Consider the following 72,089-nt stretch of genomic DNA (forward strand, 5'->3'; position numbering starts at 1 on the left):
ATATTATAATGATAAAAATATAAATGTCAATTCAATAAATACTGCGCATATTCAATCTGAAAATTATACAGAAAATGATAGCATTATGTGTCACGCTTTTCATGCGTATGCACATTGTGAAAGTTTAATAACTCACACACGATATACGAAACAATCTAATATTGACCAACGAGGCTGTCGGAATTCGCTAAGGAAACTGTCACAATAACAATACCGCGTTTGAAAGCCGCATTCCTTTCAAATGCTTGTATATATCTTCACGTTCGCCAACTTTTGCGATACATGAATTTGAATGGATATGAGAAACGTCATATATTCACACAATAAACATTTTTTAAAAAATGTAAAAAATATAAGTAAGATAAACATTATTATTTTCTATCATATTTGACACGTTCTCTTATTTTTATAATGCAATAAAAGACTTCTGTATTGGCTACAATTATCACATATTAAATGTAATATGTATGTGAAAATATATGAAGAACAGATGTATAAAATTTAGTCTAATTTAAGTCTCGATTGAGGATAGGTAACCATTAGTAATATCGCGTATGTAGCCTTCTTCGCAAAATCATCCTTTATTCTTTATCATTGTCAAGTACATCGTTCGACGTTTAGCACGTCGGACTTGCTATGACTCCGCTGCTCGCTCTTAAGGTACACTTTTCATTCACTTATTAGACGGCATTAAGCTACCGCGCGCTACAATGTGATTTTTTCTGGATGATAAAATATGCATTTTATTTATACACCTTTACGTCTCTCGAGCGATCGATAACGAAAATAGACAACCGATGAGTGTCTTTATTAATTCGATTGATCTCTCTATATTGTCCTTGGTCCATCTGAATTGTAATTTCCGAAAGCGAATGTCCGCGACTTGAGAAACAGCGTGACACTGAAAGAAAGATCTAAAATTTTCAATCGAAAAAGTATATGAAACGCGAAAGAAACGTTTTAGTTTTACACATATTAAGAAATAAATTAAAATTATGAACGACTATGAAACGCAAAAATTAAACTCTCATTAAATATACATTCTTGATTATAAACACATCATTTGATCATTGATCGGCAAGTTATACAGCTAACATCCAATTGGCAAGAGTAAAGCACATTTTTGTTACATATCGCGTATCCAACAAAGAACAATTGCCGATTGATCAGCAATTTTAACTTCACCGTATATACGCAACGAATACATAAAATTTCAAGTAAAAATATATCTATCACTACTACAAATCAAATTCAATAAATAGCACATGATTTGCTCGCGTTTGCGGATACTTTTTCAACAAACAATTCAGCTATGAAACTAGTATTATCTTTTCTTTATTCTCTCTTATTCGATCTCTTTCTATTTTCTCTCTTATATTGTAGATAATTTTTTGAGTATACTTAAACACTCACTATTATTCATTACTACGTGTAACACAAGCGACATCGCTTAATATGCAAAAATACACAGAATTTGCCGCGAATATTTTTCACATCTTATGTGATTAATATTTTTACCCGACAGTTGTTCGTATTTCAATACGATCGTTCAAGCTGCTTTATTAATTACAATCACTTATGCACATCCTATGCTGAACACGAGGAATTTTTATGCGCCTAAACTGTTTGTTTCAAATCACATCGCTTGATTCTATTGAGAATTAGCATAAATATCATCATTTTAATCGCATTTTATTATTTATATCTATTCTTCAATTAAATATATACGTATATATAGCTTATATTCACCGACAGCTTATTACGAAGAGAATTAATGGTGATTCATAATGGCAGTAATCTCATCGAAATCAAGATTTGCATTCATATTTGATGTTATATCCCTCTTATATCAAAGTCTTTCTTTCTCTCTTTCTCTCTTTTTTTTATTATACATTTTCTACGATAAATCAGTTCATGCAATATAAATATAGAATGCAATGTCCGTCGAGGAGACAAAATTAATAACTATTAAATAGCTATTATTTAAACTAGTTTCATTAGCAACACACAGTCTGTTTCGAGAGAAGAAGAATCGATTCGATATGCAGTAATACGTATTGCATTTCCAGATCAATCAATTTCACGCTCCATTGATTATAACTTCAGCGCAAACTTAACTTATTGTTAGCTATGTTTTATTTTTTTTTTCTAAAGCGAACGTACTGTCATCCGACTAGGGTCTCATCCGCCAAGCTCAAACTCTGTCATCTCCCTAACTTGTCTATCAACACAAGACTTACACACGATCGATCTAAGTTACGCATTCACAGATCAGAATCTATTGTCGCATTTTTTTCTTCGTTACAATCTAATTATTTTCACTTTCACGCGGAAAATCGATGGTCCTTTGCTGTGTCACTAGAATCTTACAAATATCTATCTAAGATCACACGTTCACCGGCCGCACGTTGTCATCTGATTGCTGTTGCTCGCCGCTTTGCCAACCGGAATCGAGAGTCGTCGAGTCGCTCAAGCAACACTGTGGTGTTTCCTCTTCCTGACTGTTCCTGTAATCCCTGTAATCCCTCTCTCGCGCTCTCTCGTTCTCGTCCTCCCGGAAATAACCGGAATTCGTCGGACCTTCCTGCAACTCCTCGTCGTCCTTCGACGCGTAATAGGAGTAACGACCCTGCTGAATTACCTCGTATTGCGCGTCGGGGGCGAGAAATGGGCCTCTGGCGGTCCTCGGCTCGTCGCTGTTCGCGTAATTGTCGACAGGAATGTCGCCGTTGTCCGTAGGCAACGGAAGAGGCAGCCGGGATCTCTTTGACAGTTGACGTTTGCCCAACCTGGTCGCCAGATAGTCCGCACCTTCCGAACGTTCCGCACCTATAAATGTACCAAGACAAAAAACACCTTAAAGGAATATCCTCTCTAAATTTGAAAATAAATCATTTTAATTTAGAAATAATATTTAAGATGTTCTCTTGTAAATAAGAAATATTCTTATGGAATTTGTGCATTATGTGTATAGGTGTTTCATTAAACTTCATTTTATTTTCTTTTTAAGAAACTAGAACAACACAAGCGCGCACTACGTGCGCGCCATTCTTCGATTTTATATTAAAAAGAATAATTATTAAAATAATAATATTTTTTTGACAGAATTAACCGATAACTGTCAAAAAATATAAAATCGAGTTTAAAGTACCATACATATTATTTAAAACAAATCATTATTTTAATTTTTAAAACATATTATTTATAAATTTAATTAACAAATTGACGCTTTAATCAGCTGATTTATGTCAAAAAATATTACTAGAGCATTAATTTGCTAATCAAATTTCAAAGTAATAATATGTTATAAAAATTAAAGTAGTAATGTTGATAATACTCTATCCTCGATTAATACTTTTTGACAGAAATCAGCTGATACCTGTCAAAAATAATAACCGAGTTTAAAGTAGCTTATTTCTATAAAAAAATATTAATAAATCTTCTCGTCAATAAAATCGTAATTAGTCTCGACGTTGTGATTATCTCGATTATCAAGAGTGTTACAGAAAATTCTATTTCTTTGTTCGCACTTTCTGTTTTATTTTTTAGATTTAAATACTAAATTTTTATGCATTGCATAATTAATTAATATATACTTTTTTATGTATTGATTGTAATGCATGCATAAAAATATGTGAATGAATTATGCAATGCATAAATATTCGTTACTTAAATCTTCAACAAAAAACAAAAAAAATAGAATTATCTACAAGAATCTTTTGATCAAAATGTCTGCACTTCTATCAAATTCGTGCGTCTATACACACACATCCATCACGCTGCACGTCTTGTGCGAGACTGATCGCAAGACTGAGCAGCCGTGTCGCCAAGCACACCCCACACGTCCACCACGCTGCGCGTCTCGCGCGAGACTGACTCTTCGATTGCGAGACTGACGATCTGACGATCAGTTCCGCGCGAGACGCGCAGCGTGGCGGATGTGTGGGGTGTGCTTGGCGACACGGCTGCTCAGAGTCTTGCGGTCAGTCTCGCGCGAGACGTGCAGCGTGGTGGATGTGTGTGTACAGACGCACGAATCTGATAGAAGCGCAGTTAATTTGATCGAAAGAGTCTTGTAAAAAATTCTATTTTTTTGTTCTCTGTTAAAGATTTAAATAATAAATTTTTATGCATTGCATAATTAATTCACATATTTTCATGAATGTATTGCAATCAACGCATAAGAAATATATATTTATTAATTATGCAATGCATAAAAATTCAGTATTTAAATCTAAAACAAAAAGTACGAACAAAAAAATTGAATTTTTTATAAGAATCTTTTGATAATCGAGATAATCACAATGTCGAGATTAATTATGATTTGATTGACGAAAAGATTTATTAATATTTTTTTATAGAAATTGGCTACTTTAAACTTTGTTAATAATTTTGACAGTTATCAGCTGTTTTCTGTCAAAAAATATTAATCGAGGATAAAGTATTATAACGTATTATATACAACATATTACTATATCAATCTTTTTAACATATTATTATTTTAAAATATAATTAGCAAATTAACACTTTATTAATATTTTTGACATACATCAGCTGATTAAAGCGTTAATTTGCTAATTGAATTTTAAAATAATATTATGTTATAAAAATTAAAATAATAGTATGTTTTAAATAAAATGTTTTTAAACTCGATTAATATTTTTTGACAGTGATCAGCTGTATCATTTTCTTTAACATAAAATTGAGGAATCGCGCTTGTATCATTCCAGTCCCTTTTAAAAAAGGCATATTAAGTCGATTCTCGCAAATATTGTTGCCTTTTTTTCGCGATGTTGATTAGCTGCTTCGATTTGCGTTGTACGTTATATTCATAGCATCGAGTTTGTCGTCGCGAGAGTTAGCAGTTGGTCCAAAATTAAATTAAATTAAATAATGATGTTTTAAATAATGTTACAATATTTAAAATTCTGTTAATATTTTTGACAGTTATTAGCTGATAATCTCGATGCTATACGAATATAATGCACAACACGAATTGAGACAGCCAATTAGCATTGCGGAAAAGAAGCAACAATACTTCGAAACTTTCGAGAATCGACTTAACATGTCTTTTTTTTATAAAGGGAAAGGGATTATTGAAGAAATAGATATAAGTATAATTTTTAATTTGATCGAATAAAGAACTTTCTTATGTAGGAAACAAAATTTTAAATACATTGTAAGATGGAAATTTTAAATGATACAGTGATTAAATTTATATACATTCTTAAATATCTGGATATCTTTTATAATAACGCATACATCGACAGATTTGAAATAAAATTCGATAAAATTAAAAAAATGTTTATATTAATATCTTCAATAGATTTTTAGAAATAACGTGAACGAAGTTAATAAAATACCTTATGTATACTTTTACGAATGTGTTTCAAAATTGATTTTAAATATAATAATAATTAATGCAAGATTTATATATCTAAATAAAAAGATAGAATCTTGCATGATCTTATTGTAAGTAGAACATTTGTACAATACCTTCTTTCTCTACAGCCAGATCGTAAAAACTACTCTCGGGTCCGCAGCATGAAGATACATCTCCGAAATACAGCTCGCTCTCGGACTGTTTCGGGCCGGGATTCGTTTCTTGCTGAAATGCCCCGTTCTCCACTCCCTTCAGTGGCTTCCTAACTCTTCTACCTTTAACGGTTCCCTCATTTCCGCCTTCGGGATCTGTGCTGTTGGAGATCTCCTCGGCATTCTCGTAATTGTCAGTGGGACGTTTCACGGATCTTGATCTATGCTCTGAACATTTCGAAGAAACGCAGAAACTAAATTTTTAATACTCGATATTTATAAAATAAATTAATTTTTTCTATCATTTATACATAAATAGATTTTATTATAATATTTATTATGAAAAATAATTTAGCTTCTTGTAATCGACATTTTACCTTCGTTATTCTCAAAGTTATCCATCCTCTTGGCAATTCTGACTCTCGATTCAGTTATTTGCGGTCTTCTAGCAGGACTGTTAGGATCGCTGTAAGGAGGCGGCGGTCCCCACAATGGAACTGGCGTTTCCAAAACGCTGTAAGATGCAGTGCTCGGAGTGTAAGGAACACTCTGAGTGTTTAAAACGGAATAAGGACCACTCGACTGCGAATTAAGGACACTATACGGGCCGGTCCCGCCTTCAACGTTAGTTTCCGTTGATCGTGCTTGCGTGTGAAAGCCATAATTCGAATCTGGACTCGGTGCTGGACCTCTCGATCTAGACCAGGGTAATCGCCATCTTCTACGAAAAAAAAAATTATTTATCTTGGTACCAAACTGCAGATTCTGTTGCAATTTAAAAGCAATTGTTGTCTTAATTAATTATATATAATACTACACTTTTTTTACATTTTTATTAATATATCTATAATTACATATAGACACATGTATAATAATTTCATAATTTTTTATTATCGTCAATTGGATAAACTTACAGTAAATTATTATTTTATAAAATAACATATCTAATATCTTTTTTTTTTATTTCTTCCCGACTTAATCGCCAAAATAAAAAATTAAGAATATGTTTGCAATATATTTTCCGATACATTTTTTCAAAGATTTCTTTGAGAAGCTTCTCTGTGTGTTTTTTCTATATTATCAAATACATTGTATACTGAGGCAATCGTTTTATCGATCGTATCTACTATGATAGAACAGCATTCTTTAACATAAGCTTTAACCGTTTGTGAACTGAATCGTGTATGTGCAATACAAACATAATTCCTTTTATCTCTTCTTTTGCGTTCTCGGAATTGATACAGACAGTATCTCTCATTGAATGCAGTATTTCAGAGAGAAATATTACAAAGTCTACCATGTATTTCACAATCGACATTCACGACCGTGTATTTTATTGCCAGTTCGTGCCGTGGTGAACAAAATAAATTTCAAAGGGTCCATCGCAATTTATTCCAGAGACTCGGAAAATTTTCCTGCAAATGTCCGAAGCCGATTGGAATACCGTTTTAATGAATGGTATGTATTAACAAATTATCGGAATACAATGCACGTATGTAGAAGCGCAGATACATTGCTTTACTGGTTTATTGCATTCCGGATTCTTTCGTACTGACAACATTCGTATATGAACTCTATTAGTTTAATCGAATACGCGTCATTATTATACAATATATATAATTACAATCCAATTATTAAAGTTTATTATTAATAAATCCTGAGGGAAGCTTGCCAGATATTTTTATTTAAAAAATAGCTTGGCCACAATTAAGCTTCTTTCTAAAAAAATATCTTCTTTTTGCAAGAGAATTTTGCGCGATTGCCATTTCTAAAAATTAAGAGTTTATTATAGAATGAAATGTGATAATCTCTCGATCACAAATATTTCGATCAAAAGTTCTTTCTTTCCACAACATTTTTTTTTTTTCATACCTGGAAGGTGCCATATCGGGATTCGGCGTATACAGATTTCCCGGTGTTTGCGCCCACCACGGACTCGCGCCCCCGCAATCATTGCAGCATCCGCAGGACCCAGCCGGTGGTCCCACGGCGCCGCCCTGCCCGTACAACGATCTGCATCTCAGCTCCAACTGTTCCCAGTACATCTTCTTCTTTTCGTGACTCAACAACTGGTATACCAGCATGCACGAGAATATGCAGGCCAATATACCGGCCACCGAGACGCCGAAGAGGGCCCTCAGGCAGTCCGACAATGCGCCGTGAACCGCCTCGCAGTGAGGAGTTCCTTCAAACAGTACCTCCTTCGATTGCGGCGCGCCGTAACACGTGCACGATCTGCCAATCCATGTACAATTTTAAGATTAATATCCCAGAAGTTTGTTCGCGCTCGGAGAATAATATATTAAGCTCGTATAAGTCACCCGAGTGAAATAAATTTTTAAAAAAAGGCACCATAAGTACACGCGCTAGTTAAAAGAAACTTTTCCATAAATCTTTACGCAAAATAGTGTTATTATATATAATCTACAAAAATAATGATATTAAAAAAAATTGCGCCAATTAAAAATATAAATCTTTAAAAATATTGATTAAAAAGTAATATTAAATTAAATTAAAAATTAATAGAAAAATAAAAAATTTCTATAAAATTTCAAAATATATGATTTTTAAAAAAATTAAAAAATTTTAATCCGAGTAAAATAAGTTAAAAAGTCTATTTCTGAACACTTTTGCAAAAGTGATATTAACAGAGCTCAAATTTCTATAATAATGAGAAAAATGTTATGACATGTGTTATATGTCTTCTATCTTTTATAATCGAATCGTTTTAATTTGCGACCATAATTTTATCTAAGATTATTAAAGAAAGAATATACGTACCTCGCGCGCGCGGTGTAAACGCATTCGCGAAGATTCTGCAATCGCGACATATGAATTACCGTGGTCGTGACGGTGACGAGAACGCACACTAATGCGCACACCACTCCCACGGAACCGCAGACTTTCATCTAGAAAAGTTATAAACCAAGTTTAATAGCAAAACTGTCAGCACCAACGATGCTTTCCCGAGAGGGACCGATAAGTTTACGAGACGGACTTACCAGAAATCCGTATCTGTGCTTTCGCCTAGCCAACAGCATTGTGAAAAGACCCATGAAGATCAACTAAAACAATAAATTCATTATTCCTTCTATTAAATCTCCATTTTCAATTATTATATCATCCGGATAGATAAATAAATGGATAAATATTGCATAAACAGAATAAATCTTGTATAAAAGATTTAAAAAACTAATTTACATACATATGACAGCTCCGTAAATCTGTATAAAAATTATTTTGCGGCGATATAACATTCGGTATATTAATTTTCGATATATTAATGAGTCGGAATGAATATCGCATACGCTAAGACGCGTCTGGCGTCTAACATAATCGATCAATTCTTGTCTCTCACCATAATGCCAGGAATGTAAGACGGTACGGTCTCGAAGAGAGCTAAGCTGGCCGTGTGGGCCGAGAGGACCGCGTGCACCGCCAAAAAGAGGCTGCCGACCGCCGCGCTCAACCCACCGCAGAGGCAGCAGAGGACAACGTACTTCTTGCAGCAACCACCTTCGCCGCTGTGACCTGCAAAACGGACCCTTGAAATTCTAATTGCTTCGGGAAAAAATTCCACGAGCGCGCTCGGAATACTAATATCTCGATGTAGCAAACGTAAAAACAATTACACCGACTCTCTAAATCATGCGCATTTTTTTTTATTTAATGTTCTAATTTATTTTTAGGAACCGACGAGCTCTAATTTTTTTTAAAACCTATCGAATCTCTAAATTTTTTGATAGTTGATGAGACGCGAATCGTTGATTCGATATCAGTGTCAAGAAATGCAATTAATTTCATGCAGTTTCGTCGACGATGCATTATCGAGACTGAATATCAAGGTAAGTTTGTGGGTAATCGCAGTCGCTGCGGATATATTCGAGGAATTTCGCTCGAGGCACGTTTCTCATTGTGACCAGATCAGAACTACGGCTGTTAGGTTCTCACGCGAACAATCATTATCCCGGTAAGCGAGGATTCAGCACGGCTTACCGGCGTGCCCGGATTTCTCCTGAATAGGATCGATCGTCCTACAAAGGACGCAACGGTGTTTTTGAGGTCGAAAGACAACCCTAAGAGATGTACAGTAAATGATAATAAAGAGTATCAAGGAAAGCCAAGATATAAATTAAAAATGCTAAATCTTGTAAATTCATTCATCAAAGAAAGAATGATTGAATGCAGCCAGTAACAAATAAGCGACGATTTAATTTCTCCTTCCAAAGATATATAAGAGCGAATAAAAATTTCGATCCCTTTCAACGCGTGTCGCGCAATTCTTGTGTGTGGAAATTCAGAAACCATCATATTATATTTCCGTTTCTATATCGCTACTATGCATTGCGGAATGCTTACGACGTTGCTTTTGTAACGTTTCCACGCAGCTACGTTACTGCGTTTGACGGCATCCGGGTTCGACTTCCATTGTCAAAGCACCCTATTGAATACGGTGCGTCGACCATGTTGTATTGGAAGTTCTTTCAATGAATTCTCGAGCGTCAATATAGCTCGTAGCTTTAAAGACAGTGCTAATATTCCCGAGATTCTCGGGGAATAAATTTTTTGATCGTATATTGTCGATGGACCAAAAGTGAGAAATTTAAACACAAAAAATTCACTCACGAATTTTATTTTATAGAAACCAGAAGATATTTTTGTCAGACTTTTATGTGCGCTTTTTTCATCGAGAAATAATATACAAGGTGAAATTCGCGATGACACTTGTGTAGATAAAGATTGAAAATTATCTCAGAAAAGAATTTGCTATTCTTGTAAACGCGAGAATTTTGAAAGATATTTTCAAGAAATACCTCGAGGGTAACTCTGTATTCTGATCCTAATCTGTTCAAAGGCGGGATACAAGATTTACGGAGTGGAAATTCTTAGGGGGATGTGAGTCGAATAAATCCTTTAAGAAAAATTGCTCCTTCGATTCAGTCTCCCCTCACGGAGAACGAATTCACGTTTCCCGAGGACAATAATCAGAAATCGTAGACATCACGAAAAGGTGAACGTACGCACATTTTACCTGGCGAAACTCACGGTTAGAAAACTGGCCTGCGTTTTATATTTCAAAGGTAACCATGTCCAGCCTTTGAACTTTCCGTTACCTGCGCGATGTTGTTTACCGCCGAGAAAGGTATCGAATCGAATGAATCGGCGCAGAACGAATCGGATACCTACGCGGGCATTTTTATTCTTTTTCTTTATGATTTTAATTCTCAAAAGAAAATACCACAAGAGAAATATCTCGTTCCTCGCTAATGTGATAAAAATAAGAAATTATTCGAAATCTTTCTCGCAGTCGAAATAGAGATATGATTAAAAAGGGAGAGAGCTCTATACATTGTCTATATTATATAAATCCACGTCGTATACAAACATGCAACATTCTGACATTCTCGCGAGATTGAAACCATCTATTTCGAAGCGCGCAGCTAAGAATATTTCATGAGTGACGTATAATATAGATAGTCAATATACCGAGAACAATTTTTGCCGTGGTAATATTTGATCTAGTAATATGAGACTAGCCATTTCAAAGATTTCACGATGCAATGTTTGGCTAAAGAAATATAGATAGAAATGAAGTTCAACATATCCTACAGCATGTGTGTGTGTGTGTGTGTGTGTGTGTGTGGTTCTCCAAAATAATATTCTATCAGAATCCACACAATAAATCAAATAAGCAATAAAAAAATATTGTCTTCTTTTTAGCATTGAAGTGTAATTTGCGTAATAAATTTAACAAGACAATTTTTAATCTTAAATTAAACGCGGTAAAAATACAGCAGGATGCGCACATTAATGGAGCGAGGCGTCGCAACCTTTAACCTTGCCTCAAGATGCAGTCTCTATTAATAACGAGTGGACAAAGGGGGAGGCTGATAAGCGAAAGGGGTCTTTCTCGTACCACAGGGATGCGGATAATGCGGCCTCGGAAAGTGCGCGTGATTCGTCGGATGCGGCAAGTGCGAATGCGAATGTGTCGCCATCGGGAAGGGATAGCCCTGGCTGTCCATCTCCATTTCCGTCCCGAGGCGGCATCGCACTATCTGGAGCACTGGATAGCCATCCATCTTCCTGGGGTCGCTTCGCTGACAATCTTCAGCAATTCCGCGGGCTCATTCTTCGGCGTTTTTATCGCTTGCTATCACGTGGCGGTGCTGATGATTTTTCTCAGTATTAATCAGTCGATTCCCCTTTGGCATTAATCTTTCTAGCGAACAGTTTGGACGACAATATTAGTTTGATTGGCTAGAAATCCAATTTCGTTTAATCGATTCCTCGAACAGGTATCGTGAAAATGTGAGAGTGAATATATCAATATACGAACTCTGAAACTCTCTGCATCGAAATTCAATACTCGTTATCAATTGTAATTACTTTGGAAAGATTTTTTTTGCTTCATATTATCGCGATATCAATTTTTTAAATTGCATTAGTTGATGTATATCTATGTAACTATTATTGTATAATGTAATTTTAGTTTTTGTTTGTGCAGTTTACTTTCAAATACAATCATCACATCATTATATTTTTACGAAAAAATAAATTATAATTATTTATATTTTTTTTTTTTTTTTAAATCTCTAATACTCAGAACTTGTCAGAAAATTTATTCAAATTTAATTTAGTATAAATGGCAAAATAATAAAAGTTACAGAGAAAAGACAGCAACAGAAATTAAATATATCTAATGCATAAATATTAAAGAAAATAATTTATTATTTGAATCAATGCTCTAAATATCCGCTCATTTACAATTAAAAATGTATATTAGAATAAAAAGAGAATCTGTAAAATATAAATGACTATAACAAATGATGAGATGATTGCATAGGATTCAACTTTTTAAAATATATAAAGATAGAATCATGTATTGTATTTTTCATTGTTCACCACAAAGATCGAAAGGAAATTTGCATTTGCGATATAAAATGATTGATGTTACGAGCGAATATAACGCTCAATTTACAGCAGCATTATTCGACATAATAAATATCCCGCTACCGTCATTAAACCGCACATGTCTGTAATATTTTACACGGGTCACGTGTCACCATGAAAGCTCGCCAAGGTCACCTGTTCGTCGTGCATTTCCGGCTGGGTCAACCCACTTTCACCATCGCTGATCGTCATCGGAAGTCATCGCTAACGTCGACCTCCGTTATTCCTAATCGATCGTTATTCGAGATGTCAAGCTTCAATTGTCGAACAACATAAAGACGATCCAATATCGATCTTCACTGTCTATTTTCTTCGGGACGTGAAAATCCACTCTCGTATCGACGATCGCGTAATCGGGAAGATTCACACTCGTCGGTGGCGGACACGTTGTGATGTGTCCCACAGGTGGCGGCTTCCGTGGTGCTGGTCGAATCCACGAGATTAAAGGGGTGTGATCTGGCCCTCTTCCACAGAATTCGCAGAGAAATTATATCGAGTACGCGTAGCGCGTGGAAAAAAAGCCACGTTTTATTTCAGCGCGATGACTATCGTATCGTGTCGACCCTCGCTCGCAAGTCGCTCGCGATCCTCGGCAGGAGGGATCGTCCAACTCTCGGTTGGTGCAAGCATCGACTGGTCGATATACCCCCGGATGATTCGAGCGACCCGTTGCGGTCGGGGGTTGAAATTCCGCGGGAATGCACCCTCCTGTTACAAGCGGGGTAGAAATCTCTAACCGTGTGTAGTCGTCGATAACGCGACGTCCGCGACTGATAAGACCTAGACCTCGCGCGTCCCTCTTCATCCAGCTGATAATTCGCGATCGTCGGAATAATCGGAAAACAAATCCGACACAGGGATGGAGCTACCACCTGTCCCGAGATCGCTCGGCGAATTTTCAGAGAACTACTACTCTGTCTGACATTTCAATCTCCAATGGAAATTAAGTCACCGATATGGAATGGAATGCTAACGTCATTCATATCGCGAATCGACTATTCATTTCGTGCAACTCGCGGATGGAAAATATTGCATCCATAAAAGATGTACCATTGTTTCGTATTATTAACGTAACTCAATAAAATGTATTCTCAATATGCGATTATTATATAATAATATGTTCACAAAAAGTGCATCATGCAATAATAAAATTAAAATACAATAATATTTAATAACTAAATATGAATAAAATTTAAGATAAATATTTGGCCGAATTTTTTTTATGTAAATCGTATAATTACTTTAAATAAAAATCGAATCTAGTAATGCATGCATGGGAATAAATTACTTACATTGACTGGCAGCAGCCCTCTCATAACGTCTCGTTGGTCTCGGTGGTGGACGTGGTGGAAGAGCAGGAGGTTGATGTGTTCTCGATGCCACCTCAATGCCTTCATCACTCTCGCCCTCCGTCCCTCTGTTGTTTCCTCCGGGTTGCTGCACCGCGTGGCACTGACATTTGTTCTTCGTGGGGGCTGAAACCTGAAATATCGAAGGGAGTGCTCATGTTAACTCGAATTTAAATGATTTAATGCGCTCATTGTCTAATCAAATAATAAATACGAATGCACTCGGCGGAAAAATCCCTGATCGATGATGTTTAACGAGCGATAATATTATCTAAGATTCTTAATTCTGTTACTTCCTCTATAAAATAAATAAAAATTTGCATGGATCGATATAAATCGAATTATGTAGCTGTCAGATTGTGAAGGTTTAATGAATCATTAATGAGTATTAATATAGTAATAAAATTGCTGCAATAAAAATGTCCCTTGTTATTGTTGATAATTACATGGTTTAGAAGTTCTTTTCTTCTTGATCAATAAATATATACCTCTTGAAAATCACACACAATCGTCGAACTCAAATAAAATATAATTTATCTGAATTTTAGAGTTAATCAAATAACTGCCCTCGATATTAACACTTACGGGCGAAGAACGCCCGATAAAATACTTTTCGTCGCACTCGCGACGAAATTCGAACATTTCTGCAACGGGCACTGATCATAAATCATCTGTGCGCGCGCTGCATTTGGTCCGTGGCTGAAAATATTTCCTGATATAAGCTCTAAGGGCAGAACCGTTGCTTAGTACACGATTTATAGCTTCTCGCGTGGCCGAGACACAGCGAACGTAACTCAAGCGTGCGCGGATAGAGATATGGCGATTCACGAACATGTATTTTCTGAGATGTGGCGGCAAAAACGCGGCTAGGAATATACGAACCACTGGGCGGAACGATGGCATAAGTCATTCTCATCATCTGGAGAAGCGCGTGGAAAATTTATGAAAGTGCAATCGTGCGAGATCTAATTAATGTCCCGAAATAGTTATTCTTCATTTGTAATTGTGTGGGTGAAGGGAAAAAGAGTATTTAAAATTTTATTAGCCCGTTACTGTATCTGTTTTATATTAAAATTTTATATATTGCAAAATATCTGTCTATACATATAATTATCCGAGAAAGCTGTCGCGATTTTTACGTCCCACTATAAATAGCTGAGAATAAATGATTTGCATACCTGAATGGCGTCGACGCCTATAAGAGACGCGTTTTTGGTGTCGTTCTGCCCGTGTGGATGCCCATGATTGTGCACGTGTCCATGAAGATGTCCGTGATGATCCAAGCTCGAGGGCGTCCGATCTCTCGGCCTGGTATCAGGATGACTCGTGTGCAATAAGTGCACCGGTTGCAGGTGATGATGATGATCGTGAACGTGGTCCAGCCTGCTGTGAGTCCTGGTATTGGCGTTCGACGACGAGGATTCGCACGATATTCCGGAGCTGACGCGATGATGATTCACGCTGGAGTGGCCAGTCAGGCTGCCCGACGAGCTGCCGCGATGATGGCCGCCCAGAGGCGTCGTCGACAGGCTACTGTTGACATTCACCACGTGCCGATGCATCGTGGGCGAACCACCGTGGTTCATCATACTAGAATTCGACGACGCGCCGCTCAGAGGGCTGGAAACCCCGTGATGATCGCCGGGAAAAGCGGAATTCGAGTGATGACTGCGATGATGACTGCGCGGCGAGTTTACGTGGTTTATCGTGGCCGTGATAGGTATCGATGTTGGATGATGATGTCCAGTAGGGGTGGTAGAGCTGGTTTGATTCATCGAACTGGAACCTGAAACGACAATGCGATGTTCTATTTATTTTACAGGCAAGATAATTAATATGATGATCACGAAGAAGGAGATACGAACCGGACGCGCTCAGTGGACCAGATGTTCCGTGAAGATGACTAGTGAGATTAGTCACCAGATTTCCGTGATGATGTCCGGTCATTCCTTGCGCGTGCGCGTGATGCGCACTGGGTCCATGATGATGAGAAACGTTCGTCTTCGCGTTACCATGATGATGATGCGTGTGCTGTCGCTGGTGTTGCTGGAAGCCCATCAAGCTCTCGGTGTCGAGATTCGAGTTGCTTCTAAAGTTATCGGTGTGCTTGTGAATGTGAGCGTGTATATCGCCATGAAAGTGTCCGTGAACGCTACGATCCACCGCCGGCTCGTGGTGATGCTGATACGGATTCAACACCTGTTGAACGTTCTTCAACTTGTCCTTGGAGTTTTGCTTCTGCGGCGACAAGCCACCGTGATCTTCCAGCTCTTTACTGCTCGTCTCGAGCAGATTCGATTCGGCCTCCAGCAAGGGACTGGGACTCGAGGTCAAACTGTGTTGATTGTCCTGCAGGCTCGAGGTCTCCTGGACCCTTCGAGCCGCCTCGAATGCCAGATTGCGCGACAGGTCCAAGTTACGCGGACTGCAAGACACATTATGCCCGTGAAGCAATAATATAGAGCTCTGGCCGTTCATGGATCTCGGATTTGGCGATATATTTGCTTGACGTTCTAGGAGATCGATGTTCCTGGCGTTATCCAGACTGATCTGCTGCGGATTATCTTGATGAGGACTCTCCAACCTTCGTATCGGCTCGAAAGCACTCTGCAAGCTCTCTAGACTTCGCGGGAAATCTTGATTATTGGAGATTCTGGTGCTACCCACGTGCCTTTCCGTTTTGTCTCTGACAGAGTCCATATTGCCGATCGTGGAGCACTGACAAGGATGCTGCGGATTTTCAGGCACGTCTAGATCGCTGATCAATTCCGGTTGGGACATTTTAATATCTGAAATAATATGATATAACATGATATATATGAAAAAGATGTACAAATTAGACTCGTGAATTTTATTATAGATTTATTCGTTTAAATATTCTTGCAATTTTCAAATAAAATTTTAATAATGAGTCTCTTCCTCAAGGATGTGATATATTTCTTGAAAAAATCTATTTATTTTATTTATATATACGCGTTTATTATTTAATAATTAGTTCTATTTCCATATTTAATTAGTTAAAAGCAAATTACGTTACGATCTATATATAGCTAATGACTTCTAGTATTTTTATTAGAAAAATATTCTGAAGATTGATTGACATGATAAAGTATAGTATTTTATTTTGTCTTGAGAGAAAAGTAACGGAAATTATATCGGTCGCGGTCGTATAATAAATAACAAAAGATGTGAAAGAAAATGCTATTTAGATGGATTTCCGTTTTTACTTTTTATACGTCGCTCGCGATGGCTCCTGCTGTTTCGTAATATAGAGCGATTTATCAAGTGCAACGAGGCGGGACATCAAAACGAACAACCTCTCATCGCGATACAGGATCACCGCGCAGTTGGGAATCGTTTGACGTATCGATCTAGATCTAGAAGGCGAATATGTCAACGCTGTTGCTGTCAATCCTTGTTTCGAGCTATCGCAAGTATGATAGTAATAAACCGTATCCATTTGAAACCGAATAAAAAATGTATGGTATTGCTCAATAAATGATTTTTTTTATTTGACATACTTTAATCGACATAATTTGAAGAAGTGCATTAAGAAATATTGTATTAAAAAGATTTCTTGTAGAAAATCTTCAACACACAATATTTATTTTATTTCTTAATTGTGTTAAAAAAATGATAAAGTAAAAAATTTATATTAAATATTCAGTTATGAATTTATCATTGGAATAAATCCTTAATTCTGATATAAAAATAATACAAAACAATAATAGAGACTAAAATTAACAACCAATTAACAATCAGCTTTGATGAAGCAAAGCGTTAACGAAGCTTTAAATTATACAAAAATTGCAATGGAATTATATCTGTTCTTGGTACGAAAACTTTATCGTCATCATTCTTCATTATTAAAACTTTTCCGACGATCTTCCGCGAACTTGAATAAATATCTTCTAAAAGACTGAATCTTAGTCTAGTTTACCCCTCCCCCCTTCCTTCATAGCTCTTTGAAAATAGAAGTTTTATGATCGATCATTGTAAACTTCAAGAATGCGCCGAAGCGATTTATTATGCGTTTATCTCGTTAAAAAGATTTCAATCGTTTATTTACGTGAAAGTAAATTTACTAAAAGCACTGAGATAATAGATTATAATTCAGGTAAATATAAGAAACTATTGTGTGCAATTAATTCTCCCTCCCCTTCTCTCTCTTTCTTTCTTTTCCTCTCTCTATAATGCTAGAATTGTATATATTACGATATCTTTCTTCTTTCTGTCCGTAACTTCTTGTCAGAGAGATGACCCCCTCTTTACATATATTTGCGGTCTGCATCTTTTTATAGTTTTTCCGCAGACATATATAAGATCTACAGTTTTATGCCGGTACCGAACGGTCAGAAAAAAATATATATAATATATTAAAAAATATAAAATATACCTATATAATATTACTTGAAATTGAATCCATTAAACGTTTATATCTTCTTTCTCATTTTCTTTTTATGTAAGAATTATAAGATTGTAATGTCGATGTCGATATATGCGAGATCCCTAAATTAATTTCGTTTCACGCGTACCGTCTTTCAATGTAAAAAGTAACTTTCTAAAATTATGAGACGCGCAAAGAATTTCGTCTTGCTAAACCGATCATGCTCCGGCATCAACGTCAAGCCCACCATTTGAGATACCGGGGATCTAGCTGCTATAACCAGTCCGAAGTAGTCTTCGTAAGTACGACCAGTGACTCCCGGCCGCTCACATTCCTCGTATCTCGTTATACCAGCGCAAAGATTCCGAAGGCCACGGTCAAGTTCGATGCCGATGGCATGTGCTCGGTCGTCGCTAGCTTTTTCTGTCGTTCGACGATCCCGCGGTAGTCGGCAAGAATGGAAATATCTTCGCGGCACGTGGATTTAATTTCGTTTATCGAATAAGACGGTCGCTTGGAGACCTTTGTTGCCTCCGATCGTCTGCGAAATCGTCTGCACGTTTTTGCAGGAAACGCCCTTTGACACGAACCTCCTCTTCTCGCATAATTATATAAATTTCATTTCGATTCAATTAAATCGAAATTAATATGCGCGTTAACAAAAAAGTGTCTAGAAATACGGATTCTAACAATTAATAATATGGTAAATAAATTCATCACTCTAAAGATATGTAGTGTATTAACGAGTAAAATATAAATATTTTTAATTTGAGTCATTGTTTTTTTTTTTCACACAAACAATAATCAAGTAGGCAGGCCCCTCCGCACTTAAGAAGCTTACCAGGTCGCTCTTCCGTAGCGGTTGTAACACCGTGAGAAGAACTGTGGCGACCTTTTCATAGGCGGTGTACGAGCCTTGTGTTTCGCACGCGTGTTACGAAATCGTACAATTGCGAGTTCACGTTATAGTTCCCCTGAATCTATAGCGAGCGATCGAAATGATCTATAACGACCAGCCGGGCTCACCTGCGAATTGGTTCCTGGTTCTGTTGAATTCTGTTAACCACTACTGTAGCTTGACGGCGTCACGTCTTCCGCGTGCTCGACGAGCTGCGCACAATGCAGGGATTCGATGTACGATGATGAAACGATGAGCCTCATTTCTTGTTATCTCTCGGGAGCGATTTTCCGCGGCCCCGAAGCGGCGCATTTTTGCAAGATGTGTATCCCCGGTTATTTTTCTCCTGCTTCACTGACTGTTAATCGACAGGATGCCTAACGAGGTTGCGATGTTCCCCGAAGCATCGTAAGGGCCCGAACAAAGTGCACGAGGAAAAATAAACCGATGGAGCAGAGTGCAAAAATCTTAAGAGTTCTTCGATAATGATAAAATGGCACAATTATCGATCTTATTCTTGCAAAATTCACAACAGAACCTTAACAGACGCGAAAGACACAAGATTAGTCGTTGATGCTGTAAATCGTCATGGACTGCTGATGATAAACGTCACAAAAATGAGTTCAAAGACAAAAATTATTTAAAATTGATCTCCTTTTTAACTTAACAATTTTATGCACAAAGTTATTTATTGAATCTAGTATGTGAAATCTTGCAGTTCTATTTCGTAATAAATCCAATTAATACCAATAATTACAACGGACGAATTCTTGAAGAGTTTAAACTATCAAGATCGTTGTAAATGCATATATTATTCGCAACATATGTTGCAATCTCATGATAATAATCACTGCAACATAAACACGAGAAAATTGCAGATAATTTCTCTTCTCATTTTTAGTTGATGAAATTTTCACGATTTATTTCACACTATGCACCAGAAACCCACTACTCCAAAAATGTGATTGACAAAGCGAAGAAATAAAGTTATGGATCTCTCTGGCAACTTCAATGGGACTCTGAATTCTCGATACAATTTGCACGTTCGTTACATCGCGATAGTTATGGCTCACAAAAGAAGAGACGCAAAGCAGGAGATCGTGAGAGACTGTTGGAGTCTTCCACCTTCACTGGCAGCCGTTCTGCCTTGGAATGTGCCTTTGCCCCCTGTTCTCCCCTCTCGAACTAGAGGGGCCCCAAGGGCCCCGACTGTTACACGGCGTCCCTCTCTCTTTACTACTCGCAGCCGGCATCAGCCGGCCGATTCGGGACCGATCGCGTGTTAGACCCACCTACTCTTGCGAGTTTTGAACTGACTCGATAGGTAGAACATTCGGTTTATTCGGCTCATTCAAAGCAAACTTAAAAATGTATTCATTTTTTGTTGTTGATTATTGAATATGATAAATTAGTCAAGCTTTTATCATGTGAATAAAACCGATTGCTTTAACAAAATGACGTAATATTTGGATTTTTCTTATATGCAATATATAAATGACAGATATATATATATATATATATATATATATATATATATTTATTTCATAAATTATTAAATATCAACATTTAATTATATTTAATATAAATAGCTATGTAAATATTTCTTGAATAAAAATGCAAAATGTCCTTGTTTGTATTTTGATAAAGTAATATTTATAAAAATATATTAGAAATCTTTGAAACTTAAAAAGACATATAGAGTTATATATATGTGTATGTTATATTGTATCTGTCAAAATTATTAAAAATTTTCAGTTTATAAAACTTCAAAATAGAAAGTAATAAAATGTACAACAAAACGAGCTGTCTCCAGTACACAGCTATATATTTACGACAGTTTAATTTGCCTTCGGGAAAATCAAAAGATATAATTTTCAAGAAAATAATAATAAAGATTTCACAAAATTTAATATATGTTTGATTTTCATTTTCTCATTTTTCGGTTTTTGTTGCGATAATTTCATAAAATACGTTCTTGAAGATAATAGCAATACTTTGGTCTGTACTTTAGACAATCTTGTAAAAATATAATAGAAATCTAGTCAGAAATTCCATCAAGAATTTTTCGAGCCCACTTATTAGATAAACAGTCCTTTCCTTGAGGACAAGAAACTCAAATAGTGAATTATTTGATGAGCTGTAAAAAGATGAAATTGACATCATTTGTAGCAAATTCTCCTTTGTAAAAAAAACATGTTTTTGACATTGTTGTTCCTTTCCGCGATGCTGATTAAAATTCGATTAATATTTTTGACAGTTATCAGCTGATTTCTGTCAAAAAATATTAATCGCGGATAAAGGATATATTATATAAGTATATATTATAACATATTATATTATTTATAACATATTATAATCAAAATAATAATATTCTATAAGTAATATAATATGTTATAATACTTTATCCGCGATTAATATTTTTTGACAGAATCAGCTGATAACTGTCAAAAATATTAATTGAGTTTAAAGTATTAAAACATATTATTTTATTTTATTTTATTTTGGACAAACTGTCAAACGTCAAACGGCTTGTCTTAAAATATTAAATGTCGACACTTCGTCACCGCGGATCCTATGCGGCGCATACTTTTATAAAAATAATCTTTTAACAATGTAATATCGAAATATACAAGAGATGAATTTTTGGTTTCTTTAAATATAGTAATATACATAATATAAGAATGCGCCGTACAGGATCCGCGGATAGTGTCGATATTTAATATTTTAAGACGAGCCAAAAATTAATCGATTATATATTTTGATAGTACATTGTTTGCAGAAAATTTTGGTACCAAGCAGATCACAGCGTACACATTTTCTTTATTTAATACACATAATTTATGTATGCGCAGTATAGGGTCCGCGGCAACAGAGTATCGATATTTAATATTTAAGGCGAGCCAAAAATTCATCTGATGCTTATTTCAATTGTACATTGTCTGCAAAATATTTTGGTACCAAGCAGACACCAGCGTACAAATTCTTTTATTTAATTTACATAATATAAGAAAGCGCCGTATATGGTACGCGGCAACAAAGTGTCGATATTTAATATTTTAAGGCGAGCCAAAAATTAATCGATTATATATTTTAATAGCACATTGTTTGCAGAAAATTTTGGTACCAAACAGACCACAGCGTACAAATTTTTCTTATTTAATACACATAATATAAGTATGCGCCGCATAGGGTCCGTGGCGACATAAGCCCATATTCTGTATCTTCTTTTATCGATAAAAGGAAATCCAGAATATGGGCCATTGTGTCGACATTTAATATTTTAAGACAAGCCATAAATCTATCGAAATATACGAGCGATGAATCTTTGGCTAGCTTTTAAATATTAAATATTGACACTGTGTCGTCGCAGACCCTATGCGGCGCATTCTTATATAATTAAATTCAGAGACATTGAATAAACTTTGAATTAAATAATTTTATTAAAATAGTAATATATGTTGTAAATAATATGTTATAATGCCTTATCTGCGATTAATATTTTTTGATATACATCAGCTGATTAAAGCATTAATTTGCTAATTAAATTTTAAAGTAATATTACGTTATAAAAATTAAAATAAGATGTTTTAAATAAAATGTTATAATACTTTAAGCTCGATTAATATTTTTGACAATTATCGGCTGATTTCTGTCAAAAAATATTAATTGCAGATAAGGCATTATAACATATTATTTACAACATATTACTATTTTACATTTTATAGCATGTTATTATTTTAAAATTTAATTAGCAATTTAACGCTTTATTAACATTTTTTGACAGAAATCAGCTGATGAAAGCGTTAATTTGCTAATTAAATTTAAAAATAATAGTATGTATAATAAAAATTATAAAATTATAATATGATTTAAATAAAATGTTATAGTACTTTATACTCGATTAATATTTTTTGACAGTTGTCAGCTGATTTCTGTCAAAAAATATTATTCAAGTTTAAAGTATTATAATATATTATTTATAACATTATTATTTTAATTTTTAATACACATTTTATTTTAAAATTTAATTAGCAAATTAGCAAAATAGCAAATTAATTAGCAAATCAGCTAATAACTGTCAAAAAATATTAATCAAGTTTAAACAAACTTTATATAAAAATATCATTCTTTTTTATATAAAGTCGAGAAATGGCGTGCGCTTGTTGTTCTAATTAAAAGAAATGCACATATTTTTGCTAAAACAAAACTGTAATAATTATTAAGAAAATAAATTCAATTTAATAATTATTTTTAAGGTCAATCTTAAAAATAATGCGCAATAAAATTGATAATTATTATTCAATATATATGATATATATTTTCTCCTACAGAGTTTAACATAAAAAATACGAACGTAATAATTTTTTATTTTCTTTTTATTTTAAGAAAGAAAGATTTAAGTTTATATTGGAGACACTCTCTATCCAATCTACTATGAAAAAAATTTGACGCATCGTAGTATGACGTTCATATGTAATCTATAAAATAATAATGTTCAAGGAGACACAATATATAAGATAATGTAATATATTGCGTCTATCCTAGTGTAAGAGTATGCTTTGCTCTCTTGATAACAGCTTATTTTACATAAATATTCCACGCTCCAAACAATGGGATGCCATGGGTAGTATTTACCGAAATAACATGGAAGCGTAAACGTTATGGACTTATCCATACAAACACCCGTTGAATGGGCGTTACTCAGCCAAACGTAAAGACAATAGGAAGCATGATCATATACTAAGCATGATGCTGCTTCTATAAGATTTTTGTATATATATGCATTTTTATTATATATGCATACACAATATTATATATGTATATACAATATTATATTGTTTTGAATATTTTTATTATAAATTTCTTACTCTAATAAATTTTTTGAATTGTTTTATTCACTTCACGATTAATTCCTAAATTATTACAAAAACTATGCGTATTATTTATAATCCACACAAAACATTAAATTCAGGGACATTAAATAAACTTAAAATCAAATAATTTTATTCACTGTTTGGCTTGAAAAATTTACTAGAAAGAAATGTGTGGTAAAAATATAAATAATAGTTGAATATATATACATTCACACAATATTTTTTATCTCAAATTTCTATTTTTATTTAAATAATAAAACAATATAGGAAGCATGATCATATACTAAGCATGGTACCGCTTCTATAAGATTTTTGTATATATGTATATGCACATTTTTACTATGTATGTATACATATGTATATATATTATATTGTTTTAAATATTTCTATCATAAATTTCTCTCTCTAATAAATTTTTCAAACTGTTTCATTCACTTCTCGATGAATTCTTAAATTATTATAAAAACTATGCATGTTATTTGTAGTCCACACAAAAAATTAAATTGAGAGACATTAAATAAACTTTGAATTAAATAATTCTATTCATTGTTTGGCTCGAAAAATTTACTAGAAAGAGAAATGTATGGTAAAAATATAAACAATAATTGAATACATATATTCACACAATATTTCTCTTATCTCAAATTTCCATTTCTATTTAAATAAAATAACTACAACGTTTGCGCAACGTATCCGTTGTACACGTTGTATTTTAGGAAAATTTACTAATTATACTTTTGTCATTTAATTAATATAATTGTTTAGCAACAAGCGAATTTACTGAAATCATTCCACGTTGTTCATGCTCAAAATCATTGTACATCACGTATAAATCTATATCTAAAATGTACAATGTTGAGCAACACATTAATTAAGCTGTCCAGCTTAATTAACTTATTTCCCAGCATTGTAAATAAATCGTAAATTGATTATTTGCTACGATATTCTTGTATGCATCGATAACGTCTATTCAACGTAGAATTATCGAATTAAAATTGGTCTTGCAAATCATGTCGCATGAAAAACACGAAAATAACAAAATGAATAAACGGCCAACATATTTATTATATAAAATAAATAATAATAATTACTGCTACTCACATTACACGCTCTTTGTCCGAGGTATTCGTATCGTGTGCGACGCGCGACGCGCGAAGCTGCCGCTAGTGACGTGCGATCTGCGCATGCGCGTCCCGCGCCGGCCATGCTGCCTGCCCGCACTTGCGCAGCAATTCACGTGTCTCGGCGCCGCGAAAAGGATGTTGTGAAATCGTTCCGGGTGTTTCGCGCTTTTTACTCGATCAAATAACTGCGCATCGCGTATGAATGGATAGCCAAAACATCGTGCGCGATGCAGGGTACCGTCGTGGTGTGTTAATTAGCCTGGCCAAGTACGATTAATCGCGTCTTCGCGCGATCGCGGGTCTGATTGTCGGATCGTCACGCAGTATGGTTAGGTACGATGCACGTCTCATCGCAAGACTGTCGAATCGAAATCGATGGCGTGATTCACGATAACAATCCCGGTGAGTCGTGTTTACGTGAATTACAATAGTTATCCGGCCGTTTCTGTCAAAAGTATCCGTCTCGCGACGTGCGAAATTGTCGCGAGTTACGAGCGACTCTGCGCATGCGCGGCCATTTTCTTCCTCCGTCTCGAGAGTCGCCGCGAAATCTCTAGCCGCGTTGCGCGCGTTATTTCTTTATTCGGCAAAAGTATACTTTGCACGCGAATCGCGGACGATATCGCGCGTGACATTCGTCTCTCATGCGGAGTACGGCCGCAGCGCATTAATTAGCATAATCGCGATTGATCGCGTTTTCGCATAATTATTCACATTCGCGCGCGAAGCACGTCGAGTACAGCGAGTGAATAAACGGTCGACCGCCAGAGCGAATCAGTTAAGGTAAGTAATACTAATTATCCATTGACGTGTGCAATGTTCGAGTAGATGTGCGAAGTACATTTGTGTCGATTCGAAATCAAATGATCCGACGTTATTAGTCGAAAATGAACAGCAAAGCGATGACGTGAACTATAATTACGGTGTTAATTAATGCGCGCATTATTAACCGCATTTTCTCGATTGCACGATATGGTATAATTTAATTTCAAATTATGAGATTATAACAATGTCTATTGGAATAATCCTCACGATAATCGATCTTGTAATATAATGATCTATTTTATTAAACATGAAAACACATACTTTTTATTAAATGTATAATAATGTATAATAATGCATATAATGTGTAATAATTTATATACGCATATATTTAAACTTGTATATAATTTTTGTGTAATTAATCATGCCTAAAAATATTAAATTTCTTAAATTTCTTTGTAAATTAAACAGTAGAATTATATTTTTCAAGTTTCGGAAAAATCTATGTACAAAATAATAGAAAAAATAATTTTGTTTTTTTATTAAAATAAATATATATAATCTGAATGGCTAATTATATATTATATCATTACAGATGATTAATCGCAAACGTTACCTAACCAAGAGGATTCATCTGTGGTACGTGATTGCAGCTAAACGCAGTTTCTACTTGCATCGTGAATTGATGAACTCGAGACATATGATGGCGAGAATTCTGCAACGGTGAGTAATTTTATTCAATTTATTTCATTATATTTGCGATGATTTATTTCATTATTTGAAATTGTTTGGTAAAATTGCAATATTTCACATTCCAAAATATAATTGGGTTTACAACACGGCAAGCCTGTATGTTAAATTGAAATTAATGTAATAAGCGAAATGAGAATTTTTTCTATTAATTTTGTTTAAATTTATTCGAATAAATAAATCAAATGTTGCAAATGTAAAAACACTACGGATATTCACAGTTTGCTATAAAGATATTATAGCAGAAAAATGTGACATGTATGCAGATAAATTTATTCTATTATCAATATTTTTACATTACGCTTAAACAATGTGTAATGTCTATATTGTAATATATATTTATGCATAATGGTTAATAATTTCCTATTGGCAACGCAGTAAAGAGTTTGTAAATGAATAATTTTTTAATCGATAATTCTAATTTGCTCTTCTACGTGTATTACTTACATCAAACTATTTACGTCGAAAGTTTCGATGTAGAAATTTTAAACGGTTGCTTAGATTAATTACGTCCTTATAATTGCAACAAATATTTTAAATTTAGTATGTTAATTGCCATAATTCACACACAATATATAATAATTTTATCAGTTAAAAGATTAGTTAAAGATCTTATTAAATTAAATAATATATATATGCATATCACAAATATTTTTATATCAAGAAATCAAATTAATTTAATGTTTACATATCTTAATATACATTTTCTTTACATTTTATTACTGTATTTTCTAAATTAATTATTTTCTAAATTAATTATTTTTAATGATGATATAATTTATTCAGCTTTGAATTGAGTGTGTCAGATACATAACAAATAGATTGTTATAAAAAACTATACCTTAGTGTAATTGTTAGGCAATTTTATTACGTATCTATATTGTCGTGGGAAACGATTCGGAAATTTATGGTAAAAATATTCAAAATCATATATATATAAATATATATCGCTTTAAATATTTCTACCATAAATTTCTCTTTAATACATTTTTTGAGCCAAAAAGTAAATGAAATAGCTCGAATAATTTATTAGAGAGAAAAATTTTGCGGTAGAAATATTTAAAGTGATATTATATATATGTATCGCTTTGGATATTTCTATCACAAACTTTTTCTCCCTAACAAATTTTTCAAGCTGTAATATATATATATATATATATATATATATATATTACAGCTTGAAAAAAAAAAATATATATATATATATATACAGCTAATTGTAAACCATATATATATGTATCTCTCGATGCTGTGAATCGCATCATTCTACAACAAATATATTTGATTGCAATATGATCGCTTATATTAAATCAATATACCATCTTTCAGTCAATTTACATTATTAATGACTGAAAGTGTATATATGCGCAGTAGTTAATTGAATAGGATAATTAGTTACGATTACTATTTATTTTATATAAATTAGACTCTATTTAAAAAAAATTAATTTACAATATATTTATCATTTGCAATTTATTTTGCGACCGGGAAATGTTATGTAATATAAAATACTTTTACACATGAAAGGTACACATTAAAAAATGTAGACTGTAGAGTAGGACATTTTTTTCAGTAGAAGGCATTCATATTTTTATTGCATCTGAGAGAAAGGACTCCACGTAGCACAATGGTCTACCTACGTAATTAAGGGTCAAAAGTTTTTAGCTTCGTTAATTACGCGAACACTTTAAATGATGCTATTATTACTCCAGAAATGCTGCTAGCAAAATGCTATGCGTAATATAATTTTATTTCTTCTTCACCAAGATATTATTTTCAATAATCTTCTTTTTAATTTTAATAATCATAAATCTCAATAAAAAATATAGCAATTTATTAATAACATTCGTGTTATTAACTACCATGTCTTACTTTAGCAAAAATTAAGACTAAATTTAATATATTATTATTAAATTTGTTATTATTAATTTAAATTTTATTTGTTACACAGTTCCACAAAAATTAATATTTCTCAATAGATAAACTGATCACTCTCTCTCTCTCTCGATACCTCGAATCATAAGACTCGATGGTTCGTTGCATTAGCAGCAGATGGCACCGTCTGTGTATGTAATTGTTAATCTTGTTTTACATAAACAAAATCAAAGAATAAAATTATAAAATGAAAAAATAGAAAAAAATTTTAATTAAGCTATTTTAAAAACTAGCATGCGAATCATGATTTAGTATCATGAATCATACATCGTGAAACTAAGCAATAGTTAATCACACACACGTACACATTAAAAATTAAGTAAATTGTTTATAAAATATAATTTATAAAATATAATTAATGTCACTCTATTTTGAAGACAAATTATAAATTTAATCGCTGAAATAATGTCTGCTCAAAAAAATAAAAAATTGCTACAAAGAACATCTTCATTCAACTTATATTAAATACAATAAATCACGATTCGCAAAAAAATTCACAAACTTGCTAACAGTCATTAGAAACAGAATCTACTTTCAATAAAATCGACTTGCACTCGAATGTCAAGATTGGAAAAATCGATTCGCGGCATGATTGCGGTAATCCCCGAGTAGCTACTTTGGTAAGATTCTCCGAAATAGTCCCGTTGTCGAGAAAGTCCTCCAGCGAAACACGAATCGACGCGAAACGATCGCGTGCAAGTTCGGTCGAGCTCGTTGACCCCGTCGACAGTTAACCGAGCATAAGTTCGGCCGTTTTCCTTTCCCGATCCCGTGTGTCGACGGGTTCTCTCGCTTCTCCTCCTTCGAAACGGAGAGTTATGAGCGGGTTATAGTTTTACGAGAACGGAACCGCGACAACGATTGTCGGCAGACCAAGAAGGGACGGAGAGAGAGAGAGGGCTTGCCTTCGCTTGCCTTCGCATTCGGACCATTAGTCCGGCACGGCAATTCGTCAAATCGGGAGAAATGTAGTATCAATAACGTACCGCAGCTGCCGCCATCGGAGCATGCATTTCCCTGACGCGCAAATTGCCGGCGTCCGATGCCTTTTCGAACGGACGCGAGCGACAATCGTTTCCGATTTCTTCCGCTCTTACTACCCCCCTGTTTCTACCCCTTCTCTCTTTCTTTCCTTCTTTTTTAACAACGGTACCTGCTGTTTTTATCCCGACGTCGATGCTTTCCCGGAAAGGGAAAGCTTTTTTTCCCGCCGATTCATCCGCTGGCGCGAAGTCCTACTAATGATGAGATCATTTTGTATAAGTGGATTTATAATCCGCGTTTTTCTCGATATTCTCCCCGTGAATTCTCTCTCGGAGATAAAAATAGAAGTCTCCAGGTCGCGCGATTACGACGTGTATTTATCACGTGGCGGTTTCGAAACGAGAATTATATGGCACGTCAAAGTGTTTATTGCATCCATCTTTTTTTTCTTAGTTATCTAGACAAGAGAGCAGATTACATTTCTATTAACATATACAGGGTATATCTAAATAAGTGCGAAAAATTTTAGGAGATGATTCTTTGTCGAAAATTAAGGGGGATTTCTTATATAAACATATACTCTTATATCTTTCCCTGAAGAGTTACAAATTAAATAGGGGTTGTTGGTTTCATCCTTATAACGGTACAGAAAGATCAAAAAAATATTAATAAATATCCTTTTCATTAGTGGAAAATATCCACCAAGTTTCATTTTTTTAATTTGTCTGAAATTTGAGAAAAAAATAAAAACTTAATTTTTACCACCCTCTTTAGAAAAGTGTAACTCCTCAGGGAGAGATAGAAGATATATGTTTATATAAGAAACTCCCCTTAATTTTCGACAAAGAATCATCTAAAATTTTTTACACTTATTTAGATACACCCTGTATATCTATACGATCCACGATTACTCGCGACATGTCTGTGTCCCTGATTCAGGATTTTCCCAGTTTTCCCTCGTAACCTGACTCGGCGTCGGCGTTAATTTGTCGCTGTTTCCATTCTCTAAACCGAATTCGACGATCCGAATTCCAGAGTCGGTCTGTGTGTGATGTTTGCGGATAAATCCTCGTCCCCTTCCCCACTGGATCTCTTGGTTTCTCTCTGTGTCCCCTTCATCCTTCTCCCGCCGATTCTTCTCCTCTTCCTCTCGCAGCATCCTGCGCGCTAAATAATAAATACGAGAGGGTTCTTCGGGAATACCCCGAGGGTGCCATTAGCGGGGTACAGGCCCGCGCCCTCGGACTTACCCTCTCGCACACTTGGAGACCCGTTCCTGTTTTCCCTCTCCCTCCTCCGGTCTCCTTCGGCTTCCACGACCCGAAACGCGAGTCTAATACACTTAGAGACGAGACGCGCGGCGCGTCTATGGAAAAAGGGCGAGGGTCCCAGCGATCGCTTTATGGAGACAGCCGCCTTTCTTTTTTTTTTTCTCTCTTTCCTCTCCTCTCTCCTTTTTTCGGTACTCGCCGGGCGAACGTCGAATCAATGACTGGCTTGAAATTTATGAAAAGGATCGAAAGATCATCCCATTTTTTTTTTAAAACAGTAACGAGAGGAAGAGCCGAGGGAGTAGAAACGCGCTAATGTTTGTGGATATTAATGGGTGGGTGCTTGCGTGGTATAAATTATTACACAAGGAGTCTTTATAGTATGAGTCAATCAAATTCAAGTTAAAGACACTCATAAGCTCGTAAACGGTTGAGATTTATCGCGGCTCGGAATAAAGACCGATGATTATCGATCACATCGGGGGATAATTGAAAAAAAAATCGAATAAATGAATTCTCAATGAATTCTATTTATATCTCGCCGCGCTATTTTTTGTTTACGATTAAATCGTTATATACAACGGGCTCTTCCTGTTATCCGATATTTTTCGCTCGTACGAGAATATCGTTTTGAAAGCAGTAATCACGATATTCGTTATATCCGCGGTAGTCGGTTGAATTCCAAAATCCGGAATCTGGCCTCGATTAAAAAACGGCCGCGGCCATCGATCTCTCGATATCACGATAAAGAGGAATCGCCGCGCTACCGAATAGAAAACTTTCAATCAGCGCGGAGACCCTCCTTTTTTTGGATCTTTTTCCTCCGGGCCAGACCAACTCCGAGAAATTCGATGCAAGGAAACATTGTGAAACGGCTCGGCCGTCTCCGGAAATCTGTACAGGATTTCCGGTAGATCTAATAGAGCTCACTTGGAAAACGTCCACCGTTCGTTCTAACCGGTGAAACGGTTAATCGAGGCCATTGCGGCCAACAGAGGTTCTCAAATTCTCTTCTGCCAATCTGAATTTATGTACCGGCCACGAAATCAGAGTTTGAAATTATCAAATTTCTTCCATCTCTCACTCGTTATTGATATACACGATATACACGGTGCCTTTGAGTTTGCGCGATATCGATCAGTAATATTTTAATATTTTTTAAACATTTTTTCGAGTTTTTTTCGAGTGAAAATAATAATTGTATAGAAATCGGTCCTTCAAATATATACATATACATATATATATAAACTGTATACATGTATAAAATAATTCACCATTAATATTTGTGTTAGAAAACATTTATTTGACATATAAATTGTGTTTTCCCTTTGTGGAAAATTTAATATTTTACAAGTGTTTGCAAATCGATAAATTGCAAATATCATACAATGTGTAGATATCTCTCTCTTCCTCCCTCCTCTCTCTCTTTTTATTATTCTTGGAATTAAAGATTAAAATTTAAACTTCATATTTTTTCACAACATGATAAAATTCTTAATAATAAGTTTTTTTTCACGCAATCTTATTTTATATAGCAACGTGCAAATTTCGTAAAACAGTTCTTCACGGTCGTATTTGCTTCTTCTAATTCAAAGTGCATTCAAACTGCAATTGCGCGGGAGACGCATGCAGTAGCCGTGGAAACTCGCGACGCGAGGGGTAAGTATCAATAATTGAGCACCATGGGGGTGGCTTCGCTCGGCCATTTAGCGGTCGAACGAGGGGGACGATCCGCGGCGGGTGCTTATGGTACGGGGATATCGGTGGATGTATCGCACGGCGAGGCCTGCTATCGACATGTCGACGATGCCAGACCGGAGCTGTATATTCTACGATATAGGAAACTAGCCTAGCCGCGATCATGATACGCGAAAATACCATCTGTCATTCGGGGATGCGTGCCGGGTCCCGCTTTCCCTCCTGTCCCGCCGGGATTTTCGACCCCCCTTTTCCCCCCTTCCCTCCACCACCCTCTACCCCGATCGCCGTCCCCTCCATTTGTAGCCCTCGATTTTTTCGCGTTCATTGGGACTGACTTCCCCGAATAACGAAAATGGGTAACGTGTCATTGAAAGATCAATCAGTGAATTACAATTATGACAGAGTGATAAATAGAGAAAAAAATTAATTGAAAAAACACTGACCTATATGTATGTGTACGTGTGTGTGTCATTATTCTATATTATTTGCACTTTATTATCTAAAACCATTAAATGCATGCATACATTCTTCATGATGCATTTACTGCTGTTTATCGAATTTTCCGCTGACCTTGTTTATTAGCAGAGCAAATTAGCGCGATCCACTTTGGTGACACATAATAGATAATTACGTTCGAAATATATATATTGGCACTTTCGCCCTAGAAGTGGATACCATTAAGTTTCGGGAAATGTTTTCTTAAATAACGTGACCGTAAGACCCAGTTAATCCGGATTCCGGAACAATGCGGGATTTGAAACAATTGGCTGCAAACGAACGAGTATCGAGGGATCAGGTCGCTGCCCGGCAGCCGTGAATAATCATGACCCATAGTCGGATTCACTTTCCAATTAAAGGTCCCGATTTGCATTCGACTCCAATGCCGTTGATCGGAACGCGCGACCGAACTGGGAGGGTCGACGACCGGCCACGCCATCGAAAGTAGCGAATAACGAGAATGGCGATAAATCGATCGAACGTGTCAAACAATATGTCCTTATCGTGGCTCGAATATTCCGAATATTGCCGCGTGATATTGCGTGCGCAGATCGTAGTTATATCTCAGTTAACAAAACGGGGATGATGGATATCGTTGAGTCATTATTATTAACTCGGCGTTTTTATAAACGTGTGTGTGTGTAAACATAAATTTTAAAATATAAATATAAAATAGGATATAATATACAAATTATTTATCTTAATAAGCACCATTTAATTGAGAAGAATGTTTCTCTCTCGATGCTTTATTTAAATTACTTTATTGAGTGCTAATTAACATTGTTGGTTGACTAACACGTTATCTTCATTATTTTATATAATCCAATATATTATTATTTGAAAATTATTTGAGCTCAAAATAAAATAATTTGATTATTTTTTGCCATTTTGCTTTTCTAATAATAATTAAAAATACAATATTATATATGTATATTGTAATATTGTGATATGTATATGCAAGAACACACATACATTTTTATATAAAATAAATAGAAAAATTAATATCTAATAGCAAATTAATACCTAACAGCAAAAATAAAGAAAATTATGCATGATCTTTCCATAAAGACGAATTATATAATCGCAAAATTTGACTTTGACATAGCGTCTCGCCTTCGCGTTTTAACTCCTATTAGTGACCCGGACCGCAGTGCGAAGGTCTTGGGCGCACAAACAGCCTAATGTTATGTAAAAATACCCATGGCGCCCGGTGTATATATTAATGCCGAAGAAGAGCGAAACGGATGAATGAAGGCGCGCGGGAGGAAAGAGACATCGAACCACGAGCAGATGTTCCGGCCGAAATATCTAAATAAATCCAGCTCGCCCTTAAAATCCCAGAGTCGAATAAGTAATAACATCCACGGCTGTGTCCCATCCTTCCTCCATCCTTTCTCTCTCTTGCTCTCTTTCTTTCTCGTCTGCCTTGCCTGTTTCGCCTGCATAAACGAGCACGTCCGATTTCGAGACTTTAATTGGCCGGAGGGAATTCCGCCGCGTGGCCTTACTTTACGAGGAAACTTTCGAGATATTTTGAGCCGGGCCGGAAGGGCAGAAAGGAACGCGCTGCATACACACTCTCTTTTTCCGGTTACATGATAAGTCGGCGAGATTGAGTCAGCATAGAGCGACCGCGCGCTTTTGAAAGATTTGACTTTTATCACGCGAATGCATACGAGACGCTACACTTTATGAAAGTCCTTGCGACAACATACACTTTGCACATTTTTTTTTATTTTCTTAATTTTTTTATTTCTGATACTTTGCATCTTGAAGTAATATATTCTATTCTATTAAGAACTACATGAAAATTATGATAGTATCTTAACTACTTTATTCGTTGAGATTTTTAGAGTAAATTCTGGATACAATTAAATTGCATTTTCTTTATTTCCTTTTATTCTTTCGGGCTTTCTGCATATTTTGCACCTTGAATTAATATATTCTATTCTATTAAGAACTACATAAAAATTATAATAGCATCTTAATTACTTTATTCGTTGATTTTTAGAGTACATTCTGGATACGAATAAATAATTAAATCTAGGTAGATAAAGATAAAAATAATGTTATTATGGATAAGAGGAAAAATAAGGAAGGAAGGAAGAGAGTTTTCTTTTTTTTGCTATTCTTAGTTTTAAAAATTTGTAACAATTTTTCGTTATAATTGATATCGAATTACTCGTAATTTAATAATGGTTCAAGATGCAACGTTCACACGTCAAGTCTCTCAACTTTTGACACGATCTAGTTAATCAAATTATTGGAAGGCAGTGCTATTAACTGCAGCGGTGGTCTTTGCATAGGTGGATTAACGCGAACGGCGGCGCAAACACGCGACGACACCGAGTTCATCCCGGCCGAGCTAGGACGATTTACGAGGTTTCACAGGCTTGTCTGGCTGTAGATACGGCGAATGTGTCAATTACGATAACGCGCATCGACGATTTATCTGATTTATCCGATGAAATTATTTAGACGCTCATTGGCAATTATCGCGTCGCGATTCAACCCGCGATTCAAAGCGCATAACGCGATATAACGCGATGTGGCAGAGTATTCTTTTCCGCACTGCATTCTACTTTGTCGCGGTTCTTAAATCACTCGACTTTTTCCCCATATTACATCTTTTTAATTATAAAAAAATTATCCATATAAAAAAAATTAAATTTTTTATCACTCTTTCAACTTTGTTTTGTTACCTTCTCTTATTTCTCGTGTATACTTCGCCTGGTCGAGGCCGAGATAATCTTTGCGACTCGCAGGAGGCTCGTCCGCTTGCACGAGAAACTTTTCGCGCACGAGACCGGACTTCGAGATCTTGCTTGCTAAATTATCCGCCGGAAAATCGACGACTTCTCCCGAGGTTTTCAAGCGAGACCTATTCCGTCTCGCGACTCGTCGATTCGAGTCGCGAGTCCGCTCTTTAAAGGGGCCATACTCGAGGTATCCCGTGGGATATCGATACGCGTCACCGTCTCTCCTGAGAATGTTCGGGACGAAGTGAAAGGTTGGCGAGTCCACGTAATCGTTGTAGATCAGTCGATCGTCGAATTCTGGATCATTGCGAGATCGTGATCCTACGCGAAGTTTGCGATTATAATTTTTCAATTCGAGAGGCATCCCAAACTCTGCAACGCCGTTCGATCTCTCGTTGTTTCTCGGTCGAGGTAGTTTTCGAACTTTGAGAAAAATTGGTTCGACTCGTAAATTCTTCGACTTCGCTATCTCGGACGCTCGTTTCATTTTCGAACGAATTCTGCGCGAGAAACTATCGTTGTTGATTATTCTCAATTCAGGCGAGACATTAAATCTCCTTCTTCGATGTCTCGAACGTAAATATTTGTTTAAATAAGGCTTCGCTTCAATTTCGAAATTTCTGATATTATTTGATATAGGCGTTTCTTCCTTTTCTGTTAAATGAATGCGCGATGAAACATAATCGTCGTAATGCGGCAAATTTCTTATTACCGGCAGCAATTTCCATTCGATGACGTCACTCGGCCATTTATTACTTCTTAATCTTGGAAGCTCCAAATTATTCTCGGGATCTAGGTCACCCGGTATGTCTAACTTGGCTACATATTTCTCCCTTAATTTATTTCTAGAAAGATTATCATCGTCGTAAAACAAGTCGATCATCCTCCAATTTTCGACGCCGTAAATTCCCGTTTCTCGTCCCCGTCGCAGATTTTTCAGCTCGATTTCGGGATCCATTTCGACGCTTCGATAGTCTGTCGTTCGATTTAATTTTACAGCGTTATCATCCGCTTCTTTTTCCGCCGCCGAAACTTTCCGTCGCTCCTTCGAGACCCCAGCTTCTCTCGTCAAGTTTACGAAGCTTCCGTTCGTCCTGTCAATTTTTGTCTCGCGATTTATAGCGCAAAGTTTTCCCTTAACCTGGTTATTGGCTGCCGCGTTTATCACTAACTTTTCTCCCGTGCTGACTCCCGCAGTCGCTGTATCAATTGCAGCATCGGTTTTCTTGTCCGCGAAAACATTGATCCTACGCTCAGCCAATCTCAACTTATCCTTCGCATCTTTCGCGCTGTTATCATCCTTGTTATCATCGTAACTCGCACTCGAAATTTTTGCCGACTCGCCATCACTGACCTCGGCTATCGAACGAGACTTATCGAAACTATCCACGCTTTTGACAGCTGACGTCCCGCGAATGACGATGCCCTCTCGCTTCGCTCTGGAACTCGTTTCATCGATCGGCTTATGTTTATCTCCGTCCGTCAGTTTCTCGAAACGTTCCTTCTCCCTTCTCGTGCCGTTCCTCATGTCCTTGCCAAACGCCACTTCCGCCAGTTGTTCCTCGTTCTCTTTCCGCCAGGCTTCCCGCTTGTTGAGCAGTATCACTTCGTCCTCCAAGCGATTCTTCCCCTTTATTGGCAACAGATCGAGCATCCCATCATTTTCGGTCATGTTTTTCTTATCGGCCAATTCCCGTTTCCTCTTCTCCTTCTTCCCTGTCAATTTTGCATCGAGGAGATCGAACGAATCGTAAATCGTCGGCTCTTCGTAACCTAAATAGAGAGAAGCCCTTTCTCCGTGACTCGCGCGCTTCTGTCGTGACTTTCTCGGCGATGATCCTGCGCGACTTTGATGCTTCCTGCGCTTTCGCTTCGCTTTCCCGTAATTTTCGTCCTTCTTGTGATTACGGAACTTATGGCGCTTCGTTTTGCGATGTTGCTTCGATGGGATTTCGAGGCTACGCGTTTCTCTGCGTTGAATGTGACCTATAGAAATTTATAAGTATATATAACAGAGAGATAAATTTTTCATTAGTTCTCCGAAAATAATAATATAGGAAGAGCAAAAATGCGAATATGTTACTAAACGAAATAGTTTGAGCATTTTTTGGACGAGATATTACATGGGTATAATTAACTCAATTTTAAAAGTTTGGCCGAGGCCGTCACAGTTTTTTTATTTTTATCGATTCGACGTGAAAATAGTTTATCGCCATGGTATTTAGACCGAAAATATTTCCGATATGACCAATTTCCGATACCGGTAGTTGAAGAAACATTGTCGGTAACATTTGTTTATTGCATTTCTCACCGAAATTTTAATATTCAGTCTTAAATGCATATAGTAGAGGGGTAATCAATTGTATTATTTTTAGAAGGGGGGGGGGGACATTTTACCATTGATAAATATATGTCGAGAGACATGACGTACCATCGTGATGCTGTCTATCTGTCACTTTGGCTGCGTTGTTGAATCGAACAAAATTATGCGTATTGATTGGCGAAAAGAACGCATCTTTTGTCATCGAATAGCTTGCATTAGTGACATTGGGCATTGCACTCTGATATTGTAGAATATTTCCGATTCCAGCTCTAGCTGTTCGAATGGAAGCAAGCTTTTCTTTCTTTTCTCGCTCTTCGATATATCTCAAAAGTAGATTTAACTGTCGCATCTAATGATTGTAAAATTTTTTTTCTGATATAATTTTCGAATGTCTTGTTTTATATAAACTTGGTCACTATTCTTAGTTGAATATTATAAAATATAATCAACAAATAACAATATCAGCTTTTTAATAAAGTCTCACCAAATATTCGTGGACTGCTTGGACCTTTGTTTTCTCTTTTTCCGTCAGAGCGTTATATTCCTTTACTAGAGTATTCAATACTTTCACTCTTTTCTGTAACTCGCTGATATCTTCTGTCTCGGAAGTGTTGGCAAATAAAAATTTGCGTTTCCAATCCTGCTCCGGAATGATTTGCTCGTGAATCAATGGCAACGATGGTACCTGATTTAAAAATAAATATTTATTAATTTAAAAAAGTGTAACACACAATATGATTATAATACATATTTGAAAATTATGGGATATACTTCTTCTAATGGTTTGTCCTCTCGATCTATTTCCAGCATCCATCCTAAAAATTCTCGCATATCTGACGGTAAGGAAACGCAAGTTTTTCTTTGGACTTCGTTCAGAATTAATCTACTAAGGAGCTCCATAATTCTCTTCATCGTCGTTTCCGTCTGATTTGTCTAAATTGCATTAATTTAAAAAATACAATAATTAAAAATTATTAAAGTTTTTTATAGAAGATAAAATCAAATTTTTCAAATTAAATAATAGCGATTACTCCATCTGCGTCAAGTCCTTGCCGATAAATATTACTCGCCGCAACCACATTTTCAGTTTTATAATTGCGTTGAAGTCCAGGACCAAAGACGCTCTTCAATTGATCATTGTTTTGAATCTATATACGACATCGATGTTAATTATTACACTGAGAGAATTTTCTCTTAGAATTTTACTAAACTGCACAGTAAAATTAATCAAACATATTTTATATTTTATTGTAATAGATAATATTATTCTTATTATGATAAATATTAATCAGAGAAATTCTCATAAAATTCTTTCCATACCATATTGTCCCACAATTACCATGATTTTCAGGATAAATTCTAAGAGGAAATTCTCTCTGTGTATAAATTTGATTTTTATAATAAAAAAAAGAATGTAAACCATACACGTCAAACAATTTTTTTGTCTTTACGGATAGGAACGTTAACTCTGATATCGCGACACATTCTTCACTCGCCTGTTCGAATATCCGTTCGATGATTTTTCCAGCTAGCTCGCCGCGAAGAGCGACGTCCATCTGCGACTCGTCGTCGACGTTGTCGGCTGCGAGGAGCAGCGTAATTTCCTTTCTCCGTGCGTCGCTCTCATCCGGCTTCACTGTCTGAAAAATCATCCTTAATTCTTTTCTCTTTTATAATCCAGTCACGCGATCTACTCTATGCGCCGATCGCCGATCGCCCTTTCACTCACACTTTGATCCTCCGCGTTCTCATAAAGCACTTTTTCACCCGGTGACTCCTCCTCATTCACCTCCGCACGAAGCAGACTTTGCTCGCCCGTCTTACTCTTTTGGATCTTGGTGCGTTTTCCGGTGGAAGAAGACGCTTCGGCTTTGCTCTTCTTCTTCGATTTCAAATCGTCTCGATTAGTGTTTCTCGACACGTCGGATCGATGCGTATGGTGTCTCCTGTTTCCATTCGAAGACGAATGTGAACTGTTCTTCTTTGCGTGCTTCTGCGAAGACTGCTTGTTCTTAAGTTTCTTTCTAGGTTTCTCTTTCTTTCTCGAATTAGTTCGAGGAGTCTGCGAGTATCGATCGAAGTCTTGTATGTTGTCATTCCAATTTGTGGTCGCGTAGTCATATACACCATCGGATTGATCCTCGAGAATATTCGAAAGCTGAAAGTGATCGCTCAGACTTTTGTTCGCCTCGTCGGAATCGCCTTGATTTTCGCTCACGTCGTCATAAAACGTGCGATACGAAGCAGCTGCTCTTCTGATTCTTGCTGTTTGATTATTTACGTATTTTTGTTCGGCAGCTTCCAGATCCTCGTCGCTATCCACAATATTATTCGTGTTCATCAAAATCGGCTCTTCAATTTGTTTAGCTTGAATTCTCCGCTCGGGTGCATCACGATGAACATTAAATAAATTGATTAAATCCGCGGATATATTATTATACCAATTATGCGACATCGATGAATTGTCATGAAAAATTTGCGAGGAATTGTAAAATTTGGAATTTATATTGCTTGCATCTGTCATATCTTGATCGTGAGTTTCATTCAAGTCGGAAATCATTGCTTCATCTACGGCCTTCAGTCCTCTGCCAAACCTGACTTTCACATTATCGTCGAAATCATCCTGCAAAGACTCCACAAACGACTCGTCCAAGTCTTGCGAATTAATCGCCACTTGTTTTTCCGAATTTAAATTTCGTTCCAGCACTTTACGCATCTCGGACTGAATGTACTTTTGATTCTCATACGGAGAACCGGAATTTGGATTGACCTCTGACCGTACTATCGTACTTTTTTCGGGAAACGGGTTATTTCCATCTTCTACAATCTATATATCAGTGTATTATTATATTTGTAATTGCAAAAAAAATTAATTATATTGACTAATAATAACCACTACACATACTTTAGATACTTCTGATTTGGTAGTAGTACTGACGGAAAATATATTTGGCGAATTTTCCTTCGTAGATTTACTCTGTTCGAGACCTTTAAATATATCATCTGTGACTTTAAGCGCGAGATAATTGCTCGTTGTAACATTATTCGAACCTGTAACTAAGAACCGAACATTTCATAAGAGAGAGAGAGAGAGAAAGAGAGAGAGAGATTCACATATATTATATTATTTAATTTATATTACACATTATCTATATATATATATTATATTATTTATTATATCATTATATAAACGTTACGAAAATATCACAGCAAATAAAAGATCACAAACGTGAGATATTAAAAAATATTACAAAAAATAGTAATAAAAAAAGATCGATATATAAAATATTCAAACACGGACTCGATTAAAATAAAGAAATAAATAAAAGATATACTTAAATAATTGCATTCAATATTTACTCGTCCAGGATATATCGGTCGATGGAAATCTTCTTTGCTCATTGTCGTTTTGACTAAAGCCAAAGAATCTATCGTCCATTGGCTGTAATTGTGCGAGATTTGTGTCGAGTTTATTATCCGATTCATAGCGTAGTCTTTGATCTCCTCTGAGACGGGGTCCGCTCTTTAATTCACTGTCAGTCCAATCGTACACGTTCTTTAATTCCTCGTATAGAGACTCAACATTATTTGGATGTCTTCGATCGTTCTCTTGATAATAATAACGATCTTCTGGTCTATGCGTGAGAAGTAAATTATAATTATCAGACAATTCCGAGGCTCTCAAATACAAACATTCTTAATAAATAATATTAATAGATTTTATTTATAAAAAAAATTCTTCTCAAAACAGTTGATTTTTAAAAAAATATAAACAGAAATAATTGTATATAATTGAGAAATATAATTAATTATAAATAAGCAATTTTTGCGAAAACTTATATTAGATTAATTAATTATATTAATATTTGAAATTTGCAGCATTATTTAAATGTTAATTTTATATACATTCTACGATGTAAAAGCAATGATACCGTTCGTTTTCAAAATCTTTGTAGAAATCCTCTTTGTTTTGCGTCATGATTTTGATGGGCTGAATGTCTAACAAGATATTTTCAATAACATCAGGATTTACATCTGCATGTGCATTAGATGTGATATCCAAAGGTTTATTCAAACTAATTTTCTTTCTCTGCTTGTCATTTAATGTCAGTTTTGAATTCTTCGGCAATGCCATTCTGTTCTCAAATGATTGGTCCAACCTATTAGACGTCTATTTTTTGGTCATTTGGATCAATAATATCACATCGCATACATTTATATTCGAGACTGCATTTATATTTAAAAGATAAAATAAAAGATATCTTTAAAAATATATATAGATTTGTTATTATTGATATATAAAGCTACGATAAAAGATATTACCATTTTTAACTCACAAATTAATTCAATTTACCATTTCGATTTCAAATCTGTCGATTTTTCTCGATAAACATTATTCGTAAAACCTTCGCTTCGATGAAGCTTTCCCGAGTTTTCCTCAGTCGACAGTTTTCCTTTTCTGAACGCATCTTCGAAGCTTGATTCCGACGCATCAGATAGTTTTTCATCTTTCTGACTATTTCTTAAAGTCTTATTCTTACGTTCGCCAAGATTGACGACGATTTGTTCCTTTGGCTCCTTCATTTTTGTCTTCTTGCGTTTCTCCTTCATCATCGCTTCGAGGTTCTCGTTTTTCTTCTTTCCTAAATCACCTAGTTTGTACGTTGTTTTATCTGCAGCTGATCAAAATATCGACACACAAATTTTGATCAATTTCACAAATCTTTATTACAACTTTCGTTATATTCTGTTTATTTTTATTTTATTTATTATGCTTACATATTCTCTTACCACGTTTTATCTCCGATCTGTCATCTTTAATCGGGAATTCATCATTTTTATTCTGAATTCCTTGCTCGTTTATTAGCGCATCGCGCTCTTGCTCTTCGTCATTATCATCGTAATCGTAATATTCAATCGTGTCCAGCATATTACGTCTTTTTCTCGTATAATCGGCATCCTTGCTCTTATTCTTCCTTGCAAGCTTCTCCTTAATTAACATATCGACTTTGGCTTTCACAGGATCGATCCGTTGCCTCGATGAAGCTCGTCCTTCTCCTTCGCTTTCCATTGCTCTATCATTATCTGCGAATGCATTACATCACTTTTGCATTTGCGTTACTTTTACTATAAAACTCTCATCAATTTATACCTTCCATTATATCCTCTTCACTATCATTATAATCCCCTTTAACTCTTTCGACATTTTCATACTCTTCATTATTTTCTTCTTGTTTTTCATCGTGATTTACCGCGACTTCTTTTTTCGCAACATCCGCATTCTCCGCCGCATTATTAGATTCAAGATCCTCAAAGGAATATGTAGATCGTTTGTAACAAGCCTGATGATTTGCGTCGGACGTCCGAGGATTAAAATTATTTCGCAACGTTTCAGGACTTTCCTCAACGTTATCGTCGCGTTTGACTCTAATTAAAACTTTTCCGGGATCTGCGGAATTAATCATTTCACTTTGCTGCCGAAACCCGTCCATAGCGTTCCCGATATGACCGTCGATCGCGGAATTAAGAACCGATCCGGTGCTCTTTATCGAAGAATCGTCAGTTTTGGTGTCAGCGACAGCGACTGCGGGAATCCATAATAATCTCCTCCGTAAATGATTATCGGATTCGCGATACTCGCGAGGCCCCGTTACAGTTCCCTCCTTTACATTCATAGTCTCATTTCCGTTTGACCCGACAACACGAATATCGATTCCGTCGGCATCCGAATTTCCATTCGATTTATTTGCGCCGCCGTTCGCACTTGGAGGCGGAACCATCTGTTGCTGCTTCCGCAAATCGTCGCCGCTGGTCATCGAAGCGAGATCCTCGCCTATTCGATCTTTCGGTATTATCGATTCGCCGATCTCGTTTACGTTTCTCGCCGGTTTCGCATCGATAACGAGATCAATCGCGCTGGAAAAGTCGCCCCCCCTCGCATTTGCATCTTCCGTCGACTCGTCGTTTTCGTTCATTCTCGTCCGTCCCTGCAACAACAATCTCGCCTCTGCCTCCTGCTTTTGATACGGACGCTCTCGGAGCTCAAAGACCTTGATCAGCTCGCGGTTTTCCTTTTGCGTTTTCCCGCTCGTCTCGAGCCTTTCCCTCTTCTCTCTGCCCGCGATTGTCTCGCGGTGGATTCGCCGCGATTCATTTGCCGTCGTGTCGAAACAGCGCGACGTATTTCCCTCGGGAGACCCCTTCCCACCCCCCGCGTCCCCCAATTGTCCGTCATCCGTGCCGAGTCGCGATTTTTTCTGCGCCGATAATTTTTCCCCGTCGCTCTTCCCATTTCCCACTTCGAACTTCAGAGAGTCATCGGCGCCGCTGTCTGTTGAAAAATGTATCGGATCCACGGATGTGTCCGATGCAGCAAAGTCTTTCGCGAAATTTTTTGATATCTTTTCAGTTGGAGAACGTTGACCGAGTTTCTTCGAATTTATTCCCGAAACTTTATTTATACGTTCTGGTAAATGCGTTTGAAGATCGATCTTTACGAGAAAGAATGATGTGTTGTCGATGGAATAATTGTTTAAATTAGGTTCCGTAATTGAAAGGTATCTCGGTACGGAAATATTTGCTTTGTCAGCTACTGATGAGGTAATCGTTAAATTATTAAAACGATGGTTTAAGAAAGATCCTTTGTCTAAGGAAGACTGCGAATCGGAAATGTTCATCTTATTTAAAGACCTTTTAGAACTTCCTCCGTCGTTATTAAGATAACCAGAATACAATCGTACGACTTCTTTGATTTTTTGCATCTCGGTTACATTTCCAAGAGCGTCTTTAATTATCTCAGCTTCCCGATGGCTTTTATTTTCAGGAACATCTCTCTGATTATTTAAATCTGCGATAAAGCTCCTTCTACTGCGTTTAGCGCGATCGTGTAATTCTTTCGAATTTCGTCCTCCAAGATATAATTCCCGAAACTTTGCTCCTTGAGAAATCCTCGAGTCACTTTCATCTTCACTGCCTACATTTTTAGCCCCCTTAATCCTCCAGACCGTCTCTCTATACGGATGTTCACCAAGATCTCTCTTGAAATCAAATATTTCGGCTGTCGATCTCGGATGGTTCCACGAACTAGATTCTTTTTAAAAAAAAATGGATCGTGGTAAAGACAACACAATAATAATATTTATGTCAAGAATAAATATATATTACCTTTCGAAAGCACATTTTCTTTCTTATTGCTTAGCGTCAACTTATTTCTTAAATCTAACACAATCTTTTTTAAAGACTCCAACGTCAGCGGTGTATTTTTAGATTTCTGGTTTCTAATTGAAGATTTCTGCAAAATGCTAAAATCATCCGCATGTATTGGATTATTTAACGATGCAATTTCTAATTGATTCCTCGTATCATCGTCGACATGTAGCTTTTCCTCGTCTTTGCTCAAATCTAAAAGAGCAGATATCTTTTTTGTGCTGTTTGAAATTAAGTTAATAATTGTAACGTTTAAATCTCAATAATACCAGAATTAGCAAGAATTTCGCGAGCAGAGTTATAATCGCGAAGCCATGTACTCTCGTCGTTAGTCACTTTGGGATTCTCATTAAAATTCGACCAGTCGCCCGAGGAATGAAGATCCTTCTTCCTTGTCCAATCTTTCAGTGGCTGATCGGCTATCGCTCCTCTTTCGTAGACGCCTCTATCTAACCTACACTCAAGAGTGAAACGAGTTTTTTTTCTATCTGTCACAAAACACATGTGCTGGCTGTTAGAAAATTTGTCGAACATGAAAAATTTGATGGAATATTTGAAAATTCGAATTAAATGTATAAATTGTAAATTTTTAATCCTATTATTGTCAATTTTATTATAATAATTAAAAAAATATATTTCAACAAAAATACAAAAATATAAAATTATTGTGATAATCCTAAAATATTACTTTAACATTTTGTATAGATATTTATATTAATTTTTTTAAATATATTATACAGTGTAATTGATTTATTTAAACAGGGCTTTAATATTGTTTTATTACTTACGTGCCAGGATATCGATATCGATAAAGAATGTCGAAATCAGCGTCATCGGCCTCTCTCTTAAATGTCATGTCGTCATCCAGATAGACTCTCTGAGGGACGTCGCGAGTACTTTCCTCCCCGTATTTCTTCTTCTGCAGCATCCACATCCTTTCATAATTCTGATCGAAGCCTCTCTTGCCGCGTAACCTACTTCTATAATCGATATCAGTCGGCTCTAGAACATCCTCTGTGTTGACGGATATCGTAAAATGCCAGTTTGTATACGCCAGCGAACTGGACCAGAAATATCCGCGTTAAATTATTCAATATAAATCGGAACGTTTCTAAATAGCTGTCGAATGAAAATACAGACAATCGAGTTTATTGGAAATTTTCACCGATTTAAAATACAGGTTTCTCTAGTTTAGCAATTTTAAAAAATTCATGAAAATTGAATTAATTTTATTTTTCGTTGAAATTTATTTTACTTTTTATTCGTTGTCTTTTTTCTCCTTTTTTTCGCGCATTAAAGTAACAAGCTCTTACTCATCTGGCCGAGTCACATGATTAGCACAACGCGTAGCGTGATCTATCCACTTCAAATCATCCTGCGCTTTCAGAACGTCCTCGAGAAATCTATTCAGAGCCGCGCCACTTCTTTCGCCGATCCTCGCGGATTCATTCGCGGTGCGATTTCGAATGTCAATCTGTGTTCAAAGAAATTTCAACGTTGAAGCGTTTTATTGACGTAATCAATTTTTTCACCACTTAGTATTAGCTGCATCCGCATGTATTTAAATGAAAATAACTCGGGGAGCGAAAAAATTAACGCGTTGCATAAGCGCGAGTGCAAGGGGGTTTAACAGCGCGTATCCTGCAGCGGCATTCCTGTCGCGAAGACAACGGAATGTCCTGTCACTGACAATTCCTTTCTGCCAGCCCCCGCCGACACGTTAGCGCGTTATAATAATACCAGGCGTTCCGTATATATATACAACGCATCTCTCGTATATGTACCATTTCGCTCCGTCCTTTTTCCGACGCGAGCCAAGACAATGGACTCCCTACATCCGGGTGCCGCGGGCGGGATACGCGGTGTTATTAAAAATTCACTCCCTCCCCCTAGAGCGGGCTGAAGTGGCCTCTGGCAATCTGCATCTCATTCCCGTCGGGGCCCTTGTGCCATCAGGTGGCTGGCAGCTAGCTGCGCGGAGGAAGAGAGAGAGATGGAAAATATTCGAGCGTCGCGACGCAAGACGGACCCGCAGTTTTGCGGCGGGACGCGACGTCGCGGTCGGTTTTCGCCAAACAAAAAAAATATTACACCCAATTACACGCGGCATTTAACTAAATAAAGACTCGCTGTCTTCCCTCTCATCTACGCGGCCTTCCTTTTAATTTCCCCCCATCCCCCATTCTCTACCCCATCCTCTAAGCTCTGTACGGGACCTAGAATTCCTTTTATTAAACTGCCACGCGATAATGAATCGTTTTTGTTGGTTGAATGACGTTTAATTTTATTTTAGAATGCATAAGTGTTATATCACCGCATATTGTGAACGCGTATAATAAGCAATATGATATAATAGTATGATCAAAATATTTTTAAAGAAACATTATGAGTATCTCTCTTTTTTTCATATTATAAGAATTATATATAGGATTGTTTCTTATATAATTTAATTTTATTTTGGAATAGCAATATGCTATAATAATATGACCAAAATATTTTTTAAGAAACATTATGAGTATCTCTCTTTCTTCATATATAAGAATTATATATAGGATTGTTTCTTATATAATTTTATTTTATTTTGGAATAGAGCAATATGATATAATAGGATGATCAAAATATTTTTAAAGAAACATTATGAGTATCTCTTTTTTTCATATATAAGAATTATATATAGGATTGTTTCTTATATAATTTAATTTTATTTTAGAATAGCAATATGCTATAATAATATGACCAAAATATTTTTTAAGAAACATTATGAGTATCTCTTTTTTTTTCATATATAAGAATTATATGTATATAGGATTGTTTCTTATATAATTTAATTTTATTTTGGAATAGAGCAATATGATATAATTTTTAAGAAATAACATTATGAGTATCTCTCTTTTCGTCTCATATATAAGAATTATATCTTATTTCTTATATAATTTTATTTAAAAATGCATAATGTGCAAGTATTTTATTACTGCATATTGTGAACACGTATAATAAGCAATATAATCTAGTAGTATAATCAAAATATTTTTTAAGGAACAAAAACGCCTCTCTTTTTCATCTTATTTCTTATATAATTCTTTCGATTTCGTGTCAATCGTTCTAAAAATGTTCCTACATTAACATAATACCGCGATCCCACGAATTGTGCAAACGCCTTTTCGTAGGTTCTCCATCAATCGGCTTTCGCGGGAGTCGGGTAAACCAAAAGTACGGCGGGCATAATCAATCACGAAGCGTTTTCGGCCGCAATACGCGGCTGAAGAGAGGAACGATAGACGACAGTTCGCATAGTTCCGAAACGGGAACGGTAATATCGCTGGCCTTGGGGCGACCAACCCTTTGTCATTTTGTCATTCGATGTAAGAACCGGAAACCGCCCCGAGTCTCTGCGTATCTCTCGCCGAAAGAAATTAACGCCCGAGATATTAAAACACCCTTAAAAACAGATCTGTCGTCGCGTGTCGCTCTCAGCCGATATCATTTCCGTTATCAATCACGCATAATCGGTCCGTAAAATCTTGCCCCGAAGATGCTTCTTTGAAAGAATTAAAGGTGCATCGTCGTCGAAATAGAGATGTGAACGGTTCTGAATTAATTGTTACGTTATCGAAATTGTTTCAATATTACATACGTGTATTTCGAATTTTGCTTTATTATTTCCACGCAGCTGCGAAGAGACGGTAGATTCTTTCCAATTCTCAATCGAATCAGATTTTTTCTTCGTGTGCGTCATGTTGCTTCCGTTGCGTTTATTAATTTCCGCCGAGTTCAAGATAGGAATGACGAGAAGCATGACGTAGAGCAGAAAGCACATTCGAAGGCAAAATAGTGAAGAAAAAGACGATCTGGCTATTCGTTTCATGCTGTAAAAGAATTAATATAAATTTAATATAGTTGTTATTAATATAAATATATAAATTAATATTTTATTGCAAAATTAACTTTGGTATTAATACTTTATCTTCGAGATAGTACGATCCATATATAATATTTAGATTACGAGAGTCATTAATCTATATTATATTAATTGTACAATTTAATTTTAGTCATAGTCATAAAATATAAAAAAATAATTGGTTATTTAAATGGAGGGAGAGAGGGGGGATATTGGCGATCGATTGTTCGACGATTTACACGAGTCGAAGAAATGGGGCAAGTTGAATTCAATTTAGTGAGCTCGCGCGAGAAAGAGAGAAAGAGATAGAGGGAGAGATAGAGAGAGAGAAAGAGAGTTCGTCACTTCATAAATCGCGGAATTGCGCACGCGTATATGTATGTGGAGTATGTAACGGGCTATTAAGTCCCGATTCTCGGGAAGACATTAATTTCACGGCCGCGCATAACTTTCCTGTCACAATTTGCATTCGTACCTGGACCTCTCTCCTTGGAGCGCGCGGCGGGAAATTAAAAACGTCCGATCGTAAAGCCTCGAAAAAGAGGTAAAATATCACCGGCCTTCGCATTCTGAATCGTAATCAGCCGCGAGAGAACTCCGCGTCTCGTTCGACCTCCCCCTTTGTTTGCGACAAGGGAAATCCTTCTTGTAATCGGAAAATTCGGGCGGAAAAATGTGTACCACGAGAAACGATTATATATATATATATACATCTGATAATCTTATATTGAGGGAATAAAATAATCTCGATCTCCGCGAGAGAATTAATTTCTACTTGTCGACGCATTCGCGCGTCTCTCTCTCTCTCTAGGTAATGATTAATCACTCGTGAAGCCGCGATATCAATCGCTCGCAGTTGCAACGGAGGACAATCAGCTGAAATGTCTACATTCGTGCCCGATAATTGATGCCGATGCCGAACGTTCGCGGGCCGAGTCCCCCTCTGAAACAAAAAACCGCGAAGAACTCGCCATTCAGCGGAAGCGCAAGGAAGATAAAGACTTAAGCGATCGTTTCGTCCTCCGGTGATCGCGCGAATGTGAAGGGGAAACCGGAGAGAGATTTCCGAGGAGGGTCGCTCGCCCGCCCGTAATTTCTCTCGATGGAGAGTCTAGGTAACCGAACGGTAGGAAAGAGTCGGTTATTTTTCTCGTTTCGTCGAGGAGAGATCGCGAATAAAGGAGCGGGCTAACGAAAAAAACAACCAAGAGGTTGGCGCCCGGGGAAGGATGAAGGAAGAAGGAGGGAAAAGGGGGGGCGATATAATGTACCGCGTAAGAGCCATTAGGTTATTAAAAAACAGTGGTCGCTAGATGCGAATAATGAACCAGCTGGCTGGTGGCCACCGAAGGGGGCGCGACAAAGGCGGAAAATTAGCCCTGATAACTTCACGTTTGAATGCGAGGAAAGGTTCAGGGGGAGAAAGGGAGAACGCGAAAGGAGGGAAAACGATGAGGCGCGTTGGTAATCTCGACTCGCCTTTTCCTGTGATGACGGGCTTGTTCCCGTTCGTTTGTGTGTTTTCCCCGTCGGTTGGGTGTTTACGAAGACATCACGACGAAGATGTCTCGATTTCCTCGAGCGTGACGCGCGGGAGTGCGATTTTCCACGGGAAGGAAAGCGATATCTCCTTCGGAATTAGTCTCTCGATGATCTTCGGTTTCCTCTCAGATAGAGAAATGAAGAAAGGAAAATTCAAAAGAAGAATAAAAATATATGCATCCGTACAAACGCGATATTATAGCTACTCTTGATGAGGTAGAGAAGAGAAATTTAAATCAATTTAATTACAAAAGACACGTAATTATTATTCTTAAATTAGCAACAAGAAAGCGCACACACACACTTGCACATGTCTATCTTTGATATAAATAAATATTTTAAATAAATATATAAATAATTATATAATTTATATATAAATTTATATATAAATAATTATATATAAATAAATAATATAAATATATATATGTAGATATAAATAAAAATAAATAAAAATAAATATTTAGTTATCTAGACTTGATTTTTTATATGCACACATTGCTAAAATTTCCAGATTAAACATTTGCAAATTTTATTTGCGATTTTTAAAACGTAATTTAAACGGAAGGTTTTGATGTGAGCGCGATAATATATACGAATCAGAGTAGAGAGATTGACACGTCGCTTATCGGTTACGATCGAGGCTATTATTTTCCTCAAATTTACCTGGGTATTTCGCGGCTATACGAGCGCTTGATTAGCAACTCGTTTTCGCACGCGCACTCATACGCGCGTCATCGGCGATAACGATTCGCGAAAACGATCTATGTCACGTTGTGCACGTTGGTTGAATCGCGCCCGCGTTTGACGTTTCTCACATAACAAATTTCGATCGAGCGCCGATTGTTTTTCCATCGATTATCGATTTCAATAAAAGCGCGTATATCTTCCCACGATTCGCAATTTCCATCACTTTTTATCGCCCATCTGGTGAAGTGACGTTTATTAAATCCAATCATTATTAAATCTAATCATGTATGTACATGTATATTTCATGATACTCATAAGTGCGCTCGATTAATCATCAAACCATCATCCACACATGAATGTCCTAAAGATTTTCGAATAACTATATATGTATATGAATATAAATCTTTACTACAGAAGAAATTTCCGAATTACTGCATACGACAGTAAATCTAAACTGTTCTCTCTTGAGAATGCTTAGGATTAACACACACCTATGAAATACACGTGCAGCATCTTATATCTTTGGAATTAGTCGAGTTTATTTTCGGCAGCCAAAATGAAAACTTCTTACATATAGAGGAAATTTCGTTATGGGGCTTGCAGCCCTTGCAGGAAATATCCGAAATCTTATAGGAGCTTTAGAAGCGCATAGAAGTGCATAGAATAAGCTCCAAGCGCGTTAATTTTCGCACGTACGTTTTGCGCGCGAACAAACGGGTAAATAAGGAATCTAGGTGAATATCTGGTTTATACGAGGGTTTAATATAGGCGCGCCTCTCGTTAGTATTCACGCCGAGAAACGAATTTGGGCTAATCGCCCCAATAATCGGGGACGTAGATTTATTTTCTATTTTGAAAGAAGGTCAAATATGTCATAACTTTGGATATATTGAAAAGGATTTTTCAAGTAATGTAACATCGAAAGAAATGTGGCAATTTTAATTGTCGGATAAATCGAGAACAGCTTAATAATTTTTTAAGAAAATTAATAGTTAAATATTCATAATTATTGCTACTGCATCTCATCAATAGCGCAGTTCAACGAAAAAATTCAAAAAAGAGAATAATTTTTCTTACACTAAATACGACTTTCAAATTGCTCCATTACATCACAATTTTGAAAAACTAGAACAACACAAGCGCGCGCTATTCTTTGGTTTTCTGTTAAAAAAAATATTTTTTTAAAAATAATATAAAATTTGTTTAATATATTTTTAACATATTATTTTAAAATTTAATTAGCAAATTAACACTTTAATCAGCTGATTTCTGTCAAGAAATATTAATAAAGCGTTACTTTGCTAATTAAATTTTAAAATAATAATATGTTAAAAATATTAAAATAGTAATATATTGTAAATAATATATGTTATAATACTTTATCCACGATTAATATTTTTTGACAGAAATCAGCTGATAACTGTCAAAAATATTAATCGAGTTTAAAGTATTACAACATATTATTTAAAACTAATATTATTTTATTTAATTTTATTTTGAACAAACTGTCAAACTGCTAATTCTCGCGATGACAACCTCTCGATGCTACGAATATAACACCCAACGCGAATCTTGACAGCCAATGAGCATCGCGGAAAAGCGACAACAATAAACTTTGATATATGCGAGTATCGATTTTACATATCTTTTTTAGAAAAGGAGAAAGGATTCAGCTTTTTTGTCGCGCAATTACTCTGCCATGAGCATAAAATAATAAATACGAGTCAAAAATAATAAAAAAAATAACACGCACTTTATATATCATAATTTTATTATGCGCAAAGTAAGAATGCAGATAGATTAAGTAGTACAAGTCAACCATTTCTCACTACATTTAGCCTTTTCGTCGCGCAATTATTTCATCATTAACATAAAATCATAAATGCGAGTCAAAAACAATAAAAAATAACACGCACTTTATATATCATAATTTTATTATGCGCAAAGTAAGAATGTAGATAGATTAAGTAGTACAAGTCAACCATTTCTCACTACATTTAGCCTTTTCGTCGCGCAATTATTTCATCATTAACATAAAATCATAAATGCGAGTCAAAAACAATAAAAAATAACACGCACTTTATATATCATAATTTTATTATGCGCAAAGTAAGAATGTAGATAGATTAAGTAGTACAAGTCAACCATTTCTCACTACGTTTAGTCTTTTCGTCGCGCAATCATTTCAGCATTAACATAAAATCATTATTCTCGAATAATATTTTTTGACAGAAATCAGCTGATAACTGTCAAAAATATTAATCGAGTTTAAAGTTATTATAACATATTATTTAAAACATATTATTATTTTAATGTTTATAACATTATTATTTTAAAATTTAATTAGCAAATTAACGCTTTAATCAGCTGATTTCTGTCAAAAAATATTAATAAAGCGACAATTTGCTAATTAAATTTTAAAATAATAATATGTTATAAAAATGAAAATAGTAATATGTTGTAAATAATATGTTATACCTTATTTTCGATTAATATTTTTTGACAGAAATCAGCTGATAACTGTCAAAAATATTTTAATTGAGTTTAAAGTTATTATAACATATATTATTTAAAACATATTATTATTTTAATTTTTAAAACATTATTTTAAATCTATCTATTGTTAATTCTAGCTTACATATTTATATTGTGTATGTTATAATGCGAAATAATGAGATTATTCTAATATATGTATGTATTTTATTTGTTACAGGTAGCATTGCGATACACAGTGCAATTCACGCGTCGTGTCGGGAGTGCCGTGTAAAGTATCGCGCGTCGGGAGTGCCGTGTAAAGTTTTGCGTGTCGGGAGTGCCGTGTAAAGTATCGGGCAATCGTAATTATTCGTATTTTCGCGAGTGTCGGGAGTGCCGTGTAAAGTATCGGGCAATCGTAATTATTCGTATTTTCGCGAGTGTCGTGAGTGCTTCGAATGACCAAGAGAGGAGGAGGAGGCCCGGGGAGGCATCGGGCGACATCGGAGCAACTGTGAGGTATACAAAATAAAAACATTCTTTCTAAACTGCATTGTTTATGAAATATTCCACACACACATATGTATATACCTAATTTGAATGATGAATAATGGATTCATAATTTGAATATTTTGTTTTCAGATCAATGTGCTGCGTACTACAACTCCGCTATTGCACGTATCGGTGAGTGAGAAATTGTTTTATAACATTTTTTTATAGCAATAATAGGGGTGTATACATATAATATGTTGAAAATATTAAAATAGTAATGAATAAAATATTAAAATAGTAATGTTTTAAATAATGTATTATAATATCTTATCCGCGATTTATATTTTTTGACAAAAATCAGCTGATAATTGTCAAAAATATTAATCGAATTTAAAATATTATAACATTAATGTAATGCAATATTAATATATATTTTTTTACGATATCAAAACGTTTATATAATATAAATTGTGTGCGTTACACAATTATATCGCCAGATATTAAATCATTAATTGTTATTAAACTAAAATTCTATTGTCACATTATTATATCAGTAGGAGACCGCCAATGTGTAGAGTACGAAACCATACGTTTAACCATAAAGCTCTCCCCAACGAGCAATTAGAATCCCCATCAGCACAATGTAGTCGCGTTAGGGCGTTCTTTTGACGACGGTAAAGGTAGGAGGCGAATGATCCCGAGCGACGTGATCGATACATCCGTTCATTCGACGCATGTAAACGACGCATCGTGTACTGCAATGGGCCAATGGCCGTTTTGTTAAACTCGAGGCCCAACTTTTATAGTAAACTATACGCTTTTATACGTTGATAGAACAAGAGAGAGAGAGAGAGAGAGAGAGCGAGAGCGAGAGAAAGAGAGAAAACGCGGCATGCATCTGTGCGGGACGATTAGGCGATGGAGGACGAAGTGGAACGGAGAGGGTTAGGAGTGAAAAGGGGGTTGAGGAAGGGTTGGAGAAACAGAACGGAGAGAGAATGATACGGGAAGAGGATGGAAAGGACGAAAGAGTAGAGAGGAAGCGTCGCGCGGAGATGAGCGGGGTGAGGGAGGGGGAGAAGGGGGTTGGTTTCAATTAGGAAGCAGTAACTCTACCGGGCATTGTTCATTTCACTCTAGATTTGTATTCCCCGTTTGTTTGTTCCCGTCGCATTTGCGTTAACCTGAGCAAAAGCGAGCCACCATGCGTGTATATACGCGATCAGCCCGAGCGGAAAAGACGAGGCGGGAAAGACGAGGCGCGGCGATGACGGCTGATTTTCGGAGTAACAGAGGATTCAGACCGGAAAATCGCGCAACGTGGAAGTAAGCGCGGATAAAGGTGAAATGTTATTGACTTAGTCGAGAATTACGTATTCCATTTCGTTTATGTCTCTCTCTTTCTCTCTCTGCCTGAGAGAGACGTATCGTCAATATTTTTGACAAGGTTTTTTTTAGAACAAATCTTAATGCGATTCTTTTTTTTTCGCAATTAATTCTCATCGTCGTGATCGATGACGCGATCGAAGACTCGGAACGCCGAAGAGCGAATTTCGTTCATTTTCGCACGGGACTAACGATCCATTAGAACGATCAATTAATCTCTCCCATTCTCCAATACGCGACATTATTCACTTCATTAATAACCGATAAGCTCTTTCGACCATTATGCGATTCGTACGAGAGCGAGAATTGATAGAATTCGCTCTCGTGGATTTAAGTAGCGCGCAAAGGGAATTCGGGAAATTCGCGGCCGAACGCGACTTTGGCCAGCGCGTTAATGGAGGCGGCCGATCGATGGCCGATCGCACGAAATCGTCATCAATTTTTCACGATATCCGTATTCGATATATGTATGTCGTCGGAATAATTCAGATGGCCTTTATTAACGCTGAAACTGCGAATAGATGCGAAAACTGCATTTACATCGCATTTGAAAGGCAGTTTTGTTACAAAAAGTCTCGAATTTTACAAGATACTCTCTCACGAATATCATCCGGCAAAAGAGAGAGAGAGAGAGAGAGAGAGAGAGAGAGAGAGAGAGAGAGAGAGAGAGAGAGAGAGAGATAGTAGCTTACACAGCAGATATTACGAGGTGGTACGAGTGGGGGGCGGTAAACAATTCCAGGCATTTTAATGGGGCCCCCAGTGGGCCGTAATAAGAGCGAGACGCCAAAACTAAAGACGCGACTCCTCTTTCGGAACGAAGGTGAGAAAGCTTTATCCCTTAAGGCCGCGATACGACCGTCGAAAGGGTATACGTATGCCATAATGTACCTTCGATCTCGGATGAGCCTTACTCTCTCTCCGATATTCCCGATCTGCCCGAATCCTGTCCCGTTTTATTTCTCTTCCTTTGTCTTGTCGCGACGCCAAATCCGAAATAAATTTGTAGGCAACACGAGCTCGTATTTAACGAGTTCCGGGACGGTTTTCGATTTCCATGATACTTTTCTCTTTCTGTCCCGATGCCTCTCGCCGTTCTCATCCTCATCACCGTGTCGAGTTACTTTTCGAAGCGCGTTATTTTACAAACTTATTACTCCGTGACGTGTCAAAATTAATAAATTACTGATAATAACAGTGGGATCTTTGTAAACCGAGTCGAAAACATATAATACATACACAAGTAAAATATATATGTATACATACATACACTAGCGGATCCTGACGATAATGGGAGGGGCGGGGGGGAAGAGGTTTGCAAAATTATTTTATTTAATATTTTTGGTTTCATAATTAGCTTTTATTCCAGGATCAACGACGTCGATAGCTCTTTAATGTTTGTTTTTCTTTATTTATAATTTTTAAACAAATTCAGCAAAATTGTTTCTTTTAATTTGCAAGGGGGGGGTTTTAACCCCCCCCCCTCCCCCCCAGGATCCGCCAGTGTGTATATATATATATATATATATATGTATATGTATATATTATATAGATATAAAAAATTTCTCGCCTAATTATTTTCATGCAACGAAATTATCTCATCATTTCATCCTATGTCTGACTTAATCTATACTTAATTCCTTGAATGCGTAATGAGTATAATGTATAATTTACAGTGTATCTTATACATACATATTGTACATATTATATAGATATAAAGAATTTCGCCTAATTATTTTTGTGCAACGAAATTATCTCATCATTTCGTCCTATGTCTGACTTAATCTAAACTTAACTCCTTGAATGCGTAATGAGTATAATTTCCAGTGTATCTTATACTTTTATATATATATATATATATATATTATATAGATATAAAGAATTTCGCCTAATTATTTTGATGCAACGAAATTATCTCATCATTTCGTCCTATGTCTGACTTAATCTAAACTTAACTCCTTGAATGCGTAATGAGTACAATTTACAGTGTATCTTATACTTTTATATATATATATATAATATATATAATATATATATGTAAAATATATATATATAAAAGTATAAGATACACTGTAAATTGTACTCATTACGCATTCAAGGAGTTAAGTTTAGATTAAGTCAGACATAGGACGAAATGATGAGATAATTTCGTTGCACGAAAATAATTAGGCGAAATTCTTTATATCTATATATAATATATACAATATATATGTACAAAATACACTGTAAATTATACTGATTACGCATTCAAGGAGTTAAGTCTAGATTAAGTCAGACATAGGATGAAATGATGAGATAATTTCATGCACGAAAATAATTAAGCGAAATTCTTTATATTTATATATATATATATATATATATATAATATATATATATATATATATAAGTATAAGATACACTGTAAATTATACTCATTACGCATTCAAGGAGTTAAGTGTAGATTAAGTCAGACATAGGATGAAATGATGACATAATTTCGTTGCACGAAAATAATTAGGCAAAATTTTTTATATTTATATAATATATATATATATATATATACACTAGCGGATCCTGACGTCGATAGCTCTTTAATGTTTGTTTTTCTTTATTTATATTTTTTAAACAAATTTAGCAAAACTGTTTCTTTTAATTTGCAGGGGGGGAGGTTAACCCCCCCCCCCCCCCCAGGATCCGCCAGTGCATACATATATATTTATTAATTTATTATATAATTTAAATAAATGTATAATATATTGAAATTATATGTATAGAGAAATGGTCTTCATAAGAGTCGCTATGATTTTTATAAAACAATCAAACAATAAAAAAAATAATTTCTTTATTACATATTTTAATCATATAGATTATTTTGATTATTTTGATCGTTTTGAATATTTTGATTAATTTGTTCGTTTTTTATTATTTTATTTATTTTGATTACTTGATTATTTTGACGATTTGGCCAAACACTAGTAAATTACGGAAACCTATCTCTGCTTCGAAAATAAAAACGCAACTTTACTCGTCATTGTAAGCAACGTAGAACGTTTCAGATCGCTTAACGTTTTGCATTTGGAAGAATTGCGTCGTGGCGGGAATTTTTATTCCTCGCTCTCTCTTTCTCTCTCGAAATTTTAGATGGAGGAAGTCGAGTTCGAGGCTCGAGCGAGTTTTAAGCGCGTGATGCTCTTAAGGGTGCGTTCACAAGGACGATCGTTGTAACTCCGAGTGTGGCGGCGTCTAAACGAAATACGATAAGCACTTAGCCGGGCCGTATCTATCAAGTATAACCCTTATGCTGCTGCTTTGAGGGTGTGGTGTACCCTGGGGAGAGAAGCCCGGGGGCAGGACAACCTCCTGGAATTTATACTACGAACCTCGCCCTCATCCTCTACCGCGGCTTTATCACTTATTCATATAGCGTTGCGCGAGGAAAAGTTGCCCTAAGTGCCTATAAACGTTTAGTCACCGAATGTTTCTGCGTTTCCCGCATCCGCGCGATTCGATATCATTCGATTTCTGTCACCGTGGGATCGATTTCCGCTTTCCGTTGGTGCCGATGCTGACGCTAAGTGATAGCTCGCGAAATAATAATACAATCTATCCCCTTTCGCCATAATTCGGAAATAAAATTGTTAGAGATAAATATATTTTTTTTCCGAAGCAAAAGAAGAAAATCCATTATCGATATATGCGTATCGGATCAACAACATAAAGATTTAATTATTTTAACGTAACATGTCGCGTATACAGAAATTTAATTATTTGAGAAAATTATATAATTAAAAAAATTAATTATGCTGTGTGTGTTATAGTTTTTATATATTTTTCTACATTTTTTTAATTAGGATTTATTACTTGCTCCCTCTAGTTATTTATTGCTCGTAGATATTTTTTAAAAAGATACTTCCGCATATACCAGGAAATTGATCAGCAAACGTATTGACAGCTTTGTGTATAAACTATTGTGCGATCGTACGTGTGTTTGGTGAGCGAAGATACACAATAATCGATATATTCTGACTTGATTATCGTGTAATGTAATGTAAATGTTAACGCATCTGGCTCAGTCGCGCGATTAAGTCGGTATGTAATTAATTTTATTGTGACAGCGCAATTGTGGAATTTAATACGCGGGATTTTCCGTGTAATTGGAAACAATGTGGCGGATTAAAATATATCGATGTTCACACTAATGATCCATTTTCGTCCATCAGCGGTTTGTGTGCGATATTCGCGTAATTAGCCGAAGCGAAATAAATCTCCGAGGACCTTAATAACCCTTATCGCCAGATCGCTATATACACAGTAATACAGACGTCTCGCGGTTGAAATGATATACGATTTCGAGACGACAAAATCCCGTCTGATTCCTTCGGGATATTCCACGGGGTCCTTGTTCTTCGTATCACGCACCATCTTGAATCCTTTCTGCCCCGACTCGGAATTACTTTCGCGCGTTTTGCGGACTCCCGTTTCTAATTCGTGTTCAAATATACCATTGAATCCTCATTTCAATCATAACGATCATAAATACGATAACTAATCTGACGCTTATTTCTGACACGAGATTTGAAAGACAATTTCAAAAAAATAAATGCACAAAATATTCGAAATATATTTTTTACGTTGAACACATGCTAAATTTTCTCCTTATTTCAGTAAAATATAAACTTTAATAAGGAACAAAGTCTTCCTTATTCCTGTTTAAATTATTTTATTTGACATATATGATTCACTCGCGATACAAATTCGCATTTAGATGCAATTCTCGGTCCTGTTCGACGAATAAGAATTAAAGAACGCAGGATTATCCTTCCGAGGGTGTGCAAAACAGGGAAAGGAAAGTCATCGAAGGGTAGTTACAGAAGAACAGGGTGGAATTAAGCATCTCGCGAGAGACTTCAAGTCACTTCAACATCGTTCCTTTCCCTCTTTTGGTACGACAAGGATTAAAATCTGCCTGCTATAGCGATTCTCCTATCCATCCCTCGCTCCTCCGATATTAAACGGATGTTACGATATCTCGATGCCGATCGCCTCGTATGAAATTCCTGCCTTCCCTCGCGAATCTCTCAATTCCGCATTTTACACAAGCAATGTACACGTGTACATGTAATTACATATATCATCTACGTATCATATTATATTATTACAAAATAATATGATATATAATATAATAATATTATATAAAATCTACATTTTAGACGCGATTACTTAATTTTATTAATAATTACTTGTACAAAAAGAGACTCTTCATATATAATTTTATTTAGTACATAAAATATACAGTTTAGACGATTATTTTTTTTTATTATTAATTATTTAGACAAAAAGGGCACATAATTAAATTTATATCATTTTTTATGATTTTTTATATATTACAGAGAATCAGATCATTATATATGCGATAAGATTGTAATGAAATTAAGCGATAATATCAGTACCATCGTGATTACGCAAATCATAGTTTTGATAACGACGCTTTTTCCATTACTCAGTATTATGCGTTCAGTTATCTATACGTTGCGCGTGTAACGGTATCCAACTGTCAGCGCGTTTGACAATTCAGGAAATTACCGTATCACGACAGGAGTTAATACCGCTGATTACATACAACTCGCGCTTCTCTCGGTATCGCGGCGACAAGATATCACGCGCGCGTTACAAGACCCCCTTCGAGGCTTTAATTATTCCCAACTATAATAGCACACAGCTATTGTCGAATCTCTGAAGATGCACTCTTTTACATAGATACGTACAATAAAGTCATATAATTTAAACTTATAAAATGAAATGTGGATAATTTACGATATATTAAATTTCAATATTAATAAATGTAGCTTATTTTGCCTTATCGATCGAATATATCTTTAGATATAAAAATCATATTTATTGCGCTCGCATACTCTTATTCGTTACGCTTATCCTACAGCCACTAGGAACTTCATGCTTTTGTAAAGTATTTGCGCAAATTCCCGACGGCGGAGGCCAAAAGTATAGAAATAACAAACGCAGGGAATTACAAGGGAATCATCGAAAACAAAAAAAAAGAGCATCTCGCGTATATTCTCGCGTCTCTGGTCATTTTCCCCATGAGAGAGAGAAAAAGCACGGGGAACTGCAAATTATTTTCCAGTCGTTCGCCCGGTAACCCCTCCCGGATATATATATATATATATATATATATATATATATATATAACGGGTGATCCGTCGAAATTCCCAGCGGACGAAACGAGCGTCCTATACAGTCGCACCGACACGGCGTCAGCTACGTATAGACAGTCTCACGAAATATCCCGCCTTATGGTGATCCCATGGCACATCCGACGCGCCCTACGAAGTACAGCCCCATAACTCGCCCGCCGCACTTTAGCCCTGTGCGTTCACCGAACGCGCGAATATGTTGCGTACAAGAGCTCTAATGGTATTGGATCCGCGATCTTTACGCGTTTTAGTGCGGTGACCCCGAAGATGAGAAAATTGAAAAGTCTGCACCTTGCATTAGTGGCAGCAGAAAGTTCAAGAAAACTACCGACATTCATTCTCCACTGCCAAAACTTGTCTCTCAATTAAATGTATATTTAAAAATTATTTACGATATATTAATATTAAAATTTATTTTTTTATTATACACATATACATATACATATATATGTAATATTAATAGTGAAGTTTATATACAATAATATTAAAATTATATAATAATATTGATATTAATGTTATTGAAATTTAATATATCCGTAAATATTTTTAAATATATACAAAATATATACAATAATATTTTTTCAGATGTGCAATTGTTGATATAAATTAAATATTATATATTAAAATATATTTTGTAGATACACTGATTTATAAATATACTAATAAAAATTTTTTTCAAGACTTTTCAAAATCAACCATTGCATCTTTGAAGAAATATTATTGTAAAATACTGTTAGCTATATATTCGTGAAAGATTGCGTTTCTATTTCAACGTTTCTCACTGAGAAATAGTTCCTGTTACATCCCAACTTTTTACATCGATCGCGACTCTCCTCGAAAGTATCCCTCGTTACTCGATACACTCGAAATCTCATAATTAGTGTCCGATGGTAGTTGAGTTAGCGGCGATTTTCCAGGTCGGCGCATCGGGAAAATGCGCGGCTTCTCCCTCCTTCCTCCTCCCATCCATCGCAGAAAATTCCGTAGACATTTCCCCGCGATCGGTGCCAACCCCTACCTCTCTCCGCACTTCCAACTTCGTCGTCACTCTTTTTTTTCATTATTTTTCAGCATTCTCGCTGGCAAATGTATCTGTGTCCTCGAGCGCGCTGCGCCTTTCATCTCTCGTCTCTGCAGGAGCACTTATACACTCCTCAGCTTCTTCTCGCCCCATTCCCCTCTCCTCGCCACCCCTTTTTGTTTCCTCCCGCAGCCCTTCTGCGGCGGCCTCTCTGTCCCTTTTACTTCGCGTCGCACTCGACTTCCTCATCTTTCGCCCCCTCCCTTTCTTCCCCCCTTCGAGCCTGCTGTCTGTCTCATTCCCGACAGCACATCGCGAGCTAAAATACATCGTGATTTTAATACTTTTAACTCTTTTATAATCCGCTTTGCACCTACGCTGAGGGCCGGTAATGCCGACGATATGTTCCACTCGAGTTCTCTCTCTATCCTCTGTCTTTTTCTCCGTCAAGCCGCGGTAAGATCGAGCTGCAGCGGACTGCAGTTGCATCTCGCGCCGGAAAACGACTGCATCGGCGGTAATTTCGCTCTATTCACTTCTGCCTATCCTGGAACACAGTTTCTCTCCTGGTCTTTTTACACAGCAATTTGGATCACGAATGGATCTCTGCATACTTGAAAAGTCATTTGTCGCGAATAATTTTCTCGACGCGTTACCCGAATTTCTTATCCCGATTTTATTAATCCGCGCGAATCCCGCATAAGAGTCTCGCGGACGATTACCGCGTCCTACATAAAGATCGCTTTTCGACTCGATCGAACGAATTACGCGAGAGAGGCTTTTTAAAATTGTATCGAAGGAAAGATGATTCTGCGATCCGTATAAATTGGCTCCGCGACTGGAATCGCGCGATCGGAAATCGATCGAGCGAACGATAGCGACTTCTCGCGTTCCGCGTAAGACAATTTCTAAGTACAGGTATAAGACCGGAACAAATCCCGCGATCGGAAGATCCCACCGGCAATCTTTAAAGGGATTTCTCAGCCGGCACGTCGTTACACGCGGAAGGCGGACTGCTAAGTAAAGATTGCAAGGCAAAGGGGTTGCCGCCTTAATCCCTCCCGGGTCTGTTTGTGGTATTACCGCGTTAAGGGATGAATCTCCAAGACACAGCTATTTCCCCCACACCCCTTCCTTCGCAGGCGCCCCGCAGTCGTATTACGCATCCGCGAGCGGTTTCGAATTCACCGCGATCTTGACAGCTGTTCTTGATTTACTTAAATTATTCTCGCTTACCTACCGTTATAGCGAATTAATTCTGCAGGCAATAACAAAGCACGATATACATGTCCTTACGAATTTAATCGCGTCTCTCGCGAAGATGGAAGACGCGTATATATATGTACGTCGCGTTTAATATTTATCGTAGAATAAAAATAATCTTCGCACCTTTTTTCCGCGAATATCTTTTGTTATAAGGAGAGCAGCTATAAATGGCGCCGGCTCTTTTTGTAAGAAATCTTTGCGAGTAGAAAAGGATTTTTTTAACTTGTCTATAAGAAGGTCTTTCCAGATATACGTAAATCTTTTCTTGTCATTTTAATGAGAAAAAAGATTCTAAAAATATTTATAACTCTCTGTACTATAATGCTCCTGAAGACTGACATATGTCTTTAAATTTGATCCATTTAAATTTTTTATCATATTTTGATTTTAATTAAATTTTCTAAATTAAAACATCAAAACATCTGTTTAAATTAATTATGGTTTAATTCACACACACTTAGTTTTAATTCAGAAAAATTAATTAAAATCAAGATATGGTAAACTTTGACAAATGAATCAAATTTGAAGATATTGTCAAAGTGCTATAATGAGCTATACGCACTGGCTTTTTATACTGAGAAATCTCTGCAAGTGGAAAAAGATATTTAACTCGTAAAAGATCTTTCTAGATATACATGAATTTTTCTCATCATTTTAATGAGAAAAAAGATTCTAAAAATATTTATAACTCTCGTGTACTATAAGGTTTCTAAAGACCGACATGTCTTCAAATTTAATCCATTTTAATGTTAATTAATTTTTCTAAATTAAAACATCAAAACATCTGTTTGAATCATAGTTTAACTCACATACACACATTTAGTTTTAATGCAGAAAAATTAATTAAAATCATGAGATGGTAAAATGAATCAAAGGAGACATTGTCAGAGTGCTATAAGAAGAGCAGCTATAAATGGCTGTACGCACTAGCTTTTTATACTGAGAAATCTCTGCAAGTGGAAAGATCTTTTTAACTTGTCTAAGAAGGTCTTTCTAGATGTACATTTTGTCTCATCATTTTAATGAGAAAGAAGATTCTAAAAATATTTATAACTCTCGTGTACTATAAAGCTTCTGTTTTCAAATTTGATCCATTTTACTATCTTAATTTTAATTTTTCTGAATTAAATCATCAAAAGAACATCTATTAGAATAATAATTTTCAACTCACACACATACACTTAATTTTTATTTAAACAAATTAACTAAAATCAAGATATGATAAAACTCCACGAATGGATTAAATTTGAAGACATTCGCGGTTTTGTCATCTTTCTTCATCTTTTACAATGTAAGTTTGTGAAGTCGAAAATTCGAAAATAGACAAAACTTTCGCGAAAGGACGTTTTACGCCGATGAGGGGGGGAGGAGAGGGTTGCGGGGGGGCTGGTGATTGCGTTTCTATTTCATTGGTAGTGTAATAGTACATAGTTCGATAACTGCGCTCCCCGCGAATTTGAATGGTCGGCTTTCTGGTGGTGAACGCGGTATGCGCATCGTGGAATCGCGGCGGCGGTACGCGTGGCATACATTCCGAACGCGCGGAATCACGCCGGCTGACACGTCGTCTTCTGACGGGACGAGGACGTTCCCGGTTGCGCCGGAAACGCAACGTCCGGCGATAATGTCCGTCAACAGACGACGATGCGACCGTCCCGCCAAACAATGCGCCATTGTTGCCAACTTATTCCATTACAGATAACTCCCTCGTTCATTGTCTCCTCTCTCGCTTCCTCCCTTTCTCCCTCCTTCTCGCTCGCTTTTCCATCCCGCTTCGCTGGGTCTCCTCTCTCTTTCTTGAACCCCGGTTGCAAACTGTCGCTCCTCCTCCGCCTCTATTTTCCCTTGTACTTTCTGTTTCTCTCTTCTGTATCCTCTCTCTCTCTCTCTCTCTCTCCCTCACTCTCTCTACATCTCTTTTTCTATCTTTCTTGAATCCTTTCTCTTCGCCCTTTGCATCGTCCCTCTCCCGTTCTCTATTTTGCGCTGCTCACCCCTGCGTTGCCCTCTCTCGATGGTCTTTTCGCGACGCGGAGGGCTCTTCTTCACGGCTGGAAGATGCACCTGGGATCGCGGCGATAAAAGAAATTGTGCCAATAAGTACGCCCCCGCCGATAATTGCTCGATCAATCGTTCGTAGATGGTTAAAAGGGCCCACCTTAATGCACTCGCGCACTCAGAATGCGCGATTAACGTTTTATGAAGTTTTTCCGCATGAAGTTACAACCATAGTTTCGCTGGATGACACCAGCGGGAAAAACTCTGGCTTCTCTCTCTCTAGTGCCTCCTTCTTTTCGTCGCTGTCTCCTTTATAGCGTCCGAGAATAGTAGTATGTCTAATTAAATATTACGCGTAAACATTTGCAGTAAAATATTGAAATAAATACATTTAAGTTGAAAAACTCAATGACGAAACACTACAGCCCATCTGTAAGTCGCATCACGATCTTTAACTGACGCATTCAGCTTCGTATTCGCTGAATCCGCAATTACTGTCGCAAAACGTTTGCAAATAAATCTGTATTTTAATTCTTCAAGGAAGAAGGAGATAAAAGTAGAAAAATTAAAACTTTATCTCTTCCTCTTCTTCTCTCTCTCTGAAATAAAAAATATATTTTGATATAAAAATAAAAATTGCAGGCGGTCAAACATTTATGACATTTATTTATACAAGTTCCGATAAAAAAAGGAATATAAAGAATATTTGACAAATAAAGAATATTTGACAATATTGGAAAACAGAAACAATATTAGAAAATAGAAATCTGAAACTTCCAGAATTTTGCGCAAATGCAAATCTATAGATAGTTATATACATATATGTAAGCCCTTCAAACGTGCTCGAATCTTCGCGCAAATGGAGATGTCCGCTTCGCGGACAGACGCTGACGCGTCGCGAGTGTATTCGCGAGAGAATCGCGGGGAGCGAAGAGGGGTTGAAAGAGGGAAAAAATCTCGCGTGCCGGTCTCAGCCACCCTCGATGCCGCGTCTTTTCTCCGGTAATGCCGGGTCTGATATGCATCTACGTGCCTGCCAGGGGCAGAGCCGCTCCGGCTTATTAATATTAAACAGCGCCACTTTCGCCAAGACGACGAAAGCGACCGCGGCTCTATTGTCGATCGGTTTGTGGCCCGCTCGTCCCGCGAACCCGGGCCTTAACTTACCCCGTCGCTAACCGAGGACACTTTTAAATAGCGGAACAAGCAATCCACCCGCGCCGGATGGGGCTCGTTCCCCGATCCCCGATGGATACTTCATCCCCTGCAGCTCGTCTTCCGACGACGGTCGAGATGTTTAAAGGAGTCGTGTCAAAGAGTTGAATTGACGAAAGTATCGGCGAAAGTTCAAACAGTCGCGGCTCTTTCTCTTCCCCTAAATAAATTTTTTATTTCTTTCACCTCTAATATTATTAGGTATTATATTTGTGAGCATTTACTAATTTTTATTGAAATTATATTGATATATTTTTGATATAGAAAAAGATAATATTGCACTAGTTAAAGATTAAAAGAAACATCTCTTTGGTGCTCGAGATCGTCGAGACTTTGCTAGACAACGGGGTTACAATCCTTATCAGGTTCCGACAACATCGTAGGCAGACGTTAAGAGTTTCATCCTCGCCTTTTTCCATCGCGACGCTCATTCGCGATTGCACACGTAGCGGCGAATTTCATGCAAAACCGAGTCCCGCGGCAAAACTCCGGAAAAAGGGGGCATGAGCGACTTCGCTCACTAGTGCACGCGTGCTCACGTCCCGCGAAGGATATACGCTCGATCGTTTTGCCTGTATGTGTTATATGAATTCATATTTAAAATTATTCGCTAGATTTGCTATTTGCAGCACAAAGCGCATTTCTAAAAGCGGTGTGTAAAATCGCGTGTGATTCCGTCTTCGTGTAAGAAGTGACGTTCCTAATTTTTATCATTGCATCCTAATCTAAATTTGCATATATATCTGCATATATCTGACTAAGTTTAATTTCATGACATCATCACAGTTTATTGATTTTCTGATATGATATTGTTATTGCAATTTTGTTCTTACGAACATAAGATTGACGAAAGTAATTTGTAAATTTGTATTAAAAAAATGATAAATCTGAACTCTTTTCCGGAAAATCCAATACAATCTTTCTTCAGTGAAAATATCATTGATTAAAGCAAAGATACAAGATTTTACTTAAAATCAGTGAATATTTTACTGATCTCTGTTCCTCTGTCTTTCATTCCATTGATGATACTAAAATTTTACTGAAACATCACTACTATTCATTTATATGTATTTGTAAGCTATCAAAGCTTCTCTATTTATTTTAGATTGATATTTTTTGTGGGAAAAACCCTCTCATATACATATTTAAAATGAAACACGTATAATTAGTATTCAAATTCAGAATTATATATATTACATACTACATTCTTTTACATCTAAGATGTAATAAATTCACAAAAATGAACAAGATATGATTGAATACAGATATTTCTATAATATCTAATAATAAAAATAATTAATTTGCAATATTATATTTATAATTGAGACTATTAGTGATTATTTACTAGTTTTAATAAAAAATACACAGAAAAAATATTACAGTGAAAATTACAACATAATTTTTGTAATCGTGGAGCATGCTGACATATAAAAGAAAGCATTGATATTTTTATTCAATAAATTATATACCTACGTATTAAATTTTACAAAAAATATTGTAGTTATTCAATATTTTGATACACAAACAAAATTGCATAATTTATAATTTTTGTAGTAATAAATTATTCTAATGTAATTATATTCCAGCTTTACAATAAATATTGCAAAAGGAAATAATTTTTTATGTAATTTGTACTGTAAAATTTTCTCTGTGTACTGATTTCATTTAAGAGAAATTACAATTAGCAATTGGAGTCTGAAAAACTTTAATATACTGTGATTCGACTCGATGCATCCTAGTTAATTAGCGTGACTAGGCACAAAGAAGACTGACAAGTGCTTCAACGTTGTTCCGAAGGGGTTGGTGCGAGAAAAGCCAAAGGGAAAGAAGGGGAGGGAGCTTAAAAGCCAATATATCAGAATAATAACTTGTCCATTAAAACGCTTAAGTAGTAATAAGTACGCGAGCCTAAGTGACAGGCACTTGGAGATTTCCGCGGATTAAAGTGTCCAACTCGCGGAATTTATTGAAGAAAATAAATAACGGCGTGCATTCGCGCGCGACTAGCTTTTCCCGCTAAGTCCTTGTAAGACTATAGACTTTCACGAGGAAACGTGAAGTCCCTTCTCTCGAGAAAATTACGCCGCAAGTTTTCAAACGCGCCACGCAGACGAGCCACGCAAATTTCCAGAAAAAAAGGCTGGCCGATTAAACTTGAACCATTCATACTCGAGCTTCTCTAATCGTATAATTTTAAATGTATTATTTCGGCAAAGAAGCGCACATTTCAAAAAGTAATACAGACGATTATTTTCCAATGAAATATACTTGTAAAACACTCGTAAAAAAATACTTATTGCCAAAATTGTTATCACAAATTATGTAAATTTTATTTTATTTTTTAAAATTAATTTTATTATTTTTTTAATTAAAATATTTTTGTGACTCTTCATACACTATATGTAATATGTTAAAAAATTTAGTCTATCATATATTTTTTACTGCATTATTTCTTAATAGTTTTCTCTCTATGTGTGCTGCTTGTGTGTGTGCACTTGATATTTCTTCTACAATTTTGATTGCAATATTGCCTGCAGAGGAATCGTACAGAAAGAGAGATAACGGAACACGATATTTTTCATGCTTGTATTAATAATTGAATCGAGGAATAGAACGCGTAAGCTTTGCCTGTACCGGAAGAGCGGTTACAGCTTACATTCGCCCGGGTCCTTAACGGAAGATTCAATTTTCGATAGACGGGAAGATGAGTTTTAATCTCGGAAGAATTGTGTGTACGTGCCTTATTGATTGTTGGCTTATCACGGATCTTAATTCGGCGGGGAGGAAATAACCGCGTTAAACTCACCGCCACAAACGTAATTAACTGTACAACTGAATATCCGAAAATGTAAAATAAAAAGAACATCGCGCGTATAAATTTTATCCTCAAACATTCTGATTATATAGTCGCGAGCAATTATATATTTTCTGCATTATCTCAATTTATCTGCGTATCTTCAGTATACCCTGTCGCAAGTATCGGAGCATTTCTATATCTTTTTCTGAAATTGTGCAATAAAAGCTCCAACAAAACGCAGTATTACGCAACGTTGCATAAGGTTGCATAACACGTATCCCGCAACTTGCTTCCTTCAGAAAATTACAAACAGTTTTATGAAGAGCGGGCGAACTCTCTACGTTTCTTATGACGTATTTTAAAATTTTCTCTAAAATACATAAGTCCCGAGAACACCGTTCCACGAAAGTGGAGAGAGAGCACCCCGCGGCCGCCATGGCGGAAGAAATATCTCGCGGTAGAGGCAGCAGCAGCAGTAGCAGCAGCAGTAGCGGGGGTGCCTGCCGGGGAACAAATCGAAAATGGATTTTCCCGGTGTGGCGATGTGGCTGCGGTGTAGCTTCAAGCGGCGGCGAGCGAAAGCATTTGCCGGTTTATTCGCGGCTGGCTGTTACCCGGCAGCCATCTTCCGACCGTCTCGCTCAGCATGAAAGTTGCAGCGCGCCTTCGGTGATACGCCCATATGTGCTAAAAGCGCATACGTGTGTATGTGTATGTGTGTGGGTGTCTACATGTGAGCACGACACCACGGTACCAACCTGTCTGCCGCCGCCAATCCACCGGCGAACTTCTTTTTCTTGTTCTTCTGCTTCTTCTTCTTCCACTATTGCCTCTTCGCCCGCTGTCTTTCAGGCCCCTTAATCTCCTCTTTCGCCCTTCCTCCTTCTGTCGACCTCGCACTCCCTCTCTCTGTCTCTTTCTCCCTCTTTTCACCCTCCCTTCGCTTCAAACTCGAAAAGGATGAGGAGGGAAGAAGAGCCGGCGGCGGTATTTTCTCGGCGAAATACGGATGTACGTGCCTCCATATCCCGATCTCCTACGTGGAATATCGCGAGTCCAAGGACGAAGAAGCGCGGAGAGAGAGAGAGAGAGAGAGACTGCTTGACCTTTGAATGTCGACGTCGACTGCGTCAATTCTGCGACTTTTAAAGATGAGTTACGTTGTCGTTGCCCGTTTGTTCTCTCGTCTACGTCGTCATTTGTCCGAGTGAACAAAGTCGGGAAGAGAAACCCGTGGTAGAAACCCTTCGATAAATTTTTGATTATAGAGGAGCGAACCTTCGAACGCGGTCAATCCTTAAACTTATCTAGAAAATTTCGTGAAAACTTATTTTTTTTTGCTCGACACATCAATCCGTCTCGTTCGTCGAACGAATGGAGAGTCGCGGGAGGGAGAAATGGCGAACTTGAATTTTTTCCCCCGAACAATCGGTGACCTCGCCTCGAGAGGTAGATATTTGCAACTTGGGCTCGACTCCCGGTATCGAATAACGTTGGGGGCCAAGAAAATTGGAACAGGAATTATCGATCTCGCCGGGATCCTGCCGCTGCCCCCGCGCGTTATCGAAGATCCGCGGAACATTCTAGGGGCTCAAGGCTACTAAGCTTTAGCCGGGAGAGGCCAGGACGAAGAGGAGAGACGGAGTCCTTCGGAGGGCGACGGAATAAAAGAAAGATGGTCGGGGTTGCATTTTCGTGGCGGAGATACGAGCAAGAGGCGACCTCCCTCCCGGGTTCTCTCCGGGTCCTCGCGTGCAACGTCGTCAGGATGTCGTAGGAAAGGAGTACGGAAAAGGATCGGCACATGCATC

The 72,089-nt window shown here is 36.5% G+C and overlaps 2 protein-coding genes across 4 annotated transcripts; both read right to left on the reverse strand.

Annotated features, from left to right (window-relative positions):
* Positions 1 to 215: 215 nt before the first annotated feature.
* On the reverse strand, positions 216 to 20,309 carry LOC145947556 (uncharacterized). Of its 3 annotated transcripts, none has more exons than XM_083057362.1 (11): positions 19,252 to 20,309; positions 15,704 to 16,627; positions 15,017 to 15,624; positions 13,782 to 13,971; positions 8,894 to 9,066; positions 8,538 to 8,600; positions 8,317 to 8,444; positions 7,408 to 7,770; positions 5,913 to 6,253; positions 5,497 to 5,763; positions 216 to 2,829 (listed from the first exon to the last, which is right to left on the reverse strand). In XM_083057362.1, the coding sequence occupies exons 2-11, from the start codon at positions 16,617 to 16,619 to the stop codon at positions 2,387 to 2,389; spliced, it is 3,492 nt and encodes a 1,163-aa protein (XP_082913488.1). In that variant the 5' UTR covers positions 16,620 to 16,627; positions 19,252 to 20,309; the 3' UTR covers positions 216 to 2,386. The 3 variants fall into 3 exon arrangements, with proteins under 3 accessions (XP_082913488.1, XP_082913483.1, XP_082913479.1); XM_083057357.1 differs by lacking the exon at positions 19,252 to 20,309 and adding an exon at positions 18,473 to 18,790 and having other exon boundaries at positions 217 to 2,829; positions 5,913 to 6,256; XM_083057353.1 differs by having other exon boundaries at positions 218 to 2,829; positions 5,913 to 6,256; positions 19,252 to 20,301.
* Positions 20,310 to 35,698: 15,389 nt separating this feature from the next.
* LOC145947986 (uncharacterized) lies at positions 35,699 to 49,175 on the reverse strand. The gene is made up of 18 exons (XM_083057752.1): positions 48,963 to 49,175; positions 46,624 to 46,784; positions 46,099 to 46,371; positions 45,580 to 45,764; positions 45,269 to 45,493; positions 43,257 to 45,194; positions 42,884 to 43,189; positions 42,459 to 42,756; positions 42,037 to 42,264; positions 41,465 to 41,739; positions 41,010 to 41,155; positions 39,834 to 40,931; positions 39,601 to 39,744; positions 39,136 to 39,252; positions 38,876 to 39,037; positions 38,589 to 38,789; positions 38,276 to 38,453; positions 35,699 to 37,767 (listed from the first exon to the last, which is right to left on the reverse strand). Exons 1-18 carry the CDS (start codon positions 49,173 to 49,175, stop codon positions 35,699 to 35,701), a joined length of 8,217 nt encoding a protein of 2,738 aa, XP_082913878.1.
* Positions 49,176 to 72,089: the final 22,914 nt, after the last annotated feature.

The sequence above is a fragment of the Prenolepis imparis genome, unplaced genomic scaffold (assembly GCF_030444845.1).
Source record: "Prenolepis imparis isolate NDT839.2.m4 unplaced genomic scaffold, iyPreImpa1.0 SCAF_2, whole genome shotgun sequence".
NCBI lineage: Eukaryota > Metazoa > Arthropoda > Insecta > Hymenoptera > Formicidae > Prenolepis > Prenolepis imparis.

Excerpts from the sequence above, each read along its gene's own strand:
- LOC145947556 (XM_083057357.1), bottom strand. The coding sequence starts at position 16,619 with ATGTCCCAACCGGAATTGATCAGCGATCTAGACGTGCCTGAAAATCCG. Across the intron at positions 7,771-8,316 it reads GTTTACACCGCGCGCGCGAG|ATCGTGCACGTGTTACGGCG; the intron begins GTACGTATATTC and ends ATGGATTGGCAG. Across the intron at positions 6,257-7,407 it reads CCCGATATGGCACCTTCCAG|AAGATGGCGATTACCCTGGT; the intron begins GTATGAAAAAAA and ends TTTTTTTCGTAG.
- LOC145947986 (XM_083057752.1), bottom strand. The coding sequence starts at position 49,175 with ATGAAACGAATAGCCAGATCGTCTTTTTCTTCACTATTTTGCCTTCGA. Across the intron at positions 41,156-41,464 it reads GACCGATATATCCTGGACGA|GTTCGAATAATGTTACAACG; the intron begins GTAAATATTGAA and ends TCTTAGTTACAG. Across the intron at positions 40,932-41,009 it reads CCAAATCAGAAGTATCTAAA|ATTGTAGAAGATGGAAATAA; the intron begins GTATGTGTAGTG and ends ACTGATATATAG.